General features: G+C 39.8%; 5 protein-coding genes across 5 annotated transcripts; 2 read left to right on the top strand and 3 right to left on the bottom strand.

The window, feature by feature from the left end:
* Window positions 1-7,041: 7,041 nt before the first annotated feature.
* On the bottom strand, window positions 7,042-11,626 carry actr5 (actin related protein 5; the record flags this gene model as incomplete). The annotated part of the gene is made up of 9 exons (XM_083895455.1): window positions 7,042-7,386; window positions 7,751-7,883; window positions 8,016-8,155; window positions 8,378-8,482; window positions 9,038-9,202; window positions 9,417-9,634; window positions 9,752-9,921; window positions 10,537-10,775; window positions 11,243-11,626. The coding sequence occupies 9 exons, from the start codon at window positions 11,624-11,626 to the stop codon at window positions 7,042-7,044; spliced, it is 1,899 nt and encodes a 632-aa protein (XP_083751581.1).
* A 6,970-nt stretch (window positions 11,627-18,596) lies between these two features.
* LOC310931650 (vesicular inhibitory amino acid transporter-like) lies at window positions 18,597-21,346 on the top strand (the record flags this gene model as incomplete). The annotated part of the gene is made up of 2 exons (XM_083894871.1): window positions 18,597-18,986; window positions 20,159-21,346. 2 exons carry the CDS (start codon window positions 18,597-18,599, stop codon window positions 21,344-21,346), a joined length of 1,578 nt encoding a protein of 525 aa, XP_083750997.1.
* A 1,640-nt stretch (window positions 21,347-22,986) lies between these two features.
* On the top strand, window positions 22,987-28,862 carry bpifcl (BPI fold containing family C, like). The gene is made up of 15 exons (XM_083895454.1): window positions 22,987-23,094; window positions 23,216-23,315; window positions 23,639-23,770; window positions 25,185-25,340; window positions 25,437-25,500; window positions 25,604-25,664; window positions 25,994-26,085; window positions 26,295-26,471; window positions 26,552-26,611; window positions 26,771-26,938; window positions 27,602-27,669; window positions 28,095-28,137; window positions 28,237-28,297; window positions 28,461-28,537; window positions 28,623-28,862. The coding sequence occupies exons 1-15, from the start codon at window positions 22,995-22,997 to the stop codon at window positions 28,707-28,709; spliced, it is 1,446 nt and encodes a 481-aa protein (XP_083751580.1). The 5' UTR covers window positions 22,987-22,994; the 3' UTR covers window positions 28,710-28,862.
* Window positions 28,863-29,315: 453 nt separating this feature from the next.
* LOC310931914 (PRELI domain containing protein 3B-like) lies at window positions 29,316-33,512 on the bottom strand. The gene is made up of 6 exons (XM_083895158.1): window positions 33,429-33,512; window positions 31,844-32,012; window positions 31,673-31,762; window positions 31,445-31,515; window positions 31,242-31,344; window positions 29,316-31,157 (listed from the first exon to the last, which is right to left on the bottom strand). The coding sequence occupies exons 1-6, from the start codon at window positions 33,458-33,460 to the stop codon at window positions 31,041-31,043; spliced, it is 582 nt and encodes a 193-aa protein (XP_083751284.1). The 5' UTR covers window positions 33,461-33,512; the 3' UTR covers window positions 29,316-31,040.
* A 2,738-nt stretch (window positions 33,513-36,250) lies between these two features.
* Window positions 36,251-64,007, bottom strand: LOC310932159 (piezo-type mechanosensitive ion channel component 2; the record flags this gene model as incomplete). The annotated part of the gene is made up of 57 exons (XM_083895452.1): window positions 36,251-36,503; window positions 37,002-37,227; window positions 37,469-37,548; window positions 37,735-37,851; window positions 38,417-38,586; window positions 39,394-39,486; window positions 39,643-39,831; window positions 40,057-40,204; window positions 40,297-40,455; window positions 40,616-40,830; window positions 40,969-41,116; window positions 41,287-41,416; window positions 41,562-41,772; window positions 41,918-42,106; window positions 42,750-43,008; window positions 43,156-43,254; window positions 43,402-43,482; window positions 43,934-44,098; window positions 44,567-44,772; window positions 44,855-45,021; window positions 45,105-45,182; window positions 45,373-45,493; window positions 45,615-45,727; window positions 45,819-45,884; window positions 45,976-46,064; window positions 46,202-46,291; window positions 46,495-46,654; window positions 47,113-47,209; window positions 47,338-47,581; window positions 48,566-48,731; window positions 48,832-48,933; window positions 49,406-49,610; window positions 49,711-49,911; window positions 50,053-50,217; window positions 50,353-50,529; window positions 50,632-50,807; window positions 50,907-51,019; window positions 51,177-51,209; window positions 51,308-51,349; window positions 51,470-51,634; window positions 51,729-51,877; window positions 52,482-52,541; window positions 53,121-53,242; window positions 53,391-53,499; window positions 54,387-54,653; window positions 55,708-55,802; window positions 56,036-56,162; window positions 56,368-56,409; window positions 56,660-56,758; window positions 57,132-57,297; window positions 57,668-57,881; window positions 58,078-58,291; window positions 58,389-58,542; window positions 58,844-58,895; window positions 59,064-59,165; window positions 62,217-62,312; window positions 63,944-64,007. The coding sequence occupies 57 exons, from the start codon at window positions 64,005-64,007 to the stop codon at window positions 36,251-36,253; spliced, it is 8,040 nt and encodes a 2,679-aa protein (XP_083751578.1).
* Window positions 64,008-64,730: the final 723 nt, after the last annotated feature.

Genomic DNA, 64,730 nt, shown 5'->3' with positions numbered 1-64,730 from the left:
ATAATCATAGTTTATTTAGTATTTGAGTTGTGGTGTTGAAGCTAGGCAGATAAACAGAGAGGATGCAAGAGAGAGAGAGAGAGAGAGAGAGAGAGAGAGAGAGAGAGTGTGTGTTTGCTATCAGGAGATTTAATGTAAACTCCAGCAGAGAAGTGAGAGGCCTTTTCTCCCTCATTTACTTCACTGAGCTTGACTACTTCTTTACCCTTAAAGATTTGGCTAAACATGCTAGCTCTATGACACGATGTTGCCTTCTTTTAATTCTTAGAGCAGTGAAACACGCAAGCAGATGATGAGACACGGGTTATTCTGCAGAAACTGACAACTGTTCCAGACATTCAACTTATTTAAAGGCAACACTCAAAAAGAAAAAGATTTCTGATGCATTATCCTCCATTTAAATAACAAATGGCTTTTACATTTCCAGTTGATGCTGCTCCTGCTGAGCTTCTCAGTGAGATGGTGACCAACTGAATCATCAAGAAACTCTAAAGTGTTAATATATATATATACTGTCTGGAACTGGCTGAATATAATAGTGTGAACTCATTGTTGCTATAATTAATCTATAATAAATACATATAATGGGTTTTTAATCCTGAAATTTTCAGATCATTCTCATTAAATAATGATAGAAAAAAAAAAACAGCTTGCGGATACATTAACATTTCTTGTGGTCAGTGGCCAATTGCTCTGCACATTGCCTTGGATCTCTCATGGGAATCTGTGACATTTGAAATGAAAAAGTCAGCAGCCAAACAGAACTGAATCTGTGTGCTGTAAACCCCCCGAGAAAAACACAAGTCAAACTTGGACGTCTTTTAAGAGCATAATGTGAACATTGAGGTTTGGCATGAGATCTAACATCTACTATTAACATATCAGCTCAAAACACAGTGTGACTTTCAGCACAATATTTTTACTTTACTTTCAATACATTTAATTTTTGATTCCAGTACACATATTTTTATGATACCTAGAAGTATATTTAAAATACACTTCTATAGAGTTAGAGTACATGGCAAAGATTGAAAATAAAACACCTGCCGTATCACTTGTTTGTCGTTCCTCCCAAAGTGAGGCTTTTATATCTATATCAGGAGCCGGTTTACCTCTATGGAGGCTGCCGTTTAACCACCGTGTTTTTACAAAAGCCAACAAGAGACAAACTTAACGTCTTTTGAGTTTTGATGCTCACCGAAGGCTAAGTGTTCTCCAACACCAGGCATGTCCACAGTCCAAAATGCCAATGACAAGGAGTTACACTCTGAGTCTAGGGTTTGCGTCGAACATGATATTAAACAGTGCATTTGTTACCTGTACCTTTGAAATGTGTTATCAAACAACATCTTTCATTACTATTGGATTTAAGGTGCATTTTAACATGACAATGACTTTTGTATTTGCAACAAGTTTCTCCATGAAGAAGGTTCACAATCCACACCTCCTCCCTCCTGCAGGAGCCCTAATAAACTGGGAGTTCGTAGAAATTATGACATGATTCCTCACTGGCTTCCCACCCTCAAACAAGGCCATCTATTTTGTTTCTGCAGTAATTTAACCTGGACTGAAGACACACTGTATATAAACTGTCAGGTTGTCTGCAACAAAGATCAAACTGGGACTAAACTCAATCCCTGCAGTTACCTGGTCTATGCCGTACGTAACCATGCCAACGAGATATTCTGCTAACAGGCTATTTTAATCCCTGTAACCATGAAGAGCCGTTTGCTCTCGTTAAAAAAGAGCGATAGAACTGGATCGTGATGTTTCCCACAGAATTACTCGTTTTTTTGACAAGCGGAAGTTTTTTGTTTTTTTTTTTACACAGGAAAAAGCTTTAAAAATATTTCATTGTGCATCTGTCACAATGTCAGCTCTGGGTTTTGATGTTCTCCACCCCTCCAACACAGAGCTGTGTGACATGAGCTCAGCCCTGTCTGGTGACCCTGGTGATCTGCAGCACTGCAGCTCAAAGATAAATCCTCCTAATTGGACACTGTCCAGCACTATGGTCCAAACAGGGGCCAATAATAAAGTGCAGGGTTATTAAATAACACACACGATCCACTGTCCTTGCTGTAGCTACACAATCACATCAGCTGTTTGAAACTTCACCTAATGATGACATTTATCAGCCCGAGCAGTGAATTTCACTTGTCCATCAGAGGCGACTGGCAAGATGGTGACACTGCACACGACAGAGAGAAAAAAAGCAGGTTAGAACATAGGAATAAATAGGCACCATGACGAACATCATGTTTTGTTTTTCTCCAGAAAATACTCAAAAAAATATTCAGCTGCTCGTTTATGGTATATAACAAAAACAATAGTGGCAGCCCTATACTGGCAAAACATGATAACATATGGGAGTGATTCTCAAGACAAACAATTGGTATTGTTATGTTGCACTTGAAGTTTTGTTTTTATGTAAGCCATTGTGTATTTTGCCGTAGCCATAGAAATAAATCAGCTTCACCTACTTTTAAACATAAAAGATTGACTTTCTTCCCCTTTAATCCCTTGTGAGTGTAAATCGTTGGCAGGTCTGTTCAGACTCTGATTGGTCCCACTCTGCCCTAGTGTGTGTGTGTGTGTGTGTGTGTGTGTGTGTGTGTGTGTGTGTGTGTGTGTGTGTGTGTGTGTGTGTGTGTGTGTGTGTGTGATTATAAAATTAGTTGATAAATTTAGTGATTGAATAATCCATTAATCCTTGCAGTCCTATACAATCCCAAATTCATGAAGTTAATTTTGACAAAAATATGCATTATTCTTTACAGAAAATGTAAACTGTAATGTAAAAATGTAAAAAAAATGGTTATATTTGTTATTTTATTCAATTTGTTGTGACACAACACACACAGTCACTCTCTCACACACAGTCAATTTGTTCATTTATGTCATCTAGTGGTACAAAACTAAACTGCAACAACATTTTAAAGGTTGGATTCAAACTCAAAATAAAAATAAAACGTTGTTTTCTATCAATTAAAATGTTAGATACTGAAAGAAAAAAAATACAGCCAGGTCAGAAAAGTCAGGAAAACCCTTTCAATTGTTGAAAGTGATGTTGTCATTTATCCACACAGATTAGTGTTTCCCAGCATGTTTGGCTGCACGTCTGTGTGTTTTTAAAAAAATTATCTCATTAATGAGAGACTTTTCCATTTATCATCAGAATTTCACGTTAGCATGCATCATAGAATAAATACATTTGCTAATTTGTTAAAAATTTCACAAAAATGTCATTTCATTTTGTGGCTCTAGCAATAACATAATAAACAAAATAAATAATTTCATACAGCAACAGTAATAAGATACTTTTTATAACATTATATTATCATTACAGACAGTAGACAGCACCTCTCGCTCCTATGTACATCACCCTTGTGCGGCGCCACATCGCCGACTAGAGGCAATAACTGGTTACAGCATGTCAACTGACTTGACATGTTTTCAATGTCACTTTTATGATAATTATATTATGAAAATGACCAAAAATACATATTTTTAAAAATGATAATAATAATAATAATAATATCAACGCGCACTATAGAAAGATGAGAATAAAAAAACTAATACGTGAATAAATTAAAATTAAAATTGTTTTTTGGGGGGTTTTTTTTAGCTGAACTATTGGTGGTGACGTCATTGCCGCAGGTATAGGTGGTTGCTATGGAGATTGATTTTATTTAAAAATCAACAAATTACAGTTGTTGAAAATGTGTGTTTTTTAAGTTTTATTTATTAAAAATCACTTATTGTACCCGTTTACTCAACATTTAACATTTAAGCTAGCAGGTGCTAACAGACAAACCCAGATATTTCCTTCTCTTTTCTTATGTTTTTGTTCACTTACACATTATTATTTATTTAGTTGTTTATGAAAAAGAATGTAATATCATGGAAAACTTTAGAGTTAAAAATAGTTTAAATAAATTTTTCAGACCGTTGACTTTTTATCCGAGGCTAAGCTAACTGTTTATATGTTAAACCCAATACTTTAACTTTAACTTTCTTAAACTTCATGTTTCAGGGAAATGTAAAGTAACATCTAATATTTCCATCAAAGCTGTAGAGAAGTAGTAGTAGTTTGTACTTACTTGGTGCTTTTATCCATGATTCTGTTGATTGTTAGCGTGTGTAAAAATCATCTTCCTATCATTGTGACAGGATCTCAGGAGACACTGTAGGGACAGAGCAGCAAACTCTGCACCATCATGGAGCTTAGTGCAGTGTTTCACTCCATTGTTGAGCTGATGGAGCCACAAGAAATTCTTGACACAGCATGGAATTTAGTCAGTGAAATGGAATGAAGATACAGCTGCAACTGTAGTCCCTGATGCAGAGTTTAACAGCCACCCTCAGTCAATCCCTCTGGAAACTGCCTTTCATGACCAACATGCACATCCATGAGGCACAGGCAAGAATGTAAGTGTAGGTCAGACTGAGATTCATAAGGATTCATAAATCCTTATGAAAAACATTTGTCACCACAAATTCAGTTTTAATCTAAGCAAGCCCCATGTATTGCTGAATGTAATGAAACCAGTGCTCATCAGTTACACTAAAAACTGCCAAAGAGCCATAGTTGAAAAGTGATAATTCAGTGAAGTTATAGGTCACGTTTAGTGGCAACTGACCTTTGTGACCCTCTGCAGAAACACTCACACACACCACAGATGCTTATTCACACAGCTACTTTAGCTAGAGAGATAAAACACTGACACCTGGTGGACAGATGACACGGATGATGCAGTTGTCTCACCTGTTGTGTGTGTGTTTGTTTTTTTCACTCAGCCAGTGCTGACGCTTCCACAAGGTCTGGAGCAGAACCTCATTCCTGTTGGAACAGTGCAAGTAACACACAAATAAATGCACACACATACAACACTATGAGACAGTGTTTGTGTAAAAATCACAGTCTTTCTTTCTCTTACGTATGCGTTTGATTTCTTTGTTGAAGGAATGGAGTTGGTGTTTGCATTGCCAACAGAAACATAATTTGCTCCAGAGAGCATCTCTTTGTCACAGTAAGTCAGCCTGACCTCCTTCTTAAATCACTCTCACCTTGTCTTACACTTCACAGAGTTTCTCACAGCAGTGACTCATGCTCTGATTCTCTTTCTCCGTTTCATGCGGAAAGAGAACGTCTGTGAGCCAAGATGGAAATCAGCCCGACGTGAAGAAGCCTCCGAATGCCTTCATGCTGTACCTGAAGGAGCAGAGGCCAAATGTTGTGACTGAACTCCAGTGCAAGAGCAATGCACAGGTGAACACAGTCCTTGGCCAGAGGGTCTGTGTCTTTTCTCTGTTTGAGACTCAGTGTGACACAAACTTCATCACAGTATGATAACAGATTGGCAGGTGCAGTTTACACTGAGATGTTTGTGTGATGACAGTGTGTTTTTGTGTGTCCACAGTGGAGGTCATTGCCAAGCGTAGTACAGGCCATATATTACGAGGAAGCTGACAAGCTGAGGAAACTCCATGCTCAGCAAAACCCAGAGTGGTCGCCTGTTCAGAACTACATATGTTACACTAACTCATACATATTTACATTATTACAGCAGATGATGCAAATTACATGAGATTTAATGACTGATGTTTCCATTTTTGATTTAAAAAAAAAGAGGAAACGAATCAGGAGGAAGTATCACACCAGCACTGAAGGACTGAGCTACTATGGCTTACGTGCTCCACCACTGCACAGGCTCCCCTGACTCCCCTATCCTCATGCAAATACATCATAAGTAACTAAATATACAGATACTGCCACACTACACCTTACACAACTCAATGTAAAACCACAGCTTGACAAATGTACTTTTATTTACTGACAAAGTACTTTTTAAACTGATAATGTAACAACTTGTTTTCTTCAGTAATTCCGAGAGTAAGCGATTGTATTTTAAATTATGTTATTAATGTTGATGCGTTTCCAGACTGTTAAGTAACAACAAACCATGTAACTTGACAAACCCATCGAAGTGACTGTAATATATTAAATATATTTTCTGAGCAAAAATACCTCATTGCTACCGGTCTGTCACTGAGGGCTTTTGTGTGGTCATATCTTAGTCATAGTCATATCAGCAGATTTATTGGTGAAGGTTTGGAATAGGTGCAGGAATAGGCTACATAAACAGCTTAGCACTCTGGATTATCTAAAGTGAAAATGTAAATGTAATTTATCAACCAGTTAACTGCTTACCGTTATCTGGTCTCACATGGTTCTCAATGTGATAATTAGGCTTCTCTCCATTTTGTGGCAAAACCAGACAAAAAAGTGAAATACTTTATTCACAGCTGTGGAAATTAATTCCCACCTTCCGTCAGAAAATCACAGGTGCAAATAATCAAATGAATGATGACGGAGTTCCATTTACCTTCTGCTATCGTTAATGTGATCAGTAACACCTGTGTTTTTCCTGCTAAATCATTTCAAAATGGCTGCTGTGCAAAAAGCCCATCGATTAAAGTAGATAACAGATTGTATAATCTGTAACATAACTGTTCTCCAAATTCAATTCTGAATTAAGCCAATTAAATAGATGTATGTAAAGAAATATAAGTGAAAATGTAGTGAATATACACAATGTTCACTGTTGGATTCTTTTCTCATCAGTGAAAAACTATTTATTTAAAAACACACACAAACATTCAATTTACATAAAAAATACAAATATATATACACCCCCATTGATTTTTTTTTAAGATCATTAATTTGATGAATGAACAGTTCCTTGTGGTTACAACTTTATTGATCCCCATAGGGGAAATTTAGAGTGAGAGTTACCTCTAGAGGGCAGCACTCTGTGGTGCAGGTCAATGATGTCAACATTAGCACATAAATGCTGTGAGAGTATAGTGATAAGGCTAGGCTTCCTCATTCGTGTCACAAGGCAATGTATCATGGACCACAAACTGAAGTGTTAGACAGTAATCTGATTTGACAATCTGAATTGCCTTTTTGTAATTCCTTGTTCACACAGCCCTGAAAACAGGAAATCGGATCAACATAACCTCTTAGTTCTCAGTTCAGGTGGTTACTGTGGTTACCACCGTAACATCAGCAGCAACTGTAGAACAGGGGGTAGTCAGGGAAGACGTAACCATGGAGACAGCAGCAGGAGCTCCTGTTGAAACCGGTGTGGTAATGGATGGCTCAGCAGGGCGAGCAGGAACCAGTTTGGCGAGCTTCATGGGAATGAAGAGGTTAGAGGCGCAGTGCTCGCTCAGATACTCGCCTCCTTTCTCCTCATAGTCCTGTCTGCTGATCCATCCCTCTTCTGCTGCTCCCCCTCCTCCTACAGGTGGATGCTCCAAGACCCAGTCTCTCGCCCCATACCAAGCACCCAGGGCTGGCTGCGACGCCATGGTCACCTGAGCAGAGTTTTTGAAAACAGATTACCTCTGGATTATCTAAACCTAAACTATATGAGCCCTTCAGTCGAATGCAAACCACTTATTTTGGTTTCCACTGTAAGAAAGTGTAGAAATGAACCATTTAACAGGATTAAGTCTATGTGGAAGATCAGTCATTTATGTCTATTTATATTGTGAGTAAGCAAAGACAAAGTAGTCGTCTTTGTGCTTCTCATTTGTGCCATGAATTAACATTAGTGCAAAAAGAGATGTTCTGTGGGCAAAATCTCAGAATTGAAATCCTGTGATGTGGCTTATACCATTATGGTTTGGCACCATAGACAAACATGTACACTTATAAAAAAAAGAATGTAGGCAGTACCTTGAAGTGTGATTGGAACGGTCGCATGGCCCGCAGTTCACGCTCCACTCTCTCCTTCATCCCTGGGTACTGCATGTTTCCTCCTGTCAGAAACACATTGCTCACCAGTGCCTCCTGCTGCTCTGGAGTATACCTGCATGTAGCATTGGAAATGGATGGTTAAGCTACTGGTAGTCAAGAGATGAGTGTGGGTTACATGTCTGGCTGTCATACATGTACATGTACATGTCCGACACCATGCACACTTGCTAAAGAGTATCACTACCTGGCCAGGACATACTGTAGCGTCTCAATCATTCCCATCTGGTCCTCTCCAGATAACGATGGCTGGAATAGGATCTCTGGACACCGCAGACGCTCTGTCCCTACAAACAGCTGATGGTACTCTGCCACGCTGAACATCGGCTGGAGAGAAGATGAAAGTAATTTTTCCACTGTTGTAAATGTTTGGAGGAGCCAACACCAGTGTGTCGGTCCATGAGAAAAGTTTTCTGTTACACAAACACAGTGCACCAAACAAAATGCGTTCCACTCATTCTGCCACATATTGAAATATGTAGGTAACTGCTTTCACAGGATTAATGAGGATCTGAATGTTTGTCTGGGAACTTTTCTCTGCGCCACTACCTGAACCACATTAGCAGGTTTTTCTGGCAGCGTGTCCTCAGGGAAGTCAGTATCCATGAGCGCCACGCCATCTCCCTCGTCTATCGGATGCTCCAGCTCAGAAACCTGACAGAGAGCGACAGAACAGCCTCAGGCCTGGTGTCAGCTGCAGTACATCCACTGCAGCAAATGATGGCAAGAGCCCCACAGCACAGCACAGCACGATAATGATAATATATACACCTAATTATTTATTGAATAATTTGAATTTCACAACAGCGCAGTGGCTCCAAACTTTGACAGTTGCTGTCATTTTACAGTGTGTTAGATGTCAACAGTATACTGTACTGTGTATGAATATATATGCAATTTGACCACTTCCTCATTAGAAGTGGATGCGTATGCATCCCTAGTTGAAACCCAGGTAACACAGTTCATATACAAAACACGGCTTTTATAATACACTGGGAATGCAAGTATGCAAACAATTAAAAACAGAAATCAATTCTCCCATTATAAGAGTTAATAGAATCATTCTTGATTTCTGTAGCCAAAAATAAACAAAACAACTGATCTAAGAACTTAGATGTTTTTTTGTTTGTTTTTTTAACATGTAGCATATGATATTTTTGAATTACTTAAATGCTTCACTGGACATGCAACTTTAAAACGAACACCCACCTCCATCTTCAGCTCTGTTCCATCACTCTGCAGCAGTTTCTGTCTGCCCTGCTCCACGGCCAGCTGCAGTTTGTTGATGTACGACTGCAGCTCCTCAGCTGAGTCCATGTTGAGCTCCACCAGGCTCTTATGAAACTGATCCAACAGGCCATCATCCAGCAACTCCTGGACACACAAACCTCTGATGATTACTTTAAAGCACACACAGGCTGAGCTTTCAATTCAAAAACAGGTACAGCTACAGCTATATATGTTTTTGCATGTTCATAAAGACACTATTGTAGTGAATAAGAGAAAACCTGTCTTTCCATAGTTTCTTAGTCGTACGAAATAACATTTTGGAAAAAAACTAAACCATAGGATACAATAGGTTCCTTGCCTGCACTGCCATAAGTCTGTCCAGCTTCTCTTGGTCCTGCTGCAGCTTCTCCTCCCGGCGGCGAGCATTGATCTCCTGAAGCCGTCGAAGCTGTTGAGCTCGTCTCTCCTGCCTCTCCTCCACACTCACGCAGCCGCCTGGCACTTTAATTGAGAAGGGAAGCTGCATACGGTGAACCTCCTGCTCATAGAACGCTGGGCTACGCCACTTTTCCAGCTCTGCAGAGAACACAACATGGAGGAAACGGGTGATGTGAAGATAATTATGGCATTTAACATATCTCAACTGTAAACATGTATATACACTGTACAGATGAATGCGCTGACATACTGTACCTTCATGGTAATCCACAGCAGTGTAACTATGTTCATGCAGTAGCTCCTCCATGCGACTGAGAGTGATGGCAGCAACGTGACCTGGGTATTTCAGATGGAGGAGGCGCTGCAGGTAGGATGCTGCCTGGCTTCCGGCCACATTCACACGCTTACAGTTTCCCGCATCCAACCTTTGATTAAAAACATGACACAAATGGACTCGGAGAATACGAACAGTGAGATAAAACGTTTTATGTCAACAGTTTTGACATGAGGTAAAGCTCAGGTTTAAATATTGTACAGGCTGGCCCAAAGACACCCCGTCATATCTTACTGTGACACTTGAACAAAACTGCTGCTAGTTTGAATAACACCATTACACTATAAATATTTTACTATTGTCTTTACACCTACTAGTCGATGGTACCTGGACTCTTCCCTCCATCTACCCCTCTTTACCTCTCTTCTCTCTCCCCTTTTCTCCTTTCTCCCCAACTAGCTGAGGCAGATGGCTCCTTTCTCAATGTGTGAAATGTTGAGTTATTTCTTCTCTCTGTATTATTGCAAGGTCTTGAGATCATGTATGTTGTGATTTGACACTTAACTTATGGATATATTGCATTTGTTTTTCATGTTGTTATTATTATGACCTTCACTGTTCCTACAATGATAAATCAAAATGTGTGTTGTGGAAAGGAACAGGATGAGGAACAAAAAAATATATAAAATCAAGCAATTTAAAAAAGTAAATAAATAAAAATAAAAATGAGGTGTAAATAAAACAACAGAAACACATAAGTCCTTACCTGCCATTAAAAACTGGCAGGATGTGTGAGCAGTGGTATCCTGAGGAAAGAACAAGGCCAGTGTGTGGAGGGTGGATGTTCCTTTGATTGTTGCTGTGGTATAAACTGTACAAGCCATCCACGCCATAAGAAACGTGCGGGACGCGATAGCACTCAAACAGCAACTCTGACATCATCTGCCGACAGTGCAGCGGGTTACACGGTGCCTCTGTGAGCACAACGGGGTGATCCACACTGCCCTGTAAAAATCCCAAGGAAAAAAAACAAAACAAGAGATCATCAGGTCATCACTCACATCCATGTAAAAGAGAAATGATGAAACAACCTAACTCTGATCCAATATGTGATGCTATTTGTGCTGATTGTTTGGAGGAAATACCCTTGCTGCTTTGCAAATGTCAAGGAAATAACGATGATGGGAAAAATGTATGGAACATTTGAAAAAAAGTCACTAAATTCATATTATTTTTTTTCATATATTCACATATTATGCACTGGTTTAGCTCTGACTTGAAGAATGTGGTGACCTTTCTTGCTGCTGTTGGTTAAACAGACAAAACACAGACAGTACCCACCTCAGGAAGGTCATCACTGACTTGACACTGGTGTGTGTGAACCCAACCATTATTACATTAACAGTGCCCAACAGTCTTGTAACCACACCGACGCCCCTGGATCAACTACATTAACCCTGTTACAGTCATACCTCAGAGGCGATGCCCAGGTGTGTGAACACATGGTCGAAGATAAGCTCTTGGATCTCAAAGTTAACCACCACGTTTCGGTCGAACTGGCTCTTAAGCAGCCATCGCAGTGGCTCCAGGTTCGGGATGTCGTTACCGATCTGTGTTTCACTGCGGGCGGCCCCTCTGCTGCGAGCCGCCACCGACCTGAAGAGCAGCCGCGGAGAGTCATACTCCGCCACTGGTATCGCCCAGCCGACCCGGGTCTGGAAGGAGCCGTTATCTATCACTATCGGCGCCCCTGTGGGAGTCAGACCCGGTGTGGGGAGCTCAAAAATCGGATCAGGAGAAGTTTTACAGTCCTGAAATGAGAAGATCTGACAGAGCGCTTGCTCTTTAGAAGACATTTTGAATGTGTCTTACTGCAAAATACGTCCGACTGGAATCTCGGTGCCGCAGAATTTGTTCCGCCTCATAAGAAAAAATGTACATTATCCATTCAAATATTTAATTAATTAATTTAATTTAATACTAAGTTGCTGTGTTGAAAAAAATATTAATATACTTATATATATATATATATATATATATATATAGATAGATATGTATATATATATATAGAGAGAGAGAGAGAGAGAGAGAGAGAGATAATCATTTGCTCTAATGATATGTATATATATTTATATCTTATATATACATTAATATTTAATATAATCATAATAATAATATACATGTGTATATAGTATATAATATATACATATGTATATATACAGTAGATATATAATGATAATCTAGTTAATGATTCAAAAAAGTATGCGCATTTTACCTTAATGGGACAATGCCGCCATAAAAATTACATCTAAATTATGTTGCTGTCAGTTTTTAATCTACAGTACAGCCAAGCTAATTCTCACTCATCATCACCTTAAATATGGGGTCAGCTAGTATCATTTGCTATAAATGGACGAGTCCGTTTTGAATGAACCCATGTAAACAGACATTTTTCCCTCAGGCTTGAGACTGATTTCTTTTTGTCTGCCATCCTGTTACTCTCAGCTGACCCGGTGAAGCCTCAGCTGCTGATGTGGGACACCTGCACGTGAGAGAGCTACTGCAGCTCAGACCATCCAGTCAACACAGACATGTTACTGTAAAGTGTCATTTTTATACAACTATTGCTTATAGGAACTTCTGCTTATGTGGCTTTCTGTTTTGTATGTTTATTGGGGCATGCCATTTTTTGATTCACTGAAATATGTACATAGTTATCGAAATCAGCAACACAAAACTTTCAAGTTTCATTGATAGCCCGATTCAGCAATCCATGAATTAACTGGATTATGTCAGAGATGAATATGATGTGAAACATCAAATACATTAACAATTCATTTTTTCAGTTATTACATCACATAGGTCTTAATCGTCCCTCACGTGGTTCTATTTCTTCTGGGGGTTTTTTCTCCTTTTTTTGCATGTTATGTTGTTATTATTATTATTATTATTATCTTATGTTGTGGCCAGTGTTAATGTCACTTGTCAAATCTATGCGATGTGATGATAGGTTGGTTGTCAGTCATGTTATGTACATTTACTGTTGCCATTATATTTGTATTTGTCTTAAGGAACTGATAGTTAACATAGGAAGTGTGTTTTATGGGCCAAGTGTGTTTATTTCCTGGACAGCACGAGTATTTGGTAGCAGAACAATAAAAGAAGAAGTGTGTGTGTGTGTGTGTGTGTGTGTGTGTGTGTGTGTGTGTGTGTGTGTGTGTGTGTGTGTGTGTGTGTGTGTGTGTGTGTGTGTGTGTGTGTGTGTGTGTGTGTGTGTGTGTGTGTGTGTGTGTTTGTGTGTGTGTGTGCGTGCGTGTGTGTGTGTGTGTCACTGTATGAAGCTCGATGGTGTGACACTGAAGCACAAGCACAGTTCAATGCTCAGGCACAAAGCTCTAAGTGCCTGTCGTCCCCCTCCTCCTGATGCTAATAAGCAGATCTGGGTCAGCCTACATACTCAAACACACACACACACGCATGCTCATACAGCCACTCATACAAATAATACACCCCCATTTTTGTTCTCTCCTCAAAGACCAACACACACACACTCACTGTCGTCCATTACTCCCAAGAGGCATGATATAACATTGTGCCGCTGTCCTGTTGTGCTTGTCTTCGAGGCAGAAGTGATGAGGCATAAGGGGACTAAGAGTCTACAAGCACTGTGGAACTGCCATGTGTGATGCCAAGCAGCATCCTGCACAAAATGGACGCTGCTTGGCATCACACATTGCAGTGGGGAGGGAGTATTTTTTATAAATAATAATAATAATAATCGTAGGGTGGTGGTCGAGTTTTTTTCTGTACAATTTGATTTAACACAAGGTCACCGTCCTGGAAGGAATGTCTTTTTTGGGAAGTATGCTTTTTTTTATTTTCTCTGAAAAGAAAAAGAAAACATCTGTCCATGTCATGAGTATTTGCTTATGTGTGTGATTATGACTCACATAAAAGTGAAATCATTTCCACTCTGTTCTCATGACAAGAGGGAACTCTGTTGCTTCATCACTCATGTCCACTTTGAAATCACGAGACTTTCTTAAATTCAAAATGGAGCTTCATCCATCTTGTGACATGACAATGTTACAACACAAAGGGCGTGTGTGTGTGCTTGTATTTGCTACCTCTTTGGAACCTTTTCTGGCCTAAACACTGACCTTGTCAGGACCAATAGTCTTCAGGAACAAGAACAGTATGTATGAGTATGTACGCATACACGTGTGTGTGCGTGCGTGTGTGTGTGTGTGATGGAATGTCAGATGGAGAAACGGAGCCCAGTCCACACAAAATAATGACTCTTCACGATTCTTATATATTAGAGTTACACTGTGGACAAAAGCCCCTGCACTCTGTCATGCCTGTGTGTACACACTCACTCACACACACACACACACACACACACACACACACACACACACACAGAGAGAGAGAGAGAGACTGTCAGGAATGCTCTCTTCAAAGGTCCCTGCTTTAAGCCCAGCAGATCTTTTTTGGGCCACAGAGTGATTAATGTGCTTGTGCACCTGTCACTATTCATGCATTCATGTATGTGCAGGAGTGTCTGCTTGAATGCATGTGACTCTGTGTCTGTGTGCGCGTGCATGGTTGGTATCACTGGGGTTGTGTGTCATTATGGGGAAGTTATAAGACGTTACGGTGAAGAGGAGTTGTGGTTGCCTCTGAAGGTAAAGCTGTGCTGTAAAATTACTCTTCACTAAACTCCACACCCAAACAATAATTGCTGTAGAATCATGGAGTTCTAATCAAATTTCTACTCAAAAGTCAATATAGCTGACTAACTAGCCCAATATCCAGTATCAGTGATATCTAAAGGTGAGACTGCAGATTGTAAAAATCTGAGGACACATCTGCTTAAACCTCCTCTTCCCATGAGTGTCAGAATAATATGGTGGCCTTCATATATTGTACTGTAGATGCCTCAAACAGGGTTGTAAATATGCTGTTTCATCGTTTTCATTGTAATAGATAAACAATAATTAAGATGACAATGGAAACAGGACCAACAACAAAAAGCAATGTAGGTGAGGAAGGTTTTAGCCAAGTGCAGTGAATGCAGACCCACACACTGGACAGAGGTTTGATCACCTGCTACCAACATGTTATACTGTTTGGAAAGGAAGTCTTCACCAAAAGCTGTAAAGTTAATTATAATGAAATATGTGTGACAACATAACAATATGTAAGTGTCATCCTGTCCCTTTTCTCCAGGAGAAAATAAAATACCCCAATAACAATGAATTAGCAAATGGAATAACAACAGTAATTCCATTTCAACATGTACAAAATATCAGTAATAAAAAGGATATATTCTTTCAGCTCTGCACGTTGCACTTATTTATTTATTTATTCATTTTAATTTTCACTAAGCATAATTAGGAAACAAATATGAATGAGTGAAACTAATTACTCATTTATATTTTTTTGCATTCATGTACAAAAAAAAAACGCACCCAGGAATTAAAAATTGTATAATCATAAAGGAAAGTCCTACCAAGGGCTCATTCCTCTCAATAAGATTTATTTTGCCTTTTTTTACACAACACTCAACAAAATATATTGGCTTGAATAATTTAAATTATGCTTCCATCAAGAGAAAAAAAAACTCCTTTCTCCAAAAATGTCATTGCACACACACAATTACTGTGGCCATGGCAACTATCAGAGATTATTGCTCCCAGTCAGAGCTGCACGGCTGTTAGACAAGGCTGTAAGCCCCTCCATATCTCAGGCCTACACACACACACACATCAAGCTTGAATTAATCCTTCTCTTTGTAGCCTTTAGTAGCTAAATTGGTCGCCCCAGCAACCAATCTTTAAACCCTTACGAAAAAAAAAAGGCAGACTGGAAATCCATTTTGTGGTGAAAGAAGCAGCTGAAATACATCTGTGGTGCTGAAGACAAATCACTGCTTTATTTTACATTTCACTTTCAGAATTGTACATTTTGGGCGACGAGTATTTGTACGTGCTTGCTTACTTTTTTTCGTGTGTGTTTGTGTGTGTGTGTGTGTGTGTGTGTGTGTGTGTGTGTGTGTGTGTGTGTGTGTGTGTGTGTGTGTGTGTGTGTGTGTGTGTGTGTGTGTGTGTGTGTGTGTGTGTGTGTGACATTTGCAGCCCATCCTCTGTCCCAGTGTTAGCCCGGGGTTTGTGGATGTGATGGGGGAGGGAAAGATGCCTCAAGGACCCTTCACTGTCCCACACACACACACACACACACACACACACACACACACACACACCTCCAGACATTGATGACACACACTCACTAACAAACACAGTGTTGGCCTGAACACAAATAGCAGCTGGCAGAGCAAAGCAGCTCAGGCCGAGCATGAAAATATACAGAACTTTCTCTGTCCTCTGGCTGATTCTAAATTTAGATCTCTCGTCTTGTTCTGTGTGTGTGTGTGTGTGTGTGTGTGTGTGTGTGTGTGTGTGTGTGTGTGTGTGTGTGTGTGTGTGTGTGTGTGTGTGTGTGTGTGTGTGTGTGCACCGTCTGCTCATTGGCATTTAAAATAAAAACTCTCAATCTTATTTACACTTCCAGAAATGGGCCAGAAATGGTCCGTGTTTTGTTTTTTTTGTTTTTTTCAACTGTCAGAGAAATGCCATGGTTTGTGAGCCTTCTTGACGCAGTGGGGGTCACATTTCTGCAGCAGGCTGCAGGAAAATGACAGCTTTGCTCAGATGTGTCACAGCAGATTAAGGAGGCAAAGACGAGGCGCTTCATCATATTCCCGAAGATTAGAGGCGAGGTGGAGGAGAAATGAGCTTCCTCCTGAGATTATGTGTACATCTTCTGTGTAGCTCACTAAAATGTTAGAATGAATAAAGAATCAAATGTATGTGAATGTTGTGTTATTTGTTGCGTTTATTTAAGTGAGACATAGCAGATAAGGAGCCAGGCTGCGTGTCAGGAGCTGTCCGTGGTGCTGAGCAGCAGCAGCAACAGCAGCAGCAGCATGTTCAACAAATCAGCAACGAGTTGCACGACAGTCCACACCATGTTGAATGAATACGCTCCTGTGGAAACAAGCTGTTCAATGAGCAGGAAAGCTGACGTTGACACGCAGTGTTTGAGAAATCCTTACAGAGCGCTAACTTTAATTTAAAGCGTTAAGGTATAGGGAGTTATTATTTTTAAAAAGCGGAGATATTTAAAGTTTTGACCCAGGTACCTATTTAATCCGTTATGTAATTATATTTGTTGGGTTGGGGGGGATGAAATGATTTGGTAGAAAAAAAAACTGTGATTGTCTAATTGTGTATATTTTACACATTTTTTAAGCTGTAACATAATAGAAATAAGGCCCTTTGTGTATCAACACTGAAAATGTCAGTGAGTATGAGGATGCGATGTGTCTGTGTGTGTGTGTGTGTGTGTGTGTGTGTGTGTGTGTGTGTGTGTGTGTGTGTGTGTGTGTGTGTGTGTGTGTGTGTGTGTGTGTGTGTGTGAGAGAGAGAGAGAGAGAGAGAGAGAAAGAGAGAGAGAGAGAGAGAGAGAGAGAGAGAGAGAGAGAGAGAGAGAGAGAGAGAGAGAGAGAGAGAGAGAGAGAGAGAGAGAGAGAGAGAGAGAGAGAGACTCAAAGTATATGGTTCATTTCACAATTTATAAGATTCATTTTGCAGCTGAACAGGTCAAGTGGAAGAGTTTGATTTTTTTTGGGGGGGGGATTTTTTTATCGAAATATTCAGTATTAGTCATGTTTGTTTGATGCAAAGTAAATTTTTGTATGCACGCAAATTGTGCGTCTCGTTGAAAAACATGGCCTGTTATTGTGTTTAATGTGTAACAATAAAAAAAAATGGGTGCAGAGGCGTTTGTTAGATGTTGAGCTGATGTGTGTGTCTGTCGACCTGTTGACGGAACACAGCATGAAGGCAGGTGAAATATGTGTATCTCCTCATTCATGCACAATGTCGAGGACACTTCAGGGACACTGCTGCCTTTAAATAAAGTCTCTCTCACACACACACACATAGAGTAGTTTTAACATAAATTAATACAGAAATAATGAGATAACAGGGAAGCAATGTTCATGTCATCCTATTTATTTCCAATGTCTTTTCGTGTGTCATACAGTGTGTATCTGAAATAGGTCAATATTGTCATTTTTGACAAATCACATATAGAGACTAAAGAGTGTGACATTTTCCAACATGAATTGATCCATTTGATTGAAAAATAAATATATGAAGTTGTTAGACTTATGACAGAAAAATGTGAAATTCGCTGATATTCTTGAAATGTAAAGTGTTAAATAGAAAATCTCTCTCTCTCTTTCTCTCTCTCTCTACCAATCGTGACAGCTCTACTATGCACGAGCCGCTACACTAACACTCTCTCTGCGAACACGTGCACGCCCTTCTCTCTCTCTCTCTCTCTGTCTCCCTCTCTCAGTCACAGATTCCAGCGCTCGCGCTCTCACCATCAGGACCCCCAACTGGAACAAGAAAAATGCAATTTTGTCCCCTTTAACCACACATGAGGACACATTTTCTCTCTCTTTATTTGCTGTCTCTGAGTCTTTGGAGTCAATGAGCGATGCTGTTTTTTGAGGGAGTAACATGGATGATCAAGTCAAGAGAAGAGGCTGAGGATTTATTTTGAGTGTTTTGGCTGAGACGGTTCACGAGGCTGTGGTTCTTGGTTTGCTCCATCGAAAAAGGCAACAGGCATGACTTTACAGTGAAGACCTGTCATTACAAACACCTGCATGCAGCCGCCTCGCTGCTTCTCTACTCTGTGACATCACTTCTTTATATTTGCAGACTGCCTTTTTTTTGAGTTTTGTTTAAAATGGCTCACCTCATCCGACACAAGCTCACCAACAAGCTGACCAATGCGGCCCACACGGTGTCCAACAAATCTCAGGCCAAGGTCAGCGGGGTGTTCGCCCGCCTCGGCTTCCAGGCCGCGACCGACGAGGAGGGTTTGGGTTTCGCCGAGTGCGACGACCTGGATTATGACTACAGGCAAGGGATGCAGATGGATGTCCTTCAGGGGGAGGGGGAGGAAGGGGGACACACGGAGGAGGGAGAGGGGGAGCTGGATGGAGACAGCCACTACCAGAGAGACGGCACCGGGCCCCGGCCTTCATCACTGAAGATTGCAGGAGGCTCTCTGGATGAGGACAAACCCCAAATCACGTCCTGGGAGGCTGGATGGAACGTCACCAACGCCATTCAGGTATATATCAGTGTGATTCTAGACTTCATCAGTGTTATGTCATTGTTAAAAAATGAATGGAGGCCTCAGTGTCCACAGTCACCTTGAAGATTTTTCCACATTCAACACTGGAGTAAAAAACAATCTGTGGAGTTTTCATTAGTGGGATTAATATCTTTTTAATTTTAATTTTACTGGCAGATTTGTTTTTAAAGTCTTTACTGAAGTCAGCTTTAGTACAATATTAATTATAGCGAATATATAGGTAATAATAACATGTGATGTGATGAATCATTAGTAATTAAGACTATAAAAACATTAAAGGATCAGTGTGTATGATTTAGTGGCATTTGAATATTGAATCCTGGTACAACATGGCTGACTTTATGGAAGAGAAGGCTTATGAAACCACAGCAGTTAATTTCACATTGATGTACCTTTAAATGTTTTGAATGAAAGGTTGTTGCATTTTTTTCAACATTTATATCTTCTTTTTTTTTTCTTCTTAAAGAGTAGGGAAAACACAACAATTAACAATTATCACCACAACACGCCATCATCGCCCATGTAGAATAAACGATGGGATTTTCAAATACATTCAAACCCGATTTATTCTTCAATAATGAGTTATATAAATACAAGCTTTAATAGCACACTCGTTCCACTTTAGTGAACACCTTGCAACCAGAGGGTCTTTACAATTTATTCATTCAAATCTCTTTATCAGTGAAGCTGCAGGCAGGGCCTGTTTGATTCTGATAGACCTGGGGCTGAGTGGCACCCACGTGCTTATCATTGGCTCCATCAGCTTTCAATTTCTAATCGAATTATTGTGAAAATTCGTTTTTAAATGGCCTGATGCACTGCTACTAATTATATTCATCATATCAAAGCCAACATCATTAAAAAGCCAATTTATTTTAGGGTGCTGCTACAGAGCACGTTATGGTTGAATTAATTCAATCAGATGTTTTCTCTTTTCTTTTTTTTTTGGTATACATCGATTTTACTTTCCTGTCAAACAAAAAAAATATTTTATTAGAGCAGCTCCATTTACAATGTCACACACACACACACACACACACACACACACAAAGAAATCATAATTAGATATATTATATAAGGTGTGTGAGCTGTGCCATGGCCCCGGCCTGTCACTGCGATGTGGCTGATGTGCGCTTCTGTGTCCGCAGGGCATGTTCGTCCTCGGCCTGCCGTACGCCATCCTCCACGGCGGATACCTCGGCCTCTTCCTCATTATCTTTGCGGCGGTGGTGTGCTGCTACACGGGCAAAATCCTCATCGCGTGTCTGTACGAGGAGAACGAGGATGGCATCAAAGTGCGCGTCAGGGACTCCTACGTGGACATCGCCAACGCGTGCTGCATGCCCCGCTTCCCCGCGTTGGGCGGCCACGTGGTCAACGTCGCTCAGATCATCGAGCTGGTCATGACCTGCATTTTGTACGTGGTGGTCAGCGGCAACCTGATGTACAACAGTTTCCCGGGATTTCCCTTCTCCCAGAAAGCCTGGTCAGTGGTGGCTACGATCGCGCTCCTGCCGTGCGCGTTCCTGAAGAACCTAAAGGCCGTGTCCAAGTTCAGCTTCCTGTGCACTGTTGCGCACTTATTCATCAACGTCGTCGTGATCGCCTACTGCCTCTCCAGGGCCCGTGAGTGGGCCTGGGAGAAGGTCAAGTTTTATATTGATGTGAAGAAATTCCCCATCTCCATAGGCATCATCGTGTTCAGCTACACCTCCCAGATCTTCCTCCCGTCCCTGGAGGGAAACATGCAGAGGCCCAGTGAGTTCCACTGCATGATGGACTGGACTCACATTAGTGCTTGTGTCCTCAAGGGCCTCTTCGCCCTTGTGGCCTACTTAACATGGGCAGATACCACCAAAGAGGTCATCACGGATAATCTGCCTTCAACCATCAGGGCTGTGGTGAACATCTTCCTCGTGTCCAAGGCGCTCTTGTCTTACCCACTTCCATTCTTTGCTGCAGTTGAGGTTCTGGAGAAATCCTTGTTCCAGGACGGAGGCAGAGCCCTCTTTCCTGACTGCTATGGCCCTGGTGGGCAGTTGAAATCATGGGGTCTGGGCCTTCGAGTTGTCCTGGTGGTCTTCACCTTGCTCATGGCTGTCTTTGTCCCCCATTTTGCCCTCCTCATGGGCTTAACTGGGAGTCTCACCGGCGCTGGCCTTTGCTTCCTCTTGCCGAGCCTCTTCCACCTGAAGCTGCAGTGGAGGAATCTGCTGTGGCATCACGTCTTCTTCGACGTGGCCATTTTTGTTATTGGAGGCATATGTGCCATATCTGGTTTCATTCACTCCGTTGAAGGACTTATAGAGGCGTACAGGTACAATATCCATGACTGAGAGCTTCAGCGATGACCTTTAGTGAACAGTGATGTCCCAGAATACCACACTTCATCGGGCTGTCGTGACGCAGACATTATCAAACCATCACTTGACATAGAAGCTCAAGAGGAGGGCTGTTTGTGTGAAATGTAGCCTACATCGTTTTATTTTGCCTTTGTGATAATGTGCAATAACAAACTCACAATCATAGTGTAAATGTCTTAGTTTTCTCTCGCTCCATATGTTGTGTTGACTGGACAGAGGGACATGAACGAGACATTTACAGGCCTGTCCAGGCTTCATGTCTTCATGCAAACTTATCAAAGACTCAGTGAAAATGTCTGACGTGGTTCTAACTGTGAGTGTGTACGTGTTTCTAGCTGGGGAATGAAATGTGTGAAAAACAATGGGTTGAATATGTTATTACTGGTTTTTGAGCTGCTCGATATATATCATTAATCCCCAGTGAGGGAGAAAACATAAGACCAGAGCATCGTTCACATCAAATGATGCTCTGTGCATTGTAATACATTTACATGAGTAACTAATGTGTAGTTGTTTAAACAAAAATAATTTGATGGTTGTTTTTGTTGTTGTTTTCTAAGTTACGCCTGTATATTAGTCCTGTTGGCTCGTATGTTTTCTTGGTGTTTCATTCTGGATGAAGTGAATACAAAGTGCAAGCAAGTTGGCCCTAACTGTGTTGTATGGAGAAAAAAAAAAGTCTGGTAATATTCTCTTCCTAGTGAACATGTTGATTGTGGTTTAATGGAACTAATCATGGTGTGTGAGAACAAAGGGTTTGTTGAATTATAAGAGAAAAAAAATAAATCAAATATTTTATGGCTGGTGATTTGAATGTTTCCTTGCCTGCAGTGAAATGTAACAAAGGGACAAAACAGTGTGACACATTTTTCTCTTTTGTTTCAACTGATGTGGCCTCTGGTAAACTTCCACAAGAAAATCAAGTGAGAGTAAGTGGAGATGCAAATAAATATACATGTAAACAGAAAAATAGAATAAATAATAAAATGTTAACAAATATAAACATCATCAATGACAATTTTTTTAGAGAAAAGTTCAGTAAAAGTCATAAGAAAGACATGGGTTTCACTTCCTTTCTTGAGTATCATGTGCTTTAAGTATAAGAATGAGGATGTTCTTCAAGAAAAAAGCCACATCTACCTTCAAAAACACTCATGATTACTGTGCCCACAGTGCCCAAGTGCATGCACAGATCAGGCTATATATCGCTATCCACCCATGTGTATGTCTTTATCAAAACCTCAATTCCTATTTAATTATTATGTTGAATGTGATGATTTTTTCCCCACACATGTAATGTCTCAGTAATCTACAGTCATTAAGAATCAAAAAAACACTTTCGTTTTCCTTCCACCAATCCAGCGCCGTCTCACAGAGTCAGACGTCACTGAGTTTCACTTCTCAGAGATATATAGGAAGCACAAGCTGCAGCACATAGATCCACAGAAGAGAAGCGGAGAAGACATTCGTCCACAAGTCCACGAAGGTTTGTCCTGCAGTAATTCAGGTACGGTAAGCAACATAACTTGGTCATAGTTTCACTGCTTCATTTCAGAAATACTAGCGTTTCACAGTCAATGTAAACTGAAGATTTGTGTTCACATACAGTGCAGCCAGCAACATGCATCTACACATGTTAGTGCTGCTCGGGCTTTTCTCTTGTGCCTGTGGAGAAAACCCTGCAATTCAAATCCTCCTGACCAACAAAGGACTTCAGTATGGTGAGGCAATGGGAGATTTACAGTTAGTACACTGATCGATGCGCCAAAAGACTGTTTCTGGCAGGTGACCAAATAGACTTTGGAGTATGACTGACTGTATTATCTGTTGTTGTCGTGTCAGGAAAAAACATAGTTACAGACTGGATTCAGAAGAATTTGGGGAACGTCACCCTCCCTGACATCAGCGGCAGTTTACGCAGCATAGACTACACACTAACAGGGTAGGTATATATGAATGTGAGGTAACCTGTTCATGCTGCCCACTCTTTAAGGAAGAGTATGATGTGTGCATTTGAATTTTGAAATCACAGCTGTCGTATATTTTTGTCTTGTTGTATACACTGCTCAAAAAAACCCACTGAATCATCATAGTCTTTGATTATCTGTGTGACTTTGAATCCAGTCCTCTCTAAAGTGACATTATAATATAATTCATGAAGTTCTTATGTGTTTATATTCGTGTTGTGTACACTTGATTAGACCTGTTGTTATTGCTCAGGTGTCATCATATAATGCCTCCCTGTGCTCTCTCCATGTGCTTTAGCACCAAGGTAAGAAAGTGTGACCTTCCACAACCATCTGTCGAGTTCTCGCCTGAAACCACAGGACTCAATGCATCCTTGTCAGGCCTCAGTGTTGCACTAACTGGAGAGTGGAAGACACACTATGGCTTCATGTGAGTTTTCTGTCATCTCCACATCTTTGTATATGAACCAGGGTTTGTAGAACTCTCTAAATGTAGGCAACTATTCAGAGGAACTGAGGTCAGAGTTTTTGTTTGTTTGTTTCTTTTACCAGTGAAAATGTGAAAAGTGACATTCATTCTGGGGGCAAATTAATGCACATCGGTTTTGCTTCCACTCTGATCAGCATCAGTATGAATGTAAGACTGCCCTGCAATTCACAGTCTTTAATGTTTAGACCGTAGACAGCGCTCAATATCATTTATTTTGCGCAAAAGGATTATCTAAAGGAACCACTTAAGTAACCAGTTTAAGCACTGTGGAGTTGTGATTTTTTGTCACAAACACTGGCAAATAAAATGCTGTTAATCAACGTTTTTGCGGCTTTACTCGGGTAAAGCACATGTAAATGTGCTAATTTTAGTGTGAAAGAGGCTATAGGGACATACTTGTTAGACTGCAGACTGTAACAAAAGGAGGACTCCTCTGCTTGCGGCACCTCCCTTTCCCAAGTGCACCACGGAACGGTGGCCTTTGCATACCAAAAATGATGTCATTCTTCTTCATTTGAATTGTAAGCTTCTGCCTCAAAACTTCCATATCCATCCATCCATCCATTATCTACCGCTTTTTCCTCCACCAGAGGGTCGCGGGGGGTGCTGTGCCTATCTCAGCAAACATTGGGCGATAGGCGGGGTACGCCCTGGACAGTCAAAACTTCCATATATAAGTGATTTTTATTTTACAGTGATCATACTTGATCAGACATGTTGAGGAACTGAAGTTCAGGTTCAAAAGAGCCTGAGTCTGAGGTCAAACACATAAGGAAGTATCATGTCAGAACCTCCAGTGCTGCATTCACGTGTGGTTAAGTTTCATTTTCGTTTATCCTACATTATCCTTTAAGCATACATTTGGATGAATATCATATATAAAAACCAGCTCATGTCATACTTCCCTGAATCAAATGCAAATGAGCTTATTTCAAATGTCAGATAATAGTGAGTTCCTCTTTTCTCCTTGTTGCATGAGCAGGCCTGTTTGGGTGTCTGCGTGACACTAAATGAATGTGAAAGTTAACTATTGCCTTTGGTTTGTATTACATTTATATAGAAAATTGAGCATGAGCGTATGTAGCTCACTATTGTCATGACAGCCTAGAACTGATAGTGAGTTCATGTTTCAGTATTGATAAATGACTATTTGAATTTATTGCAAAATCTAAAGAAATAAGGAGGAAACCATGAACATACCCCTGAATCAGGTCATTTTAGAAGCATTCATGATCATTTACAACCTGTACAAGCAGCCCATTGTGGTTGAGATACATACATGTATTTGGCACCTTATAATGAAGACCTAAAACAAAATGAGGAAACACTGAATTGATGTGCTGTGTATTTTCAGACATTCTGGTGGATCCTTCGACATGGCTTTATTTAATGTGGATGTGATATCTGCGGTGGAGCTGAGGGAAAACGCTGACGGGCATTTGTCTGTCACCAGTGTCAGCTGTGACGCTCAAGTTGGATATGTGGACATACGCCTCCGTGGTGGAGAGAGGTATTGTAAAACAGAGACACAGAGAGAGAAATAGAGAGAGAGTTGATATCGACTTCAACATGTAAACCCTTGCATTTTCATCTGTATACACTCTAGTTGGATGTTCCGACCATTTTTGAGCTATATCAGACGACATTTCAGGAGTAAAATGGAGAGCATTGTGAGTGTTTCTGCAGACTGTTCCCTCACTTTACACTCAGGTGACTCACATTTCTAGTGGAGAAAACTGAAGAAGGACATTTGTTTTGGTCTTCCCTCCTCAGATTTGCCCTCATGTGCAGGAATTGACTGCAGACTTAGACTACCACCTACAGACACTGAATGGTATTACAGTTTCTATTAAGAAAAGTGGTTGCTGTTCTTTTATGCTCTGTGATTTTATGAATATACTGTATACTTTCATTATACACACACACATATATATATATATTACATTAGCTTGTAATTACTTTTAATTGATGTGATTTTATTCATGCTTTTAGCACTTTATGTATTATTACTATTATTAATTTCTTCAAGACTCGAATCAATTAAATTATACTTGTACTATAGTACTAATACTTAAGTTAAAAGTAAAATATAAATGTATATATATATATATACATACAAACATATATATTTGACTGAATACCTAATGTTTCTATTCTATTAAGTTTCCTTCGATGTGGGTCAAGCTCTTGCGATGAACCTCTCTCTCACTGGTTCACCTGTCATTGATGTTTCAAGTCTGAATCTAGGACTGAAGGTAAGGACACACATGGAGACACTTCTTCGTTATCTGTTTGCAGTGGTAGTAGGTCACCTGACTCAAAGGACCATCTTACAGTATGTCATTATACTATATCTGTTTATATCTGTTTCTGTGGCCTCCATGTCTCGATGAAGGCTTGTGAATGTGAGATAAAACATCCCTTAAATAAAAGTAATCAGTGGTTGCAATTGTTTTATTTAAAGGGAGAGTTCTTCAGTATTAAAAATCACAGTGAGCCTCCGTTTGAGGCCCAGCCTTTCACCGTGCCTGAGCAGCAGGGCTACATGTTTTCACTGGGTTTGTCAGAATTCACCCCGAACTCCGCTTCTTATGGATTGTTCTCCGCCGGACTGATTCAGGCCTTCATTGACGACAGCATGGTAAGCAAAACCTGAAGAATAAAAAGTTTTCTAGTCCTAAACAATATCTGTGGATATGAAGTGATGTGTCTCCATCTCAGATCCCTCCAGATTTTCCTCTGCACCTAAATACCAGCTCAATGGGACCATACATCCCTCAGGTATGTTGATGCATATGAAATCTCAGTAAATGTAAACATTTTTGAGTATACTTGTACAGATGACACTGATTTTCTTGCAACATATTTGAATTCGGATCAGATTTGTGTTGATGAAGTCAACATAATATTCATGTGCATCATCTGTTTCTCTCTCTGCAGCTCCCAAAATTGTTCCCAGGTCTGCCGATGAATCTGCAGGTTTATGCCACAGAGGTTCCCATGTTTTCCTTCCAGTCTGGTGTCATTAGACTGGCTTTACTGGGTGCAGTCAAGGCATTTGCAATCCAGCCAAACGGCACTCAGACACCACTGTTCAAACTCAGTGTGGTGAGTAACTTCATATTTCTGTCCTATGAGTACAACCTCATAATCAACATAGTCACGCGTTGCAATAGAAAACACTCACAGCAATCGGGACTGGAAAATGTGTCATACAACTTCCAATGTAAAAAACAAAAAAATACACACACACACATATATACTGTATGTATATATATATATGCAAGTGTTTGATGCAAGTGCTTTTGCATCTTTCAATACAGCCGCCCTGTCAAGTGTTAAAGCTGTGATTGTACGACTGATAATGACATGCTCTAGACATCCACGTTACAGCAGTCACTTCATTTTAAAGTTACAGTGTGAAAGAACTGAGCAACATTCATTGATGAAGATTCATGTTGCAGCTGAATATCTCTTGTCACTGTCAGTTAGCATCAAAATATTCAGTTTAATTTGTCAATTGTGAGCTATTGTAAAATAATGCCGGACCATAAATATGAAAGAATAAGTCATACAATCAGATTAAAAAATTGACATTGGTGGCTCATGTCATTGCTCAGTCCACAGTGGATACACAGATATACTGGTTTTTAGAGGGTTTTAAAGCTTCAATTTGCACAAATAGAACATGCAGCAGACTTTAAAAAAAAAAAAAAAGACAAATCACTGACATTTAACAAATTATCAAAGCAAAACCTTTTCCTTCCTCAGATCTCAAACTTGAGCAGTAAAGCATGTGTTGATGCTGGAAGAGTGAAAGGCTCGATTTCAGTGGACAAGTGAGCATCTCACACACACACACACGCACACACACACACACACACACACACACACACACACACACACAAATACACACACATGAGGTTTCCATGACTTCAGGGGACACTTCATTGACTTACATTCATTTACTGGAGACTTACTCTCACCTTAACCAAAATGACTACTGGCTTAATCCTAACCCTAACCTTACCCTAACCCTCAATCCAACCTTAAAACATTTATTCACCTTAAATTATAATATGATAAATTAAATATGGGGACTTGCATTTTGCCCCCACAAGGAAGACAAGTCCCCATAATGTGATTGTGTAAGCAGTTGTATGGCCCCAACAGTAGTAATACATGGACACACACACACGTGCCAGTGCTGAAGTTCACAAACTCAAACCTTAATCACTGATGAGCTGTTTTCTGTTTTGTCTAGTTTTACACTGACACTGATGGAAAGTGAAGTAGGAGACGTTCAGGTACAGGGCGACACTAAATAAAAACTTAATGAAGACCTTTTTGTTCATGTGAACACAAACTGAGGACAAAACAGTTAATGATGGTGTTTCATTTTTCAGACCAAAGATTTAGAAAAAAGTACAAAGAAAGGAATTGAGATGGGCTTAGCAAAGCTGAATGGTAAGTCTTCCTAATTTTATTTTAAGCATATTATGGTTGGCAAAGTATCTCTTTTTCTTCATTGTACAAAATACACAGCATCTTCTCCTTCAGAGTGGGACAATGAAAACACTGTGATCATCAAAGACATCGCTGAATAGTATTGACTTTTTTTCCATTTCAGAGGAATTGGGAAAAGGTGTAGTTTTACCCAGAATGAAACAAGCGCAGCTGGTCAACTCGGTTCTGAAGGTGGAGCAGGTCAGTATCAGTATTTTTGGTGAAATCTTATATCGAGGGGAGAAAAAAAAGATTTTGAGCAGAGCACTTTCTTTGTTCCACACAGGGATTCATCGCCTTCTTTTCAGACGCTGCAGTGTTGTCAACAAACAGAGGCTTCAACCAACAGAAAAACACACGTGTGTATCTTTGATAGTGACAAAGGTACACACCGGTGCTTAGAATATAAAGTGGCTTCTATCCTGGTCTGATCTTAAAATTAAAATCATTCCCGCTTCAATTCATAATTTACACACTGATTCAACCATTGTGAGAAATCAATGTCTGCAATTCAGCTTCAAATGTTACAGGGTACACACTTCCATGTCTTTTTTTTCTTGATAGAATAAAAGCACTTTTTAAAATTGAATTTAGCCTGTCTCATTAAAGCTTTTGTAACTTTTTAATATAAATTAATGTCCATTCATTCAAAGTAATGTCAAATGAGTTCACACAAAGCTGATTAAGTGTGTAAGTCTGCATTTTACTGAAGGAACTCTTAGTTGAGACAATTTTAAAAAAAGGACCATGAATTTATTCATGAAACAATGATATCTCTTTATTTTGAAACATTTCTGTGTGCGCCTTTCGGATTCTGTTTCATGTTCACATTCTTGGAATGTAACACAACAGCACAATATAAATATAAGCCTATTTACAGCCACCTGTACTTAAAATGTTCCCCATAGAAAATCACATTTTGTTCAGTCAGGAGTTGCTGTGTCGATACTGACAGGAAGAGCATCTGTTAAGGAGCAGAGCGGACTTGGAACAGAAGGATACTGAGATACAAAAATAGACTGAACCAAGAGACCAAGAACAGTGGAGTGAGACTGTGTGGAGGCACCTGGGAAGATTTGTGATGTTGCCAAGTTACACAATAATGCCTACACATCGCAGAGGTATTTATCAAATTGACAAAATCAAAAATCAACCATGTAGCACATGAAAACATCTGGAAAAAAAATTGTAAAAACTGCACCACCACTTCTACAGCTTCTAAATGAAATTAATTTGCCATCCTTTGTCAACATTCACCAATACAAATATACAATATATATATATAAGTGTAGAGACAGTTTGATCATAGATAATACTATAAATAAACCGTTTTGAAGAGCTAAATTGATAGTTGGGTTCTTAGTCATGTTGGCATACCCAATGATCCTGAATAGAAGACAGTAGTGTCCACAATGCTGAAAACACTGGTGATGAATACCAACATGTAGCTGCAGCTCATTCTGAGTGGAAGAAAACAAACTGAATGGAAATAAGAGACAACAACATGGTTTCAATTAATCTAAACTCCATTTGCTTTGTTTGTCTGCTCTGAAAATTGTAATAAATAACAAACCTAAGATGACATTGATCACTCTACAAAACTATATATTCTCCGACCCCTGCTGCTACCTTACAAACACACAGGAGGAGAAAAGCAGGCAGACTTCCAGCTGATAGCACGGGACAATGTCGTACTGGTTGGACCAAACCTCAACAGGACAGCATGCATTTTGTGTTCCAGTTCTGTTTAAGTGCCGTTTGGCCACTTCACCTGCCCTCAGCTCTGATTGATGACAAACGTAACTAGGGACACAACCTTGTTTGGATTCACCAACTGTAAAACAAATACTCAAGTCTTGGCATTTCTAAAAATACTTCCCAGGAGATTAAAAAAATGCTTGTTAAATGTTACACTACATCCGATAAAGTCTCTGGCAAATGCTCCAGGTTACTTTACCTTAGGGTTGGTATTTTAATGAGTACTGGTTCCCAACTGTACGGGTTTTGGATACTTTTACCCTGTTTAACATAACAAAAAAGTGTCAGCTTCACTCGACCACTGACACTGTTCGGACTTGCAGGACTAACCGCCTACTTTCAAATGATAATCCATTTTGTGTCAGTACCATCAAAAATACCCAGTTTGGTACCCAACCCTATTTGCAGCCTGTTTGCATTGAGGAGGTTGTGTGTTTAGGATATCTCGGCAAGTGACTTAATGCAAGCTATTGCCAGTGCTACCTGTGTTTACAAAGACTTAGAAACAATAAAAAAAAAGTTGGGAAATATGAACAATTGAAAACTTAGAAGAGAAGGGTTAGAAAAGAGCAAGTTCATGAATGATGTAGAGGCACAGTGTGAACGTTAGAAAAGAAAAAGAGCTTTAACACACAAGTCTATAAGTTCTATGAGCTTCAAGTGCAGTTCAATTCAAGCCTGTTAGTTTGTGTTGCCTTCTTGTTTGTCTTTTTAGATATGATCAGCTCAACACTCCCTGTCATAGTCCACACAGATAGTCAAACTCATCAGAGCAGACTGCTGAGGAGGGAGGAAAAGCAACTTCTTGTGACATACAAACATACTTCAGGATGGGGCTGTGGTTACTAGGCTGTGCTGGCAGATGAGAAGTTCCCTTAAAGGAGAAAATGTTTGAGGTCCATCAGTTCATGGCAGTTGCAAGAAGCAGCAGCATTGTAGGCCGTTATCATTTGCCTGCAACAGCTGCTGCCATGGGAGCGCGCATCGTACCGCGAGCAGTCGCTGCAAGCTCCTCGATTTCTGTGTTTAATCGCCTGATGACCCACTCCATGGCCTCCCGACCCTGACACAGACAAAGGAGGCGTTATTAAACATTAGCCTTCACCAACAGGTTTATTGACAAGTCAAACTGTCATATTGAAGTCACCTTGCCAGCGTTAACAGAGATGGTCTTGGCCATGAGACTTTCAAGGTAGCTGCTAAGACTGATACCTTTTACACTGATCAGAGATTCATGCGTGAGCATTGTTCTGAAAAACACAAACAAAAAGGTCACAACAAACCTCAAAAATACCAAGCCTGATGTGGAATTTATATATAAAACTACTAAAACTATAAACAGATATTTACTTTTCTGGATCCTGTGGATGTGGTTTGTAGGTCAACTTCTCGTCCACAGATACCAGGTTAGTGAATGAGATCTGGGGAGACAGAATAAATTGTCAATGGTCTTTTTACACCACATGTAATGATAACATGATCTAACTGATTATCACAATTATCACTATGCCAGTGTCAAACAACAAGAACTCTTATTGAAATTGTTTTCAATCACATCTCTTCATCAGCACTACTCACATTTGTAGATTTTAACTCGAAGGTCTTCTCTTTAGGGTCCACTATTGAATGCTCCTGAACATAAATGCATGTTCTTGTTGCCCCAATCATCTGCAAATAGGACAAAATACAGTCATGGAATTTTTTACATCAGTCACTACTGTTTACAGCTTCCTTTCAACTCAAACTTACAGACTTGGCAATGGCAGGTAGTCCCCACTCTGTGCTGAGCAGTCTAGTGCTGCGTAATCGTCCCTGTGTGTCCACACTTCTGTCTAGAACGTCCACACCAAACACACAGGGGTTCATGGGGTTGGGGTATTTCTGCATTGCCGCCTTTGTCACGGTCTCCCATGGGTGGCTGTCAAAACCAATACTGACATTAGAAACAACAAGATCCTTAAAAGGCATTTCTGGTCCAGTTCATGAAAGGTTGAAATTGAATATACTACGAATGTGCTTGTATCAGTGTATACATGCTTTAAAAATATATTATTTGGATTTTGTAGCCAATTTTGCGTTGCAAACAGCAAATGTTAAAACGATGTCCTGTCTGGTATGCCAAGTCGCAAGTAGTATGGTGAATGAAAAAGGTGAAAAATTAAACATTGTTTAACTAAATGTAAAATACAAAGAAAGGCTATTTTCTTTCTCCAACAAATATTCCCCAGCAAAGATCAATTAATACAAATAGAGCTGAAACGATTAATCGATGAATCGATTATTAATCGATTACTAAATTAATCGGCAACTATTTTGATAATCGTTAATCGGCTTTTTTCATGATTAAAACAAGATTTCTGATTGTTTTAGCTTCTTAAATGGGAATATTTTCTGTGTTTCTTTGCTTCACATAACAAAGAAATCATTAAAACTGAATAATTTTGGTTTGTGGACAAAACAAGACATTCAAGAACATCGTCAGTTCCAGGTTTGATGAACACTGATCAACGTGTTTAACTTTTTCTGACATTTTATGGACCAACCGATTCATCGAGAAAATAATCGACAATGAAAATAATCGTTAGTTGCAGCTCTAAATACAAACTCTCTTCACTGATACAAACGAAGGCTACAATACAACTCGGCTAGTCACATAGAACTACACAACTATAAACAATATTTTAAAGTTGATGTGTCTTTACCATTAATGACATGGCATATTTTAATAATTTCATTGTGGATCATGGAGATAATCTGTATTATCTGTACTGACCAATCACTTAGGCAATACATTTTTACAGCACTTTTCATGCAAATATGCAACCCGAAGTGCTTTACACAATACACATTGTAACCCATGTCACAATGTAACAAAACTGTGGCACACAAATAGCTAACCCACATTAAAAAGATTATTTTGTTTTTGAGCATTTATTTCAGCAGGTAGCATCAGATGACCTGACGCTGGCTCGCGGCTAAAGCTAGCCTCACCGTTAACTGAGCTAGCTAAAACTGTTCGGTTCACTTACAGCGGTCAAAGAGTGACAAATGACGACAGCAGCTAAATAACCTCACAAGCGAATGAGACCGGGTTTGGTCACTCAACGTGTTAGCCAACAAACATAGACACATGTTTAATTTGGTAACGTGTAGTTTTACGTAAAAGTATTGGGCTCTTTGTGTGAAGTTATGTGTAGCCGTAGCAGCTAAAGTGGCTAGCAGCTGTTGCCGGGAAAGTGTGGATGGACAGCACAAAACTGTTTCTACGAGAGGGGAATCAGTTACTAAACGTCCTTACGTGTTTAAACAGTCATCGCAAACCAAACGTACTCACTTGAAAATGTGCTCCGACGACCAGATCTTCATTTTTACAGTGTTTTCTGTCAAGGCACGGGAGCCGGTGACTGGTGACAGCGTGACCGATGTTACTGGGAAAGAGGGAGGGAACAAGAAAACGCTTTAACGAATGGAGCCTCAGCAGCGACGGCGATCTCTGTTAATTATATAAAACTGTCTGTGAGGCCCTATTTACACATGTGGCAGGTGTGTGTCCGTCAGTCTGCTTGACGTGAAACTCAGTAACAGATGCATGGCATTTCCTGAGCCCTGATTCTGAAGAATATAAACTTAGCATAAAATGTGGGCAAATTGCTTTGTTGTAACCATGTCTTTTTCTTAATAAAGTTTAAACTTATGTCAACAAGGAGGAGGTTTGCCTATGTCAGGAGAAGGACCAAATCAAATAGTAATTTACCCCCTCGGCTGTGGGTTTTTGTGCCCCTGTTGAAAAAAAAAAATTCAGGGATAATATTCTCCAATCTAATAATCAGTCAAACCCGTTAATTTAGTAATTTACAGTTCAATCGGTCACCGAACCAAATAGACAAAGGTCAAAATAGATCTCTACATGAGGGGCGGGGAAGAAACCGTATAAACTGTCAATCATGATTCTGGACTGTTCTTATTGGTTGCGGAAGAAGCCCATAAACCTGCGTAACTGACATGACGTCATTACGCACGCATCCGACCTGTCCTTGAGAGCATAACACAGGCAAGATGGTCGCTTACTGGAGACAAGCAGGCTTAAGGTAGTAACATTCGATAAAATATGTATTTACCGAGTCAGCTTCATAGTCACTGACGACTGAGGTGTTGTTTAGAAGGAATTGTCAACATAACTGAAAACGAAGTGTTACTCGTTATCGTAATCAAATGTTACCGGAGTTGCGTTGCTATGCTAGTATGCCGTGTTAGCTTTGCCTTTCATACTTTTAATTTATAGCACGTGCGTCACAGCAGCCGTCTACTTGACTCTTTTCTGTCAATGTTTAGATGGCGCAATTTGCCGTGTGCAGTTACAGTTGTCATTTCCATACTGTTCCCTATTATATTCGCTTGCCCTTTAGCATGCGGCTAACAAGTGTGTCTGTGTTCTCTGCAGCTACATCCGCTTCTCTTCTATCTGCGCCAGCGCGGTGCGCGCTGCGCTGAAGCCACAGCTGAAAGCCGAGGCGCTGAAGGCCGCAGAATCCAATGTCAAAGTCTTCAAACCCAAACCAGCTGCATAGCGTAAGTTCATATACACAGACCTTAGCTAGCACAACTTACAAGAGGCTGACCTGCATAGCAAATCATGAATGACTACTTTTGAAGTGGAAGTGGAGGTGTCGGTGAATGGAGACGGTGTCACACACAGAGGTTTTGCGCAGTTCTTGTTCTTAGTCTACTGCATTGACTTCCTTTCATTAGTCAGCTCAAATAAAGCAGTACCTTTCAACCATTCATTCTACCGCTTAATCCTCCACATGGAGGTCATTGGGGTGCTGGTGCCTATCCCAGATGATATAGGGTTAAAGCAGTGTTTCTCAATTCTGGTCCTCAGGGACCACTGCATGTTTTAGATGTTGCCCTGCTCCGACACACCTGTTTCGAATGGTCAGCTCGTCATCAAGCTCTGCAAAAGCCTGATAACGACTCATTCATTTGAATCAGGTGTGTTGGAGCAGGGCAACGTTAACATGCAGGGCAGTGGTCCCTGAGGATCAGAATTGAGAAACACTGGGCTAAAGGCAGGATAGACCCTGGACAGATTGCCAGTCCATCACAGGGAGCAAACAGTCCACCCAGTTTCACACCTACGGTCAATTTAGAGAGGTAACCAATGCAAGTATACACATTAGATAGTGATTGAATTTCAGGTCTTACCGGTTTGCTGTTCATGTTTATTGAGCATTGTACTTTGTTAGAGCTGCAGAAATATTTTTAAGCTTTTTGCTCTTTTTTCCCCCCCCTGTAGGATGTGAGGCTGTGAAGTAGATAATTTTCCTGCCGGTTCGAGGTCCTGTGAATCTCCTGTACACCATGGAGGAGGAAAAGAAAGATGGATGATATCCAGATGACCTGTTAGAATGGGGACCTGAATGAAATTGCTGTTTTCCCTTTTATTTGTTAATAAAGATGAATATCTGACATGCGTTTAGTTTTCTCGAGATATTTTTTGTAGTTTTCTCAGCACTGCAGATTGAGACACTGAAAACATGTAATGTGTAATTACAATTTTTATTTTCATATAAATAAATCAGTGCAGTAGTGTACATGGACATTTTGGTCAGTACAGAGGTATGTGTGTGTGTGTTGATCCATAAACATATCATGGGTTTGTTAAAAAGCAGGGCTAGTGATGATTGAACTTGACAATAGTATACACTTGTATTCAAAACCAGAAATGCATGCATTACCACATGGACACTGCAGTCCAGATAAAATGGTGTCACAGTTAATGAATCGTTTGCCTGAATTTAGTCTCAAATTACTTTTTTTTTTGTTCTAAGCGGATAAAACGTGTAAGAAAAATAACTATCATACTTCAGAAAATTAATACACACATTGATATATTTGGAATTAATAGTGTTCATCAGCATGTTTGCATGAATATTTAGAACAGGGAGCATTTTAACAAAACAAAGCTCTGCTACGAGTAATGGTCGGATCAGAAATTAATTCTAATGTTGCTTAGTTAAAATGGGATTGTTTGTTTTCACAGGTTTAGGTTGAGACCACAAATCCAATATTGACTGCATTCATGTCTGTGTAACAATTCACCATAATAATGAAGTTTTATTTGCTTTAATACATCCAGGCAGAGCTTGTCAAATCCTAGCTGTCCTTCTCTCTCGTCATCTTGATCATGGTTTCCGGTGATCGGTAGAGGAAGATCAGTTTCTCAAACAGCGTCTCCTCCAGCTCCATCTCTCCTGTCTCCCGGACCACAAAAATGTCCGTGCACAGCTTGAGGACTCGGTCCACGCACGGCAGCTCCTCAAACATGATAGACCTGGAGATCCCGGTGAAGAATTCCCTGACGAACTTTCCTATGACCAAAACCACAGACATGTACAGACCTACGATGCTGTGGTGAGGAGCAGAGAGAGTGGACAGAGTAAGTGAGGCTCTGTGTGAGACATGGAAGTTTTAATAAAATTAAATGATAGATACATTTTTCACCGACCTAACGTAAAAACACAGTGGTGTGAATAGGCCGAGCAAAGTTAGCTCTGGATCAAAGATGAGATAATTTGCAGTACAGTATTTCTGATTTTCTTCCAAGTACCACCAGAGGAAGCTACTGGTGATACAGTACAGTTTGAGAACCAGGGCATTAAGATTGCTTTCTATCACATCATGAGGTTCCCTTATGTTTAAATATACAATATAATACAGTAGGCCTACTGTGTTTGTGTTCTTTTATCAAAGGTTGCTTGTCAGTGTGGCAGAAATTGTACAAAGACATTGATGAGTGGAAACTAAAATTTCTCCCTAAAACCTGAAATGATGGCATGCCATGTCCAGTCACAGTTACAAGAAAGAGTCCCTGACAGTACAGAATCAAAGGTGTCTTGTTACCTACCCATGTCCAGCCAAAAAGCCCAGACTGGAGGGGCTGACTTTATCATTGAACACCACAATCTCTATGTTGTTACACTTGGGCTCAGTGGAGGTGACAACAGGCAAGCACTCCTCCACCACCCACCACTGGTCTGCATCTTTCTCTGACGTCCCATTGACCTGCTCAAGTTTAACTGACATGGGTCTGAAGAAAGCAAGTGTGTGGAGGTCTGGTCGGTCCGAGAGGTCTGAAGAAAGACATACAGGGGTTCAATTCAAGTCTGCTGTTCAATTCAATGCTACGATTACTCCGAGTCCAAAACACTCATATAACTACACAGAGAAAAAAGAAAAAAAATATATGTAAAGGGAGCAAAAGAAGTTGAATAACAACAACACAAAAAAATCATCTCTGTTAGAACACACTACATTTTCAATTTAACAAATAACATCTGTATATTGTAAAATTCAAACTAAACTGTAACTAACCTACTTTCATCCTGGTAGCCATTTTGGACTCTGGTCCTTTGGGACCCCTAAGGAACTTTGGCAGCAGAGAGTTAATGATCCTACAGGACACAACAACCACAGTCAGTCAGTCAAACTTTATGTACAGAAGCTTTTTTAAGATTTTTATATAAATGTTTTACGTCTCCAGATAAATTCATTATACGCACAGTGAAGCACAAAATCATATAAAATTCAATCTATAGGTATGAGTTTGTGTGTGTGTGTGTGTGTTATCTGAGACCCACACAGGTTTGCTGCTGATGCCCTTGAGCATGTGGATGATCCCTTCCCTTAAGGTCTTGTCTTCAAACTTCACAGTGTGTTCTCCCACTGACTCTGCATGCATCGATATTGATGCATTCCTGAGGAGGGCAGGGGAGAGAGAGAGACATGAGTAAATGTAGATTCAAAGCCCAAAGTGTCTGTGCACAATGCAGCCAATTTAGTCTAGTTACTAAACAGCTTCATGAAGAGATCTGCATTAACACTTTTAGCACAGTAGATTGAACCTGTACATGTAATTGGAAATTAGCGGTCAAACAAAAAATATCTTCACTTGTACAGTGCTACATATGTACTTGTGTCCTGATTTCTTACACACACACACACACACACACACACACACACACACACACACACACACTATTTGAAGCTGTTTTCTTCTGAGGACACCAATCTGACCGCCATTCATTTGGACAGCTGTGACAAGGCATTATCACTAACCTTAACCCTAACCATTTAATGCCTAACCCTCCTCATAACCTGACCACAATTCAAATCTTAGCCCTAAACCTAACCAGTTCCTCTGCCTCATTAGGACCAGGTTTTAGGTCCTAAAGAGGTTACAAATCCAAGTACATACATACACATATATATATATATATATATATATAGATTATATATACACACACACATGCACTGACTGACCGTATGAGCGTCCAGCGTAAGGTCATGTATATGTGAGAGGATTTGCTGAGCTCCTGTATCATGGCCTCTCGACTGGCCGGGCTGATGCTCCACAGCAGACTGGCATCACTCTTGATCTTAGCAACAACAATGTCCTCTGTAAAGTAGTTCATAATGAACTGCATAGCAGACTGTGTGTGTGTGAGAGAGAGAGAGAGTGAGAGAAGGGAGGGGGGGGAATAACAGATATCCACAGATTAATAAATCATATTTTGTACTTTACAGTAGTAACATATAAAGTCAGAGCATTACTAGACCATGTAATGTAATGTTGAAATAATAACGTCCCTTTTAAACTGGTGGACATTTTTTCTTTTTAGACTGGCCGTAGATTCAGTTTCTTCAACTTGAACAGCAGATTTAATATAACACGACTCAGCAAAACTCACATCGGGTAGAAACAGAAGGTTGGTTCAGCAAACATTTATCCAAATGTTTTGGTTCCAGTTTAGAACCACAGATTTTAAGCATGTACAATTTAAAGTCTGTTTCTTATATAATCAAAATAGATGTTTTGTGGGTTTTTTTTGCCAAACCTTAACTAAAAGAAGTTGTGTCCTTCACAGTGACATAAGCCAAGCATCAATGTCTATGTCACACCTGTCATATGCTCAGATAAAGTCATCATTGGTTTTTTCCTGCTTTATTTTGGTATTCATTGTGTTTTCTCATTGCAGATCATTTACTTCCTGTTCCAGCTTTGATTTCTCACACCACAGATTCCATGTTCTTGACCTTATTGTTTGCACGTGTGTCCTCAACTCACCCAGAAACTTCAGAACTAGTCGTAGCTCATAACACTAGCCACATAGTTTAAAGACAGGTGATAGCGATGACGCGAGGTGAACTATACCGCATACATCAATGGTTCCTAGTTATAAAGGACTTTTATGATCAGTCTCAGTTAGGTGTTCACAGCAAACTGACGTGCATCTTACTGGATGAGTAGCGTAGACTTTTGTGAGTCGGTTGAATCCCTTTTCTGTGTATGGAACCAGGTTCTGCTCCTGTGCACTCATGGTAAACAGAGGCTGTGAAAACACACACACACAGTGAACATAAGTAAGACCATTATCAGTGAGTGTAACACCAGTCTGTATTTTGTAAACAAACGTCAATAAGCATGCAAAGACTAATAGTTCTTAATCTTAACACGCACTCATGCACTCATATTTATCCAGGCTGACCTCGTATCCTGCGATGCTGAGCTGGATGGAGACGTCCACCGGCTGATTGGTTACTCCAGCTGCTGACTGGACCAGAGACATGAAGAGGAGGGGGAACCAGATGATGCTGATTAGAGCGAAGATTAGGAATCCGCCCATCCCGTACTTCACCACCTTCTTCTTCTTCTGTCCTGGCTGGTGCGGATATTTCTGGAAGAATAAAAAAAAAAAAGAAATGAAAAATCAGTTCATGAGTTATTCAAACTAGTAATTTGCTCTGACCAATTATGGATCAAAATAGATTTAATTCACAATTTGACATAGTTATGCAAATGTAACCACAATAGAAATCCTACGACAATTTAACATGATCATCATTATCATCAGGGAAATCATGAATTCAATACACGTTATGATGACAACATTCTCACTTACTTTCTCAGACTCCCTCCAGCATTTGAGGATGAATATGTTAGCATAGATGTCTTCAACACAAATCCAATTGGACAGAGACAAAGTGGTGTCAGTCCAAACCCAATCCATCACTGCCCTAAGCTCCGTCAGGAAGGGAACAAAACGAAACCTGGGAGAGGAGGAAGAGGAAGAGGAAGAAGGGGAGAGGCAAGGATAAGATAAAAAGATAAGGTTTATTAAACAATGTTTGCATGTCCATACCCTTGAAAGAGGAAAAGGTTCAGGTAATTGAAGTTCTTTGTGAGGAAGTTGCCCAGGATGCGGTTTGGGTAGCCACATTTGATCTGGTAAGCAGACAGACCGAAGTAGATGCACTTTACAAAATACCAGAGCTGAGCAATAGGATTCCTGTTGAACCTCCTGCAGACAAATAAAAGACCATGAGAATGTAAGAGTCTCCTGAATTTAACCTGTTGGTTTGTGGGGGTTTTTGTGACTCAGTGTCAATGTCACCTCAAGACAAAAACAGAATAAGAACAAGTGAATTTTAACCGCTGAGTGATAGTTAAAGGGATCTGACCTCTCAGTGACTCCAGGGAGAATGAAGAACATCCAGAAGTGTATACCAAACACAAGCACCACCTGGAAAACACACTTTCCTAGGAGGGACTTTTTCAGGTAGAGTGCACGATCCACTATCATGGTGCCAAACTGGATGAGCAGCATGGCCAGAAAAGCCTCTGGAACCTGGTCCTCGGACAGCGACTCTGTGATGTCAGCTGCTGAGGAGTATTTCTACACACAACAAAGCCTGGATATGTCATGGTGTACTGTACACAACACACTGTACATTTAAAAAGGTAAATACATCTTGTAAATGTTCATTCATATCGATCAACATTCTAACTTTGATGAAAAACACAAGATTCTGACCCCAAAAGCCGAGTATCCATATATAGTGACGATGAAGTTGACTACGTCGATGAGGAACATGAGAGCATAGACATCACACACAGGACTGTAGTCTGGGTGGATGATGTCCCAGAAAAACTGCCTTATGGGTAAGTAGATGTGAAGTGCACTGGAGAAAAAGAGAAGTACGCTGTCATAATCTCATATAAAGAGTAAAGCTTCACGAACTAGACATTTAACATTTTTAGGGACAAGAAAATCTAAGAAGAGAAAATGTAAACCAATGCAGTTCATTGTAGGTGTCACATCTGAACCATAACAAACAACAAAACAACGTACACTTCTATGATGGCAGCTTTGGCCTGTAACATTCTCTCTCTGATCTGCTGTCTGAGCTTCTGCCTCCTGGTCAGAGGAGTCTTGTCTCGCTGTCTCATCTTCTTGCTCTGACGCTTCTTGGGCTTCACCTCTCCAGGAAAAAAACAAACATGAAATGTGAAATATTAGTGACACAGCAAGTATCAGAAGCAAAATCCTTCTCACAGTAGATTAACATGAACTATAAAGTCAGATTTGAATGCAGAAAACACTGTGAGCCTTTTCTGAATATTCACCAGCCTGAGATTCAGCAGAGTCGCCTTTTCTCCGTCTACAGAATATGGACGTAGTGGAGGCCTGGAGAGGGAGGAACTTCAGTCTGCGTGCAGGTTTCTCTTTGCTGACCATCTTATCTCCACCGGTCATCTTCTTCTTGTCCACTTTCTTCTTCATTTTCTTGAAGAAATCAGGCATCTCAACCTCCTTGTTGTCCCACAGGCCATGGCACTGTACAGGCACATGGAGCACGAGGTATGAAGAGGTCATTTTTAGTTTTATGGTCATTGCATTTAAAAATACGACAAAACTTTAGTTTAGTCATTTAAAAGTGAATAAATAGGAAAATAGTGTGTGAAAAACTTTTCATGCTTACCTTGAGGATAGAGCGGTGGAAGAACAGCGCAAGCAGCTGGATGAGGTCAAAAAGGACATAGCCATCCTTCTTCTCCACCCCGATGATGTTGGGCATGGCAAATGGCCGATCAGCGTTGATGCCTCTGTAGGCAGACGTGGTCCAGGGGAAGAAACCAAACTGGAAAAAGTACTTCACCACAACAGTCAGCTGAGAGAAAAGGGAAAGTAACATTAGCGGCACAACAGAGGGTAATCACGTAGCGTCAGTGTTGCACTTTTTGACTTTTTCAGAAAGAAAAAACATCAAATGCAAAATAAAAAGACCAGCAATTACAGTTTTTGTTTGTTTGGATGCATTCTTCCAGTTTCCTTGCTGAAATCAACAAAGTAAAAACTATACTATACTGAATAGCCAGCAGGGGGCGAATCTGTCTTAATGGAGGACTGAGCCTATTTGTCACTTGATTTATAATGTCAATCAACATTTTCCTGAAGAGTTAATGAGAATCAAATTTTCAGTTATTAGTCTTCTCAATGGAACATGCCAATTGTGTTCCCATTTAGAGGTTAATAGACCAGAGGTTAATAGATTAAGTACCACAATAAGTGGTATTAGCGGTCACCAGTGTGATTGACAGCTGGTATCGGAAATGATTAAAGATAGGTTTAAGACAAAAGTTGATCCTTAATTTATTTTCATTTAATTCTGGAAATCAAGATATTTTTATTATTCACCCAACAAATAATACTTTCTTTATCAATCGTATCCCTGTATCCCTGGTGTCTGTTTTCTCTTCAATTAATTATTCTTTTAAATGTTTGACTGAGCAAACACTGTGTTGACAGCCTACCTCTGTGTAGATGATTGCAGTCATCCAGAAGCGTTTGGAGGGCCGAGGCACAGACAGCATGGCCCAGAGAAAAATGAGAATGGGCAGGATGAGTGTGAGGAATGAGGCCGAAACAATGTGATTAAGGATGATGACGAAATAGCACAGCATCTCTGATTTGGACACCATCGTGTTGTAAAGAGCAAACAGCAGCTTCAATGGCCTCGGCAAAGTCACGAAAAACTTATCAGAGTCCGAGATCTCATCATTTTCAAACATGCTGCAGGGAAAAGGGAGGGGAGCAGAGAAGAGACAGAGAGGGAAAGAAAGAAAGAAAGAAAGAAAGAAAGTAAAGGAGATGGTGATTAAAAGGTTGTCTTTCTCTGGCAAAAGATTTCAAGTACAACATTTCTTGTGATAAACTGACTTGTTGAGCAGCAGCTCACTGGCTGTGAGGTTTCTTGTTTCCTGACTCAGAGGCCTGGGAGATTCTATGAGGTCTAGACTTTTTTCTCCATCACTCTCCCTAAAACCTTGTGAGAGGCATTCTGGGTATTCATTGCATTCATCTTCTTCAATCTGCAGTTGTTCCACCTCTCCATCAACCTTACGCTCCTCCTCCTCCTCCTGCTGTTCCTCCTCATTTTCTTTCTCTGTCCCTTCCTGTTCTTGCTCAGGCTTTCGCTCATCATCTGTATCGTCCTCATCGCGCTTGTCGTGTCCGTAGTCTTCCTGAGGGGAGCCATCTTCACAGCTTTGGAGACAAGAATTAAGAATAAAGAATAAAGGAAATGTGCACATGTGCATGTAAAGAGGGAAGAGCAGAGCTGTAGTTGTCAAGATTGATAGACAAACCAATGATGAATCTCTTCACATGTGCATGATGGACTGGTCCACAACAAACCCAATAAAGAAGGCACCAAAAGTAACATTTCCTGTATGATTACAATAGTCTTTCAATGATGATAATAATGCAGCAACAATATTAATAACCTAGTGAACAGTTAGACTTCACTCTACATGTTTGTGTAGTAGTAAGTATCCAACGGAGCAGATTAACGGAGCAGTCTGTAAAAAGTGACATTTTTGCCATATAAGATTTATTATGATTAGTACTATTAAGTGGGAGTTTACTGGACTGTATCATATCAACATAGCATGTAATTAACATAATAATAATAATAATATATAGATTTCTCCTTCACCTTGCTGAAAGTTCATCAATCTCAGCGGAGGTCAGGTCGATGTTGGCCGTTTTCAGGAGGAGCCTCCGCCTGAACTTCTCAGTGGGAGGCGCCACAGCAGGAGGCTCGTCCAGCTCCTCCAGAGTTGGCTGCCGAGAGCCCAGCATCGTTTCATCTGTCATACAGCTGAAAGAGAGCAGGAGGGAGAGAGAGAGAGAGAGAGAGAGAGAGCAGATGAGTCCATGTGGACTAAATTTGTGAATTTATTGTGTGTATGTTTGTATTTGTTTTAATGTTGGCAGCAAACAGACAAAGTTTCACTTGCAGGCACATAGCAAGGCAGTTGTTGAGGAGATCGCTGTTGGTGGAGTTTGCATTTTCAATATCCAATGATCATGTTTGTGAGAAGCTATCTAGGAGAAAAAGTCCTTCTATGTGTTCTCATACTTGGCCAATAAAGCTGATTCTGATTTTGAAACTATTCATAGGTATTTCTTGGTGTTTGAGAGCCTAATCAGCATTGTGTGAAATCATTTGACAACGGTTTGAATGTAACAGACATTTGTTTTTGTAGTGTATCTAGATAAAGACATGAATGAGAATGACAACGTGGAAAAGTTATCTATGTGACAAATTCAGTGTCCAGTAACAAACCTAGAAATGCTGCTGCCCCAGGAAGTTTTAGAGGCCTGGTTCTTCAGCATGGCATATTCACGGCGAGAGGAGGTAACAATGGGTGGTGAGGGTGAACGGGGAGAAGGTGAAGGGTCATCTAAGAAATCCTGAGACGTCTGCGTGTTCTGGCGAGACAACCAGTTTTGATAAAACTGCCTTACACTCTCCTGGCTCACCTCTTTGCCCTGAGGAGAAAGACACAGAGATAAGGGTTTGTAAATCCATATTGCGGAAACAAACTATTTAAAAAAGTAAAAATCACCACACCTTTTTTTGCTGCTGGTTGAGCAGCGCTCGCTCAAAGCACAGCACTTTGGAAATGTCCCTGTTGTCTTTACAGAAGGAGTTCAGACCCTGCGTCATATCGTCCAGCAGAGACTGAACAAACACCCAGCTGAACTTCACGGTGCTAATGATGCGCTGCAGGATGTTTTCTGATAAAACAAGTGTGTACATTTGGATCCAAAAGTCTGAGATCGATGGTAAACGTCAGTGTGTGCCACACGTGTGTTTTTACCTTTTTCTCCCTCTCCGTCCCCATCCACCACAGTGCTTTCCTCTAGTTCATCCTCACTGGAGTCTGCTCTTTCAATGCCTGGAGAATTGATTGACTGTTACAGCATTTCTACAGCTGATGTATTCGCTCATCACAGCCTCACAGCTGTGACTTTTTAGTTACAAAATGTGTCACAAAAACATTTCACACAAGTCAAAACTGCAAGAAGCTGTGGATTAAATAGATAATTTAAAGGCAAGATAGTGACAGGGACAGGTAATGCTCTCACCCTGCTCTCTTTGCAACTGTCTCTTTATTTTCTTCTTCTCTTCTTTCTTCATTCTCTTCTTATCCTTATTCAGGTTCGTCAGAGCAGACTTAGAGCTGGTGACCCAGGCATCATAGGCCAGCTGGAAGATGACAGACACAGAAACATGTCATCATGACTGAGGATGATACTATACAGACAGGCATGGTTCACTTTTCACGAAGCCAAAATGCTATCATAGTGTATAGAAAAAAAATTCTTACCTGGAAAGCAGATTTCTTCTTCGGTGGTTCTTCCTCCTCTTTCTTCTCTACGACTTCTTCGTCTTCATCCTCAGTGTCACTTTCGAAGAGGTGGTAGCCACAGTTGTTTTCCACTGTTTTGAATAAAGCTATGTCACTATGCTATGCTCCTTTGGAATCATTGTGAGTTTACAAGTGTTTTGGTTGCTTGGTGTTGCTGCTCACCTCCAGGCTGTGAGACCCAAGGCTTCCACCACTTTCCTGCATCTCTCTTTGCCTTCTCGTCATCACCTGGAAAACACAGTTCACAGAATTTTGATAGCTGTGCATGCTTGGATGGGATATTAACATTTCAAACAGAATATAGATTCACTTGTGTTACCCAGCGTCAGCTGCGCCTGATCAGCAGGAGGTCCTGGTTGGTCTGCTGGAGCAGGATGCCCCCTCTGTTTAGATTTGATCTTCTCCATCCTAGAAGAAGAGAGTGTAAAGGTAAGTTATTACTTTCTGTTTAATGTTTTCAAGAGAGGAGTGTGACCATTCCAGAAATGATATTTGTGGTCACAGTGAACCGGATCCACAAGTAATTTTTACTGTACGTGTCTTACTGTTTCTTCAGTGCCTCCACTGATTTCTTCTCCAACTCCAGTCTGGCAGCTACCAGCTTCTTCACCTTGGCCTCAAACAGCTCAGCGCCCCTTAGAGATAGAGAGAGGATGCAGAACAAGCAATTATGACAGTTATGTTCACATAAAGGCTCCTGTAAAGAGTAAGTGTCACAAAATACATGCACACTGCCAGGTGAAGTCTGCAGATAACTGAAAGAGGTTCTCATTGAAGGAAATTCCCTAACCCTAACTCACTTGTCTACACTAAGCCTATTTGTACTATGAGTGCAAACCTGGAGGCCAATATCTTAGAAGACTTGAGCTCAGACACCACATAGAGGAAGTAGTAGCTGAGGAAGACCCTCCTCTGTGCCAGGAGAACTGTGAAACAGATTGCATCCCAGATGATGCCGGCCTCGCCCTCTGGCAGCTCACACTCGTCGTCAGGATCAGCTGTCACACAGGACACAGGAAATGTAGTTTGTATGTGCAGTAACATAGACAGATGACACACAATTACTCTCTATTAAATCTAACACATCACACTATTAAAGGGCACATTTCAATCAGCAAGTTCAAAACACAATAACACGATTTTATAAACATTTATGTAGTCCCCACAAAAAAACACAAATAATACAATTTGTTATATCTTTGAGTGTTTTAACAAGTTAGGAAAAGCCATAATTTACATATTTTATTTTGTATAGCACTCTAAAAAATAGATTTCCTTCTTTCCGTTATCATGCAACCTTTGCAGAAAATAATGTAGCTGCTTATTTTTTCCTTTCTGCTATTAAATTATACATAATCAAGATAAATAAAGACAAAAAGAATTAGCATATTCATATGAAAGCAATGTATACAAATGTACATAAATACTAGGATGGGATCAGTGATTGTTTACATACGGACATCGTAGTCTTTGATGGTGCAGACCATGCTGAAGGCCTGAATTAACCAGCAGCCGCTCTTCAACAGGCTGTCCAGATAGGCACAGGAACCGAGCTGAGTACAGTGAATATTATGATCAACAGCACAGAACCCTCTGAAAGGAAGCTTAAACAATTAACCGCTGCGTGTCTTAAACAGGTTTCTACACAAATGCAGTCCTATTCTATGATGTGGTAACTCACAGACAGCAGGTTCTTCATGGTGATCACGAAGCAGGTGTAGCCAATGAGCCAGTCCCACAGACGCAGGATGTATCTGACGGGCTGCATCAGCACGCTGCCGCCAAACAACATGAAGTAGAAACAGGCCACCAGGTATCCCATACAGAAGATGTTGATCCGAGTGGTGCCGGTGATGAATATGAGGCAGAGCACCAGCCAGAAGGAATAGCTGAACACAAACACCTTCACCATGTCAAGGTAGCCCCTGAAGACCAGACACAGGGGTTAAAGAACATAATCCTGACAAATCAATGTTGTACGTGTTGATGCGTTGTCATGTATTCAATTATTTTAAATCAAACATACAAAGTAATTGTATGTTTTACGGTACATTATAACATGATAAAAACATATAGTGTCAGAAAATGGAAAATTCCTCTTTTAGGAACAGATTGACATTTTGAAAATACACTTATTTGCATTCATGTCAGTTATTTGATGAAAACATTGAAACCACTACATCAGTGTAATATAGTTGAAGCTAAGTCAGCAGACAATGGATTTACTGCCAAATTCAAGATAATCTGATCACCACTTGATTATTCAAAAGCTCGCTGATTAACACATCGATCACAATTCTGATTTTCTGGCTATTGTTTACTTTTAAATGTCAGTTTATTAGTTTTAGCATAAGAGAGAAAAAAAATAAATTAAGAACAAGAAAAGAACAATCAATAAACTGTAAAACAATTGTTTGTGGACAGATCAAAGTGTTCAAGCAAAAAAACAAAAAAGATGGAGTGAGAAAAGGCACTGCTCTATCACAGGAGAGATGGGAGATGTCCTTGAGTGCTTATCCAGCAACTTTAGCTTACCAGAACAGCTTTCATGAGCTTGACAGCAGACATAAATTAATGATCTAACTCCAACCGTTAATGCTCCTAAAACGACCACAAACCAGAATGATAGACTCCCAGTTCTCCACCTGAAGTTTAAGCCGTTTGAAGAGATTAACTAAGTGCTGATATAGATAGTGTTCTGGCTTTTCCTGCTTTTATTCACTGTCCATAAATTAACATTTTGAGGGTGAACCATGTGCCTTGTCATTGGATGACAACTACAAAATCTATTAACTTACACTTTTTTTTTTTTTATCGTAAAGATAATCAAAATGTGCACACCAAGTCTGAGAATAAATTAGATGTGGGCAAATGTGGGATAATAGAGCTGAAGAGCAGGGTGAGCTGACCTGCAGTGAATGAAGTTATTGACAGGTATGAACTGGTTGAACGAACAAGGATCCAGACTGCGGCTGATCTCGACATTGTCTCCAGCCAGCAACCGCACTGCTGCGCGGTTTTCCTCCTCAAAAACCTGCCACTGCAGAGACGCGCACAGCAACAGGAGGTGGTCATCTGCAGGGAACAGGAGAGGAGGACAGAATTACAAAAATGAAGAACAGAGAAATAGATAGATGAAAAGATAAAGGAAGTAGGGAAAGGAAAAATGTCTCACACAATATGAATAAAGGATTGGGTCTCATGGCGAAGTCAGGCATGTAAAACCACTTGATGACATTAGAGGTCAAAGGTTGACCTGCAGTTCTCCAGGGGTAATCTGAAGAAAAACAATACAGAGCAATGTCAGACTATTTGTATATTCATCACAAATCAACAAAACTGAGTCAGACTCATACGTTTTTTGCACTTTTTTATTTACTTTTATTTTATTATTATCTGACAACAAAATTATAATCCTACAATAAGGTGACATTGTTCACCTGTTATTTTCTCTTCCTGTTTGTTTTGTTGTTGACTTTGACATCTTTCCTTCTATAGGTGGACATTTGTCATGTTTTTGGACAGATTTATTTTCTTTTTTCCCCAAAAAAATTTAAATCAAACCATTCAAATAATGCTTTAGTCCCTTTCTCCTTCTATTTTCTATCTTTGGAGTAAAATGTTCACACAGGTTTTATCAAATCTATGTTGCCTATGTTTAATGAGCATTTAATTATTTAGTCCTTTTTTTAGAAAGAAATGATTGTGCATTTATACAAAAATACCACAGATTAATATAACTTTCATACCAACACAGAAGGCCGGGGGAATGCCGATGCATAGCACGTACTGTAGCACCATAAGCCCTGCAGTAAAGTAGCAGTATTTGGGCCACACCTCTCCAATGGCCTTCCTGCGACGCCGTGAGATTACGGCCAATAAGGCGCATGAGTGGAGCAGGGCGTAGAAATCCATCCTCTGACCAATCACATTGACTGCCACGATTAAACTGATCTAAAAGTAGAAAAAGTGCATGACGTGAAAGTAGTCAATGACAGAAATATTACACATCTTAGAAACAGACACACAATTCAGTACATAAAAAAGAGAGTACCTCCAGTCCAAATTTGTAGAAGCAGAAGTTGATCAAGTACTTGATGCAGGGCAGGACACCCTCATCCAGGTGCTGCCTCGTGATTCCCTGGAAAATTATGCTGAAAGGTGGGGCCTTTAGGTCGTTGTGGAGACGGAAGTAGAGCTGGTGGCGATGGACTGTTGCCTCAAATGCCAGCAGCCCCAGCACCATAAGGTGGTTCTACAACACAGGACAAACTTTCTAGAGTAAAACTAATCTAGGATATAAGGGTTCATCAGTCCTACACTATCAGTTGTTGTTAAAATAATAAATAATTTGATGATTTGTTTGTGATTTAAGTGTCTAAGAGTGTCACTGTACCCTGAGACAGGGGAGGATCCTGCCCTCACACTTGCGCAGCGCCCCACACCAGTAAACAGGATCAACAGGTTCAATGTAGAGAATAGACCTACTGAGCAGCTCCAACATGTTGTTCCTCAGCTCCACTACATCATCTACGCTCGAGCTGTTGGAAGGGACCAGGCCCTGAGACACAAAAGAGAAACATGTCTGAGTAGAAAGGCAAGAGCCATTTTCAACAACTGATTTGTCACTGCAATGAAGTCTCTGACAAAAGACGCAGCTTATTCTCAGTCAAAGAACACAGTTCTGCGCACTCACAGCGGTGCAGTTGGAGGAGTAATCAAGGGGTTTGATGACTTTGAGCTGGTAAAACATCTTGCACACCACCATGACACAGGCCCACACAGCAGAAATGTTGGTTGCCAGAGGTCGTAACCGTGGCAACGGGAGCGCAAACACCCACAGAACCAGGAAGACCATGTTCATAAGAGAAACCTGTGAAAATTGGATTTTAAAATGTTATATTGAATACAATGTTGTTGACAATGTGATCAATGGACAGACTTGTATTTTACATGCACACATCAAACATCCCACCTCCTGCACTGAGACCCAAATGATGCCGGAGGAGACAATTTTGAGGCTGTGGAGTTCTAGCAGTCTCCAGCTCAGCTCCTGGAGCCTCTGAACTCCTGACATAGCCTGAATGAACAACATGCTTGCACGGTCCACAATCACAATCCACTTATCCTCAGAACTTCCAGGGACAGTTCCTGGTATAGAGAAAACACAATTAATACCCATGACATGGGAGAGAAAACAGCACAGCCAACAAAACCAAAGAGACATGTTTGGTCAAGGACATCATTTACCGTCTCTTATTGTCTCGTCTTGCTCCTCAGATCCTTTGTCAAAGGAAGATTGGAGTCCAATGCTGTCCAGAGTCTCCTGACTGTTTACACTTCCCAGCTGCTCCTTTACAAGTCTGTAGAATGACAGTCAATGTTTTAACTTGATTATCGCTATCACCTTAATCAAAGGAATGTTTTCAAGGAAGGTTTTCAAAGTCAAAACATTATTGGTTGTAACACTTCTTGTCATTGTTATAACAACAATAATAAAGGGTAAAGCAAGAAACGCACCTTTTCTGAATCTTTTCAATGTTCTCTTTAATGCTGGGAATGAAAATAAAGACAGAAATGTGAATATTACAACCAAGCACACTGTTAATGTGATGGACATTTGTTGAGGAATACTGTAAATGTGCACTTACATGTCAGATATGACATTGACTGAATCCCTGAGTTCTTCCTCTCTGAGTGGAGAGAAGGACAGATGGGACAAAGATATTACCTAGTCGGTGGTACTGGTTTGTCTACAAAAAGCACTTTTCTAATTCTTCTTCTCCTTCCTGCACATGCCCATTTTGTCTCACCTGGAAGCTTGTCTGACTGGAACGTTATCGAGGTCAGTGAGGGTCAGGAAGTCTAAGTTGAAGTAATGCAACTGGAGGATACAAGCCAGCAGAAACGCAGCAGGAAGGAGAATACGCGCAAACAGCTCCACCGTGTCATACCGCTCCAAGCCCAGGTCTCGAAGACTAGAGAATCAAGCAGGAAATACAACACGTCATTTGCATCATGACCAAAACGATTCCTGAAAATAGCAAATTCTGTGAAAACTCAGAAACTCACCCCTCCTCTGACATGCCCATGATCTGTCTGAACAGCCCAGACACACTTCTGAATTGGTACATATAAACGGCTATGAGCACCACCATGGAGTAACCGACCACCACCGCCCAGAACGTCTTCAGGAGTCTGCGCCAAACATCATAACGGATCTGTGGAGGAAAGGACTTCTTTTTAATCTGCTGATCAGAAGCCAAAAGGTCTACATCATCAATGTCATTAGTGACAGTTTTGCTGTTTTTCCTCTCCAGGATGTAAAAGAGTAGTGCATTGCAGATGTTGTCTGGACAGACAAATGATGCACCCATGTATTACATCGCCTCCACAACCATTAGACCTTCCTGTAAGTGCCTGCTCTGTTTCTTCAAAGTCAGCAGAAACTTAAGACGGTGAAGAAAAATCAGGGAAATGGTTCAAAGGAAAAAGGCTGTTTAAGTGTTTATGAGTCACAATCAATAGATTTACCTCTGAAATATTATTGATGAGCCACAGAGTGTGGTTTTACGAGAGCGGGAACCTACTCTGAACCTTTGTTTGCACAAATCACAGCCAAATGATTTGCAGATGATCATTTAGGAGCCAACACATAAGGTGATTCTGACTCTATCGCAGCTTTAGAATTATGCAACCAACAACATCTCAGCTGTTTTTCCTCCACCAGCAATCTTAATATCAAGTTTTCCTTCATTAGCCCTATTGTTAGCCCTACATCACTCTACTACTACATGCTCATATCCACATTGTAAAAAGACTGACCTGATAGAGGACAACACAGAAAAGGAAGAGGACGATGTACAGGATCTTATAGACGACCACCTGAACGAGTAAAACATGGCAAGGATTAGATAAATGAATGTAGAACACATTCATTTCATCAAAATAGAAAATATATGCATTCTTTATACTGGTAATATACTTTATATTATACAAAATAAGGACACAACATGTCTTGAGCAGAACCAACAAAAAAACATTGCCTCACATCATGTTTTTTCTTACTACATTGTTTTGATATTCTGTTCATTCATATACATCATTCAAGTACATATCAAGTACCCACGACCCTCATGTGGAGGATAAAGTAGTAAACAATGAATGAATGAATGAATGAATGAATGAATGAATGAATATAGGGTATGCTCTTATTTTCTCTAAACTATGGCCTTCCAGGAAACTTAAATGTGGAAAAATCTGCAGATAAAATTGTGACAAAAGTGAAATATTATCAAAACACATTTTTTGCTCTGCCCTGAACCCCATAGCGGAATAATTCAGTCAGTTGTATTTGAAATTCAGTTTCCTAACTCTGTGCAATAAGAATTCAAGATTCAATGTCTGTGGTGCAATGGGCATGGATCTCTCCAACACCTGGTTTTTATGTCTGTCAACACATACCTTTCCAGAGAAGCTGACCACAAAGAACATGGAGCAGCAAAAGAGTATCCAATATTTCACCAGTGTCCCTTTCACTCCTGAGATCAGCATCGCTATGAGAGGAGATGGCGGATTTTCCTCCACTAATAAGACGGAAGGAAAGGTCAGGTCAGAGAGCAAGGAAGCAATTGAAAGAAGAATAGATAGCATAACAGGGGACAAAGAAGAGCCCAGTTAATATTTCACTCAATAATATAACAACAATATTTAAAAGAAAAATAAATAAATTACATGACATGACTTTGACTTCATCTAGAGACTCGTCCTTTAAGCTCTGCTCCTCCTGTCTCTCCTTCAGCTGCTGTCGAAACATCAACCAGAAGCTGAAGCTGTAGAAAACCTGCAGCACACACAGTTTATCATAAGTACAAAACATGCATTGCAGTGATCTGCAGTAGTAAACATAGGCAAAATTAATGTTCTCCTAATCTGGTCTGTAGGTGCAGATTAAACTGTTTGACTCGGAGTAAAATTTAAATGATTTGTATTAACCTGGGAGATTTACCTGTTGTGCACACAATTTATAGTGTACAAAAATGTTACATCTGCAAGTTTTAAGACCTTGAAAAACAATGTTTTCTCTGTTCATACGTTCATACAAAAAAAAGAAGAAAAAAGTTTTACAGGTTTTACTTATAACATTAATGATGTGCTTTTCTAGAGATCCTTATATGGAAGATGCCATTTGCCAGTTTATTCTGATGAAACCACCCATCATGCACAGTCTAGATGAAGTGGATAAGCTGTATTAAACTACTACATGACTGTTTAACAAGTTCCTCAAGTTTGACTATCTGGAATTCCCATTACAGATATGTGATGTCATTTTGACTAGTCTTAATTTCATTGTGGCTGGTATGAACTGTAGTTATCGTTATCTGTGACGTCATTCTTACTAGTCAAAACTACAATTTCAGATTATTGTCAGAATGATGCTACTTTTGTCAGTGTGTGCATGGGATTTGTCATTGTAGAGATCTACAATTCATTCACAGACATCTGTAACTGAATTGCAGATCTCGTTAATTCCAGTTTCAGATATCTACAAACTGGAATTAGCGATATCTATGACAAACCCAAGCCCTATATGTTGCATTCTTCTGTTCATGAAAAACAGAGGCAGAATACTGTTGGTAAAAACAAACATTACTAAAAGTTACACTGCAGCAGAGTAACAGGTTATTTCATGTACATTAGATCAACTTAATTAGATCTAACTTTCCTGACCTTTGCCCCCAGGTGAACACAGGGTGCAGGGTGGTAACTGTTCAGGTCGAAGTCCACTATCACGGCCGGGGGCAGACCAGGGTATAGCTCAGCCCGGCTCAAGCGTAGCCCGCTCAGGAAGCCCAGCACCACCAGCACGGTGCCGTAGATGGCCAGGAACGGGGCGGACATCATGGCGTAACGCCGCCGGTCTCTCATCATCCAAATGATACAGGACCACACCAGGAGGGCGAACGTCAGCCAGTTGTTGTAGGTGATACTCCACACCTGAAGGGACACCATTTACACATCATTATGTACAATTTACCACTAAATATTTCAGTGAATGTTTATTAATTTGTTTATTAAGTTAAATAACATAGCAAACGACATTTATAAAAAATAGATACAACAAATTATAATTACGTCCTTTTTTTATTTCTACATTTAGCCAGCTGCTAGCTAATGCTAGCATAGTTTGATTGATAGCTGTGGCGGAGCTATAAATCTAGCTAGCCTAGCATGGCATGGCATCGCATCGCATTAGCTTACAGGTGAGGCGCTTGTTTCCACACAGTAGTTGTTGTTATCATTAGCTGTTGCCAACTAATCATTTAAAACCCCCATTAATCATTGAATACTGCCACAGCAGACAAAACCAATTAAATTTAAACTGCTGAGATTTTCTACTTACCTGTTAACCGACATTTACAATTCTCCAAGCGGACCTGAAATGTTCTAGTGTTTAGATTATTCCATGAACAGGGAATAGTTGTACTGCTCCTAGGGTTGCCAACTTACTGCTAAGAAAATAAAGAACTGAAAATGTACCTAATATACTAAATACTGACTGCACTTTACATAGGCCACATTACCCCCACATACTACACACTCACAGTTGAGTAACAGATGCCGTTTCACTGTTTTATAATAGTATTTCTATGTACTGTATGTAACTTTCTGTCAAACAAATATGAGATTAAAAATCAAAATAATAGATTTTTTCACCTGAACAATATCCCCCTGTCACCATTTTAACTGTACATTTCACTGTTGCTACGGTATACAGGGCTCACAGTGAATTGTACCAATTAAAAGTGCCCATTTTCTGTTGGATAGCAATTACTCACAGACAGATCGAGGAGGCCTAACAGCTGCAGGAGGATGGCCTTTGTCCTCTCACCGCAGGAGATGATTATGTGTGATAACCCTCCATTCTGATGCTCAGTTTGAACTTCTGTTGGTCATTTTGACCAAGTCTACATGTCTGATGTGAATTTGATTTTTACAATATAAAAAACAATAAAAAACAATAAAGTGGCTATGAATTTATGTACTTTACCATCATGATGATCAGGGCACTGACATAACTATGCTTTTGCACCAGCTGTCCAAATATGACCAGACCACTTGGACCTGAGGGGGGAGGCAAGGTCTCTGCGAGACTCTTTGGATCCTCATCCTGACTCTTCTCCTCCTCCTCCTCATCATCATCATCCACCTCCTCCTCCTCACTGTCTGTCTCTACCACACAACAGAGACAAAGAAATTAGTCAGACTTAATTTGACTGTAGTTTTACCACTGAATGAATCACATACAGGTCATTAACACAATGATGATCTAACTAGTGGTGAATTGGTTCATGTATTCAGACAAGACATTTGATTACCATGTATTGGTGAGTGTTTTCCTTCATACTGTGGCGGAGCATAACAGTTTGTGTACCCTGCCCCTCCCAGCAGAGATGCCAGATCACTTCTATCTTGCCAGGAACTGCTCGTCATTAAGATCATTGGCTGAAGAAAGAGAGCGCGACATACTGTAAGTTTATGTCTGAAGTGATGACATGATGTAAAAAAAGAAGCAATTTCTTACTTTTTAAATGGGTGCGCACTATTGCCAGATTTTTATTATTATTCCGTCTGTTCACACATCTCACCATATTATCACTTTATAATAATGTGAACAATCTCAAAAACATCTAGTATTAAACTGGCTGACCTCATCAGGTAGATAGGTTTCCTCATCAGTGCTGCTCAAAAGCTGAAAAAAGAAAAATATGTGGCTAAGTCTGACATGCCGACATGTGTAGACTAAAAGTGAAACAGCCTCAATTTACATTTTGATGTGACTAGTTTGTTTTAATCATTGTTTAGCTGAAGCTGTTTTCAACTTTGTGATTTCACAAATTACAAGACAGCAATTAATACAATGTCCAGAGCTAAATACAATAACAATATTCATGTGACCCAACTGTATAATAAAGTAAAGAATATCTGTTTCATGGAATTACCTCCTGCTTATCGCCTGAGATGTAGATGACCCTGGAGAAGCTTGGTGGAGCATCTGGACTTGCTAATGGAATCTCATACTCCTCATCAAAAGCAGTATCCTGAGAAGCACAGTAGCTGTGAAAAACCTGTCATGTAAGTAATTCCATGTACATGAAGTTAATGAACTTGTGTTTAAAAACAACAACAACAAAAAAAACACAATGTCTTTAAATGGGGCAAGTGAGGAGGATGATATACTGTACATATCATCATATCATATTTTAATTAATTGAATTAATACTTCAATGTATTAAAAAAAAAAAAAAAAAAGTACTTTAAAATACTTTGTTTGGAAACAATGTGATGTCATAAGAATGTGAGTTGCTGCTTTGTATTTTACAGTGGCAGTTACAGTGTGACACCAGTAGGTGTTGTGGTTACACAAGTTGCAGCAACTCTAGTGGTAACACATAATCCTCGGAGCAAACAAACCATTTCTGTTATGTGAACCCATTTGTGCAGCAGGGCCACCAGTGTGTAGTACAACAGCAGCAGAACCAAAGGGTTGACAAAGTCAGGCCAGCTGGCATGTGGGTGCAGACCAAGACTGTGCCGGTCTGAACTGTTGGTTCTGATTACACCTGTCATACCGAACAATCTGGGTAGAATGGAGTGAAGGATGCAAAGACAAAGACAGAGAGAGAGATTAATATCAACCTACATGTGCCTTTAGTCTGCCTGACCCACTATGCCATGAAACATACATGCATTAAAATTGTGAACTGAAATGGTAATAATTTCTCATTTATAACTAAGATTAACAATAATAATAAGTAAAAAAGTTCCTTTGTAGAGTTTTTACAGCAGATTTGTTTGAAATCACACCAACAAAATTTGCATTTAAGATAAAAAACAAAACAAAACCCCGGAGCTTTAAAACTGAATCCTAAATGTACTGAAACAAAAATTCTGTACTCCTTTAAAATATTCTATATTAGTCTAATTCTTCTTTATGATCACTTCTGTACCTGGCGTAGACATCATCTGGTGGTACGATCTGCTGGGACAGGGGTAACTGATAGACGTACAGAGCCAGCAGGTGTCCCCCGCTGAAGATGGACATCATCACACACAGGGAGCTGAAGAGGAGCAGGCTGATGGAGCGGCTGAACACCCACCACCATACTAGCCCAAGAAACACCCCGAAATACACACCTGAGGTGAGGGAGGGTAGGATAATACCTGCACACACACACACACAGTGTGATAAGACAGAGAAAATGTGGAGAAAGTGAAATCATAGTAAAAATAATTATAATTTAAAAGAAGAGAGAAGGAAAAAATACAGAAAATAATGCAATTCTAATTATAAAATTACTAAAATAATATTAATAATACAGCTGATACACCTGCATGCACATGTTCAGCAGTACCTTACCTGCCAGCCCCAGCAGTAAGGTTACCACCACTTTCCCTGCTGTGTTCATGATGGCTGATAACAGCAGCCTTACTCCAGCTGCAAACACCATCAGCTTCTGGACAAACTGGGGTGGAGTCGCCTGAACCGGTACAGTAGTCTCCTCTGAGCTGTCAAAGGAGGAGCCATCTGTGTCGCTTTCTTCCTCAGACTCTGCTTCTGAAGTCTCTACTTCCTGCAAGACCCGTGAATTTACCAGACAGAGATATCACTGTGAGTCTCCTTACATTGGGGAATCGTAAAGCAGCAGAAAGAGGGGTGCCTGTGGTTACCTCAGGGTCACATGGGGGTATTCCATTTTCATGGAGGTTGACTTGGGGAACGGGGCGCAGTAGTTTTGTGCAGAGTCTCAGTATGAATAGGGAAGCAAAGAGGAGGCCAATGTCTGGAGCCAGGAGACGTACAATGTTCAACGGATCTACTGAGCTGAATCTAGAAACACACAAGCATTTTCATGGATTGTATGACACATAGGTAAAACAGTCTGTTTGCTGAGACTGGCTTGAAAAGAGTAATTTATCGCAGTGTATGTTTTTTGTTAACATTTGGTTGGTGGTGCTGTTTTATGTTGCAGCAATAGCAACAAACATTTAAAGGGCTATTTGTGATAGATCTCAAGCACAAGTTTAATTCTCCTATAAATACATTTTCATACTGTTATTTTGGAAAGTAGTATGTTACTTTTGGGAGGGAGACATGATTTAAAAGTAATTATGATATAGTACACCCATACCTTACAATGCCCACGTGGTAGAGGAAATCGTCCACAGGGCCACTAACTGTTGAAAAAGACATGGTCATCAAACAATCTTCTCTTAGTTCCTGAAATATAGCTATAGCTATATTATATATATATAGCTATATTTGCATATGGCAAGTAATTTGTTGAAGCTGCATTTGTCAATAACACTCTTATTCTGACAAGTGCTACAAGTATTTGTTTTTACCATGTGGAGGGATGTAGCTGAAGGGGATCTGCATGAAGCACTGCAGGGCCAGGAAGATCATACAAGTGTAGATTATAATCCGTAGGAACTGGCCCGTTTTACCTAAACAGAGCAACCAACGATGACACAAACACAAAGGACATAAAAGTGAAAAATTTTAGTCAGTGATTTGCTGATTTGTTTTAGACAAATTATGTATCTTGATAATGTACAGAGCTAAAGGTAGTTCACGGTAGGAGTCTTTATCTCTTAATCACCTTTTCTGTAAATTGAATCAGATTTTCACAGATTTAATAATTTCTTATACCATTATAGTCACTTGATTTGTATCACTCATCTAACTAAAATAACACAATGACCTTTGATAAACCAAAACTGCAATCCATTATGTTCATCTGAGAGAGATAATCATACCATAAGAGATTTGTCTGAAATCTGATAGTATGCGTACACACTCACTCCCACTGCCAGTACTATTCGAGCATCACTGTTTTGTTTTACTCATTATTGTTTTCAATACTTCAATAAGCATTAAGAAGATGAAGAGCACACTTGCATAGCCACCTACTGCATGCAACATTTGTTTATTTAGTAGCATTGTTCTGTGGTTTCACACACGTAAATACTCTGTGTAATGTCCAGTTGTGGTTTTATATTGTCTCTTTCTTAGGGCAGAAATATATTTTGGTAGACTATGTCTGAACAGGACAGGTATAAAGATATGACATCACTTTTTAAAACTATAGTATGTATAGAAAAATTACATTACATTTACACCATTGTCAAACAAGGCAATCACAGATGGCAGACTTCACCCCATTCACGTAACAAGCCTCTGGCGGCCTCTGTTGGTCATATTGGCAAGTGCAAGTGCAAGTGTGGAAGCGCAAACAAACAGATAGACATACAGAGCCACTAAAAGCATAAAAGCAATAGTTCACTCCTACTCCTTGGCGTGAAGTGATACGTTCAGACAATTCACTTCAGCTCCACACAACTCTCTCTGTGTTTCTCAGTATAGTGATATATAGATCTTCTTTTACCCAGCAAGATCTATATATATATTGTTTTGTGTCAACAGACAGAGGCAATGGCAACATTGTGCTAGTAAAGTGAGACAGCAGCACACAGGTTGGAGTATGACTGAAAACACAAAGAGGCAAAAATGAAAAGCTTCAAAAGTAGATTCTACTGCTCAAATTAGCTGTGCTAAATGCTACCTGCGCACACACACCACTGCACTGCCAGATTATACACAGAAACACTTCCTCAGTCAGGTCTGATTATAGTATTGCTCAACAAAGCCCATTTTCAGATGAAGAACACAAGAAGCACACAAACACATTTATATATCCAGTACACATGAACACTATTCTAGACTATCTTTACCAGGGTATCCGAGGGGTCTTAAAAAGTATTAAAAAGTGATAAATCGATTTTGGGAAAATTAAGGCCCTTAAAAAGTATTAAAAAGTCTTAATTATGATTCCATGAGGTATTAAATTTTGCCCATAGAGTCTGACTGCAAAAAGTATGCATTAATGTATTTATTTTCCTCCCCACAATTGTTAAATACAGGCATGCTCGCCCTGAAAAACCTAAAATCCGAAATCTTCCAAAATTGTGCTCTAGAGATTTAATTGCAAACTAAAACTGTTTTAGAAGTTAAATATGTGTTGCCGATTACAGCTTGAAGTGGAGATAAGGTCTTAAAATATTTTGAGAAGGTCTTGAAAAAGTCTAAAAAAGGTATTGAAATTAACTTCAGGATTCATGCATATACCCTGTTTTCAGCTGGAATAGTAGAAACTATCTACATTAATGAAATGAAGTGGACTGTTGGGTCAAATGAACTGAGACCCAGGTCCCTGATGTAATAACCCTCTCAAAGTGTGTCTGTGTACCAAAAAATGTGAGCATGTTACCAAAGTAATAGAGGAACAGTAGCTTAACAATAGCTGAGCCAGCAAATGTGCTATTTATGTCCAGTATTTTATTTACTAAAAGCTTTGTTTCACTTAAACATCTCTGCTTCCCAGTAGGAGATTCACGTAATCCTACGGACACTCAAGTATAGACACAGATAAATATAGGTGAATGCACAAAAAACACATGAAGCAAATGGACACACACAGGATGTGCTGTACACACACTTGGCCACTTAGCCCAAAGAAAGCAAGCTTATGTTGGGGGGGATTAATATCACTATGGGTTCTGTGAAGCTTTCAAAAGACAAGCTGAAAAGCAAACTGTTTTAAGAGGGAGGGATGAGAGAAAGAAAAAAAATGCTGTCAAAAACGCTGACATCACATCTTTTAATTCCTCACTGTAATTACCAGGTTATCTATAATTGATTTGACCGTTCTGACCACATCCCATTTACAAAGTACTTTGAGGGAGGGGTGAGGATACTTTAATTCGTCAGAATGCAGTGATCAATACAGAGGAGTGATCACACAAACCCACACACAGTAGACACACACATGTACACATACACACTGCATTTTACGCAATATAATCTATTGTGCTTTGTCAACACTCGTTAATTTTTCCCTTACATCACACTTTTGTAAAAATAAAAAGTATATTTACATACCTTTTCACTTGAGCGAGTAATAAACAGAGAGCAATGCAATCTGTTGTTTTGTAGTGCCGTGTTTAAATAAAGGATAACAACAGCAAACCCAAACCATATCAACGAATAACTACTAAAACATTTTTATTGTATTTTTTATGCGCACAGATTATTGTCTTGCAGGAAAAATACAGATGCAAAACAGAGATCGCTGCACAAAATATGGACACAATGTATTTTCATATAGAATGTCACCAAAATGCTTACTGGACATTGTTAAATATGTGACATTAAAATCTGCTCTATAATAATAATGATAATAACTTATTTTTATTTATAAAGCGCCTCATGAAACCCAAGCTACATTCATGAGTGTAATCAGTGAGTTTCTCTCTTGTCCTTGTTGATGATTTCTGTTACATGGTGGAAAGAGCTCATTTGTATAAAAACATGTTCGATTAAGGAAATTGACTGAAACTCAATTTTAATTTGTGTCAACAGTTTTTCACTTTGTAATTCTACAACCCGCAGAAATATACATTATGACAGTTGGGTTAAACTAAATTAGCCTCTCTTACCTTTCATGGTGACCACGCTGGGGTTCGGCATCAACGGTAATACGAGCAGGAACACGAAATACACCACTGACAGACAGCTGTAGCGGAACAGTGAAACTGAGGTGCAGAGGAAAGAAAACATGAATTTCAGTGGTTCTGACTGTGAAATCATTAGCTACCTTTTATTTTTGCAGTCTGTTGTATCTCATAAGACAAAACACACAAAAAGTCAATAATTCATACCAGGTGTAACCTCATTCCAATGTCTTATGCTTTGAATGGAATTTCCAGTTGTTGAAATCAAGTCACCACAAACAAACATTTCTGACAAGAAAATATTTTATTTTATTTATTTTACCGACATAATCCATCACAGAAAATTCTACCACACCCATTTCCTATATGTTGAAATGTCTTCACAATTTAGCCCATTTGAGAAAATGTAATCATTATTTATACCACTTTTGTGTGTGAGGGGTGTAGGCATTTACTTTAACTTTTACTTTTACTTTTACTTTTAGTGGGTGAGAGGTTACACACTGAGCAGGAGACAGAAGAGACAAACAATCATTCACTTGTGACTTCAGACCTATGATCAATTTTGGGTCTCCTAAATGAAATGCTGGGAGAAAACCCAACATTTAAAATAACATTGTGAGGTTGAACGGTGCTTGGCTGAAGGAGGGCCCATATTTTTTGATATGATAAATAAAAAATGGGGATGATAAGAGCCAACATTATTGCATTACTGGCAAACCTGTAACATGTCCAAAAGTTAGCAAATCAAACAGCATTTTCCAGAATATCACATTATCACCATCTTCTTCAATAAGTGTGCATCTTAGTGAGTTTAATACTCACGGTCTAACTGTCAGAACACACTTCTTCTTGTGAAATACTTGCTCCGTAACAACATTCAAGACCCAGCTTATATATATCATAAGATGTAAACATAAAGAAAATGCATGGAAATTTAAATTAGCATGTATGATTAAATTGGTGTTCAGAAGAAGGCAGCTGCCTGCAACAATAGGCTCATGTGTACTCGTTTTACTCTGCTGACTCTACTGAATTTTGCAATAATATATATATGTATATATATATATATATATATATATATATATATATGTTGAAACCAACAGAAATATTTTTTTAGGAAATTTAAAAAAAATGTAATGCAAAGATTTCAATATGTCACCTAATTCATCAGAAAAATGGAAAGAGACAGATTTTATATCTTCAGCCGTTTAAAAATATTTTAATCATGCTGTATAAAAAAAAGTGTGCTACAAATAACTAATTTAATAATAATAATTACAGTTTCCATATCAATAGCTAAAGATTTCGAGAAGACGTAATTTACAACCCCATCAATGACATTTACATCAGGTGTACAATGCTTAAGAAATATATTAGACCACTTGTCAAAAAACCGAAAATTTAGAAGTCATTCAAAAGCTCACTGATCTTGACTGAGAAGTCAGAAATTAATTAAGCATAATATTCGACCACTAAAGCTAATTTCAAGATTTTTTTTTTATTGTAAAACAGTACATATGAAAATTCATGGATTATAATAATAATTATTATATTTTAGCATTAAAAAAACAATTTTGGTTCAAGAGATTCTTTATTATTACTATTGCTATTACATTACAGAAAAAATGATTTTGGAAATTACCAATGCTGTTAATTTAGGGCAGCTGTGGCTTTGTAATTAAGACTAAAATAATTAGATGTCAACTCACCAGCCAGCAAGAGCAGTGGTAGTAGTAAGTTATAGAGCATTCCAACCGCAAGGTCCCCTGCCATGTCTGCTCCGTGTCAGAGACACCCACACAGCTCCTTCAGATAGAGTCGTCCTCCAGATGTATGCACAAACACATAAACGCCTTAGCACTGTGGAGGGAAACTCCAACCTGCCTACACATGTCTGTGAGGGAAACTTATGCAGCGTCGGTCAAAGCATCCCAGAGTGCAGCTGTGAAAATGCAGGAAGTATAGTCCAACACACTCAAACTACAAGAAAGACAGAGAAGTCCAGTGACAAACAGCACTGTGAAGACAATAGCAGGCGAGACAGAGAGACAGAGGAGTCTCGATTTAGAATAGTGTGAAGATGATTCCCTCTCCTCTTTGCTTGCATCTCTGTCCCACCCTCATTTCCCTCCCTCACCTCTCTCTCTCTCTCTCTCTCTCCCAGACATAATGGGTTGTAACCCATCATCTCTCTTACTATGCTCATATCGATGCTAATGTCACTCAGGAGAATACCCGCAATTATTACATGACTGAAAAACATGTTTCTTCCAACTCATAAATCCTGACACACAAACAGCAACAACTGCAGGACGTTAATGAATATAACACACAATATAACACAGGTGTTTTTTCTCTTAAACAAGTGTATGTTTTCTGCATGTTCACACAGTTATATTTTGGCTTTATTGTCACATTATGTCGGATACCGCAGTCTAAATTCTTAGCATCTGAGACTCAGACACTTGCACAAGATTGTGTTTGTATCGTTACAGC

Source organism: Microchirus variegatus (genome assembly GCF_963457635.1).
Source record: "Microchirus variegatus genome assembly, chromosome: 9".
NCBI lineage: Eukaryota > Metazoa > Chordata > Actinopteri > Pleuronectiformes > Soleidae > Microchirus > Microchirus variegatus.
Note: the sequence above shows the minus strand (reverse complement) of the source record. Positions and strands in the feature narration are given on the sequence as shown.

Excerpts from the sequence above, each read along its gene's own strand:
- bpifcl (XM_083895454.1), top strand. The coding sequence starts at position 22,995 with ATGCATCTACACATGTTAGTGCTGCTCGGGCTTTTCTCTTGTGCCTGT. Across the intron at positions 25,341-25,436 it reads CGCCTCCGTGGTGGAGAGAG|TTGGATGTTCCGACCATTTT; the intron begins GTATTGTAAAAC and ends TATACACTCTAG. Across the intron at positions 26,472-26,551 it reads CCTTCATTGACGACAGCATG|ATCCCTCCAGATTTTCCTCT; the intron begins GTAAGCAAAACC and ends TCTCCATCTCAG.
- LOC310931914 (XM_083895158.1), bottom strand. The coding sequence starts at position 33,460 with ATGAAGATCTGGTCGTCGGAGCACATTTTCAA. Across the intron at positions 31,763-31,843 it reads TACCTGCCATTGCCAAGTCT|ATGATTGGGGCAACAAGAAC; the intron begins GTAAGTTTGAGT and ends TCCTATTTGCAG. Across the intron at positions 31,158-31,241 it reads TCTCTGTTAACGCTGGCAAG|GGTCGGGAGGCCATGGAGTG; the intron begins GTGACTTCAATA and ends TGTCTGTGTCAG.